Below are 60,948 nucleotides of genomic sequence, written 5' to 3'. Positions count from 1 at the left end.
TTAGAGAAATTAAGATGTGTGGACCTGTCTTCTTGCGGTACATGTATCCGTTCGAGAGATACATGGGCTTGTTAAAGGCATATGTGAGGAATCGATATCGTCCTGAGGGCAGCATTGTAAGAGCTTATGCTGCCGAAGAGGTTATTGAGTTTTGTACCAATTACATGGACGATGTGAAAGCTATTGGCATCCCTAAATCTCGGCACGAGGGTAGACTTCACGGGGTAGGCACGATCGGTGCAAAATTATTTGAGCCCGATAGAACAACGATGTCACTAGCACATTTCCATGTTTTGCAACACCTCACTGACGTTCATCCATTTTGGGACGAGCATATGACTCTCTTGCGGCAACAGAATCCCAAGAAATCTGACAAGTGGTTAATCAGCGAACACAATAAAAAGTTTGAAGGATGGTTTACACGTAGAGTCATGCAAGCTTCGGAGGGAGAAAACATTAAAGAAACTGTCAGATTGTTGGCTCTTGGTCCAGTACATGTCGTTAGGACCTTCCAAGGATATGACATCAACGGTTACACATTTTACACAAGAAAGCAAGATGCAAAGAGTACCGTGCAAAACAGTGGAGTGACATTAGTAGCAATTTCGAGTGATTTGTCAGATCCCAAAGGTGCCGGACCATCGCATGCATCAATGTCATATTACGGATTTGTTGAAGAAATTTGGGAGCTAGATTATAGAAAATTTAACATCCCGTTATTTATGTGTAAATGGGTCGATAACCGTAGGGGAGTTAAAGTCGACGAAGATGGTTTTATTTTGGTGGATTTCAGTAAGGCCGGATACAAGGATGATCAATTTATACTTGCAAGACAAGCCACACAAGTGTTCTACGTAACTGATCCCGCCGATCGTTCAAGACATGTTGTCCTCCCTGGTAAAAGACGTATAATCGGGATTGATAATGTGGAAGACGAAGAAGCGTACGATCATTTTGATGAGATACCACCGTTTTCCACTGGCATGGTATTTTTATCAAGCGGTGATGGAAATGAAACAAGTCACACGCGCAATGATCATAATGAAGGAGAATGGATTGAAGGAGTTCCCACTAGCAACAATCCCTAAAAGCTCTTATTGGTATGTCAAAATATTAAAAAATAAAAATGTGAGTTAATATTTGTTAATATTGCTGACTTGATAAATTTTTTTTTTTCAGGATGCATTGAACCACTAGATAGTGAGAAGCAAGCAAGTTATTATTCGAATTTTGTTGTAGCTTATTTATATTCATGTTGAATGTAAATTTTTAAGCTTATCTTTAACACATGTATATACACATACACATGCACATTTTTATAAAAAAAAATTTGTACAGTTATGTATTTAAATTTTTTTTAACTTTCTAATATCTCAGATATATCTATTAGTTGAAAATAAATCAGAAAAAGTAATCTGGATTTATGAAGATACAAAAAAATTCTGTACAGTTATTTATTTAATTTTTTTTTAACTTTCTAATATCTCAGATATATCTATTTGTTGAAAATAAATCAGAAAAAGTAATCTGGATCGGTTCTACAGGTACAAACCGATCCAGATAACTATCTGGAACGGTTTTTACCTGTAGAACCGATCCAGATAACTATCTGGAACGGTTTTTACCTGTAGAACCGATCCAGATTAGAAAAATGACAAAGATTAACAATTTTTTTTAAATACACTTGCACATACATACACTTACACATACTCATACACATCTCTATACAATTCTTTTTGTACAGTTATTTATGAAGATACAAAAAAATTTTGTACAGTTATTTATTTAATTTTTTTTTAACTTTCTAATATCTCAGATATATCTATTTGTTGAAAATAAATCAGAAAAAGTAATCTGGATCGGTTCTCCAGGTAAAAACCGATCCAGATAACTATCTGGAACGGTTTTTACCTGTAGAACCGATCCAGATTAGAAAAATGACAAAGATTAACAATTTTTTATATATACACTTGCACATACATACACTTACACATACTCATACACATTTCTATACAATTCTTTTTGTACAGTTATTTATGAAGATACAAAAAAAATTCTGTACAGTTATTTATTTAATTTTTTTTTAACTTTCTAATATCTCAGATATATCTATTTGTTGAAAATAAATCAGAAAATGTAATCTGGATCGGTTCTACAGGTAAAAACCGATCCAAATAACTATCTGGAACGGTTTTTACCTGTAGAACCGATCCAGATTAGAAAAATGACAAAGATTAACAATTTTTTTTATATACACTTGCACATACATACACTTACACATACTCATACACATTTCTATACAATTCTTTTTGTACAGTTATTTATGAAGATACAAAAAAATTCTGTACAGTTATTTATTTAATTTTTTTTAACTTTCTAATATCTCAGATATATCTATTTGTTGAAAATAAATCAGAAAAAGTAATCTGGATCGGTTCTACAGGTAAAAACCGATCCAGATAACTATCTGGAACGGTTTTGACCTGTAGAACCGATCCAGATTACTATCTGGAACGGTTTTTATATACATAACCGATCCAGATTAGAAAAAAGTAATTGGAGTAATTTTTGAATTTTTTTTTTTAAATAATCTGGATCGGTTCTCTGTTAAAAACGGATCCAGATAATATCTGGATCGGTTTTTAACAGAGAACCGATCCAGATTGTATAATGCACGGTTTTAAGAACTTAGGCAAATATTTTGAAATGTATCTCATCTCCTCCAAAGCTAAACCGTTACCTCTACCACTCTCTCCCCTTCTCCTTCTCCAAAACCCAAACCGACGGCGGCTCCACCTCCCATCAAGCGGCGGCTCCAACTCTCACCAACGGAACCCTAGCGGCGCCGTGGCTCCCTCTCCACCGTGGCCGGCGTCTCTCTCCCACGAAAACCCTAGCATCAACTCTCTCTCCCAATAGGTTTGTTTTCTAATTTTTTATAGCAAATTATGGATTCGGATTTAGGGTTATGCAAATGTGAATTCGGATTTAGGGATTGTCAAATTGAAATGCAAATGTGAATTCGGATTTAGGGTTTGTCAAATTTAAATGCAAATGTGAATTCCGAATTGAAATGTTAATTTGAAATTAAAATGTGAATTCGGAATGAAAATGTTAACTTCAAATGCAAATGTGAATTTGTATGATGTGGGTCAATTTGAATTTTATATGATGTTATTTAATTTCGGAATTCACATTTGTATTTTTGGCAATATGTGTATAATTACAAGGGTATTGTGGAATATGTGTAATTACAAGGGTATATACTTTGCAAAATTAAGCATGGATTATTCATGGATTAGATTATGCGTAGACTAGTTCAATTTTGGATTAGATTATGCATGGTATATACTTTGTGAGAATTGTTGTTAGCATTGTTGCTAATTAATTCGGGTAATTAATTCGGTTTATTTAATTATTTTTGTTAATTCGGGTAATTTTTTAGATCAATTTTGTGGTCTCATTTTAATTTTATGCATGGATTGGATTATCTCCTCTTTATTGCATTGTATAATCGGGTAATTGCATTGCTATTAATTGTTGTATGGTATAACTTTGTTGTACTAATTATAGTTCTCTAGAGATAATGTAGCATTGAGTTCAATTATTTGTTTTAAAAAAAAAACAGAAATGGAAAGTGGCAGTGATCATGATGGTATTGTGTCGGCATCGATTAAGAAACGAGGAAGAGGGCCTAACAGAATTAAGGAGAAATTTAACGAGAAAGACAAAACGCTGGAACTTGACAAATTTTTCAGGCCGGTTGTTACTCGAGAGACAACGAGTTTTTCAACATATTTTGGAATATTGGTAAGAAGGGAAATTCCTATAAGGTTCCAACTATGGAAAGATGTTCCAGATGAGTACAAGCAAAAAATTTAGGAAATACTTAAGGTAAGTAACATGGTACTAATTTCATTAAAAACCATTTGATTAGTTTAACTATAAACCCTAATTTCTATTTGTTTGGTAGGTGAGCTGGAAATTACCCGAAAAAGTAGAAGTGAAGAAATATTATTATCAGAAAATGGCTGCTTGTCACCGGAAGTTCAGAAGCGAGTTGACAAAATTGTTTCGCGAGGGTGAGACGCCCGATTTTGATAGGCTCCAGATTGAAGAAAAAGACTGGGAAGAATTTGTCGAGTACCGAATGACAGCGGAATTTGATGTATGTTTATTTCTAGGAACCACCTATCTTATCTCTAATCTAGAATTCAATTTTTTTAATAATTAAGGCCAATTATTTATTTGTTGAAATTGAAGGCTGCCAGCCAGATTGGGACGGAGAACCAGACCCACAATAAGTATCCGCATTTCTTGGGATCCAGAGGTTACAATGGTGAAGGTTTCCAGAACAGACTTAAAGATGCTATGCAGGCGATTGCAGACGAGAAAGCATCTAGTGATCCGTCTTCCCAAGGGTCAACTACTACTGCATTGACACCAGATGAGCTTGTTGATTTGTCGGTTGAGCATAGGCACGTCACATGGAAACTAGCCAGACAGAAGCTCTCAGACGAGACCAAAGAACGCTTTTATCCAGAAACATACATACCGGTCATCAACAGAATTGTGAGGATTTAGATATTGTTATTCATTGAAATTCAACTTTAAATTATTATGTTGTAACATGCATGTTATCATTTCAGGAAGAACAAGAAGCGGTTTTCAAACAAGGGCAGTTGGCGGTCGTACGATACGAGGATGTTCTAGGAAAATCTCTGCCAAATCCGGAACATCCTGGGAGGGTGAGAGGAGTGGGAGGTCTGATTCCACAGTCACAAACATTCGGGAAGGGCCGGATAAGGAGGCCACGTACCTTGAAGACATCAGAAGAAGAAATTAACGCGAGAGTGGATCAAAGAGTGGAGGAGAGAGTAAGAGGAATAGAGGAGAGATTACGGCTAGAAATAAAGCAGCAAATGAAATCTGAACTTGCAATTTTAGTTCGGGAGACGATGGGCCGACAAGAAAAGACGTTTACCCCAACGGTCCTTCAAAGCAGTTGCCAGTCAGTCAAACCATATGCCGGTCTTTCCGGGTTTACTGAGGTAATGCAAATTTATATTTAAATCAGTTGGCCTATGCCTTAGTTTCATATATATTCGGATTTTATTCGAGTAAATACATATACTTGTACAGGAGGCAGAACTCAGCTGCAAACTCCTGGCGAAAGTAGGTGAGAATACTATTGTGGTGGCCATGGGGACAATTCATGTTCCAGTTGTACCCGGTGGAACAATTCACAACAGGCCGATGCCGCCCGACCATGCAAGAGTAACGGTGGATGGTGTTAAAGATGCGGACTACCTAGAGCTCCCCTTACCTGTACCAAATGGTGAGCAGTTAACCCTTGGATCGGTCCTCGGCAGTTTCACTGCATGGCCGATGCACATGATATTGACAGGTTCAGACGAGGTATATTATTGCTAAGTTCTTATACTTCTTAATTTGTATCTATATGACAGAGTCATGGTTCATTATGGATTTTATTTCAATTTATTACGAAATTTTGCAGGTACCACGCGAAGAGGTACATCTTCCTGTAGGTGGGAAAGCAACGAGTCACTGCAAGGCGCTCGATGGTATCAACTTTGACAAGCTGGGACAAACATTCAAGAATCTGCGTGATCGATTTGCGGAGCTAGATGGCAGTCCATTCAAAATCGATCCGCCACTTGATCTTTTCTGTTCAGCAGACTCCATATACGTTCATGCAGATGATTATGCTGCCTTGCTTGCACCACGGGAGTGGCTCACTGGACCAATCATTCAGATGTGGATGCTGTGAGTTAATATTCGTAATAATTATAGAATTTAGTACATTCAATTCAAATAAAACAAATTTGAGAACACCTGTATGCCTTCTTTTTTTTAGGTATTGGCACAAATACATCAAGGAGGAATTTCCCGATGTGCAGGTTGGTTTCATGGACCCCCAGCGGACGAATGCCACCATGCTGAGTGATGATCGAGGAGGTGTACTTCAATACATAGGGCAAGCACTCAACGAAAATCGGGACAAGAGATTGATATTTATACCTTATCACCATATGTTAGTGTTATATATATATTTTAATTTTATTATATTTATGTCAAAATATAAAAATTATATAATATGACATGCTACAAACCTAACATGCAGCAATCATTGGGTATTGACCGTGCTTATCCCAAGAGAGAGTGCATTGTACGTGTACGATTCTAATAAGAAAAGTAAACAAATGCTAATGATCACTGCTACGGTCGAGGAGTAAGTGCCATCCTAAATTTTATGTTTGTTTAGAATGCATTAGATTTTTTTATTATTTTATCATTTATTATTTTAAATATCTCTCGTAAGTACTGATTGTTCAATGTGTTCATATTTCAACAGTGTTTTTGTCAGGGTAATGAAGACTTCTTTGACGATTCATAACGAATGCAAGGTACTAGTTTCTATTGAGTTATAATTGTAAGGACCTAGATGCAAAAAATTTTGAATATCTAGACATATAAGCCATTTGTATGCTCATTGACATACAATTCAATTTTTTCAAACTTATTATGTAGTGCCCACAACAACCAGCCGGCTGGGAATGTGCATATTATGTCATGTTGCTCATGCAAGACATAATAAACGAACACATATATACTTTTCCAAACTTAAAGGTATGCATTTATATATTTTCAAACAGTAATTAACCATTGTTGCTTGAAATATAATAAAATACACAATTAATTGTGCATGCTCTTCTATCTTTTAAAAAATGCAGGACATTCCCGCTAAACATACTGTACAACGCTTGACCGACTTACGAAAAATGTGGGTTCAAATTTTCTTGAAAGAGGTACGGTAGACATGAAGTACAACAATTTAGGATGTGTAAACTTAATCTGTAGGATGTGTATGTTTATGATTTTTAATTTCGGATTTGTACGTGATTTGTATGTGTAAACATAATTTAGGATATGTAAACTTAATTTGTAGGATGTGTTTGATATCTATTTGTGATTTGTATGCATATATATTTATCAATCTGTGATTTGTATCGGTAGCATATTAATTGGGCCAGCATATATATATAAATGGGAGCTGGCCAAATAATTAAAATTTCAATTTTTACATTCAACAGACCATCTGGATCGGTTTTTATTCAAAAACTGATCTAGATATGTAATTTTTAATAAAAAAAATTCGAAAAAATTATCAAGATCGGTTTTTATATAAAAACTGATCTTGATAGTTCTTATCTGGATCGGTTTTTATTATAAAACCGATCTAGATAGGTAATTTTTAATAAAAAAAAATTCGAAAAAATTATCAAGATCGGTTTTTATATAAAAACTTATCTTGATAGCTCGTATCTGGATCGGTTTTTATTCAAAAACTGATCTAGATATGAAATTTTTAATAAAAAAAAATATTCGAAAAAATTATCAAGATCGGTTTTTATATAAAAACTGATCTTGATAGTTCCTATCTGGATCGGTTTTTATTCAAAAACTGATCCAGATATGAAATTTTAAAAAAAAAAAAAATATTCGAAAATATTATCAAGATCGGTTTTTATATAAAAACTGATCTTGATAGTTCCTATCTGGATCGGTTTTTATTCAAAAACTGATCCAGATATGAAATTTAAAAAAAAAAAAATATTCGAAAATATTATCAAGATCTGTTTTTATATAAAAACTGATCTTGATAGTTCCTATCTGGATCGGTTTTTAGTCTAAAACCGATCTAGATAACTACTATTAAGATCGGTTTTATTAAAAAACCGATCCTATTAGTTTCTATTTGGAACGGTTTTTTAAAAAATATAAAACCGATCCTGATAGTATCAGTATCGCCTTCATCAGTATCGGTTGGATTCCGATACTGATATGTGTATATAACCGTTCCTGATTCCATATTTTCCACTAGTGTGTGTGACTTGTTTTATTGATAACCCAGACCCAGGTGCTATCGCCGGTTAAATATGTATTCGTAATTTGATTTGAATTTGTGTGGATTAATCCAGTCTGTTTGAATGGTTGTTTAATTAAGCCAGTTATAGAGAAGCGCGTCGTTAAATAACCGGTTACTGAGCTTTGTAGCTGACTCCGTATTGTTTCTGTTTGTTATTTTTGTTGCGACGTAGGTTGACGGGACGATGGATGGATGTCTGGGTGCCTCTCTTGTCGCGACTCCGGCTCGGCGGCAGGGTCGTGACAATATGGAAGCAAAATCAAGATTAATTAATATGACAATGATTTTCACTTTTAATTTTTATTTCTCCTACTATTGTGGCAATATTCAGAGGTGGATATCTTCATTGATAGAGGTATTGAGTCACTATTGAAATTTTAAAATTTTAATTAAGTATATTGAAATTTAGTTCAATTTTTATTTTTTTAGGTTTTATATACTATGGTCCTCTTCTAAAATATTAAATATTTAAATTAATATGGTACTTAAAACTCTATTTTGTGGTTGTGGAGACTTAAAGAGTTAAAATTCCATTCACCATATATTGTGCATTTTAAGTTTCAGCCTCCCTACTAAAATTTTCTAGTTTCACTCTCAGTGATATTGATAATATTTTAGTCTACATATATACTACCAACTTCAAAATCTATCGAATTGACTTCAAATAACGAATCAAAACCATTTAAACTGATCTACTTCATTAGTGATATATTTACATGCAAAATTATAATTTTTTGAGCTTATTAATTAGTATTCAGTCAGGCAGTCAAATGTGGGATTCTTTTAATTAATTTTAATACATTCATATTCAATCATTTTTTGTTCTCTTCACTTGATAGTTGATACCAAAATAATTTGAAAAATTATAAATTTTGCATGTAAACAGTACACACATAGCTCATAAAGTAGATCAATTTAAATGATTTGGATTCGTTTTTACTAACTTTTATGATTTATAAAAGATGACAAAAAATAGCCTAAAAATAAAAGAAAATTGTCATATTTTAGGTCATTTTTTGTCATCTTTCTTAAATCATAAAAAATAATAAAAAAATTATAAAAATAGTAAAAATTGGTATTATACAAGTTCAATATATAATCAATTTACTAAGCTACTCAGTTCGAAGTTTTGAATTCGATTTTTTGAAATTTGAATCAATAACACTTATGCCAAAGTACTACCGAGAGCATATTAGTCAACCTCTTTCTCTCTCTATACACTCACGTGTGTGTATTTATATGTACAGATCTATGTACATGTATGTGTATGTGTATATGTACATATATAAAAATTGATTGATAGATCCAACAACCGTGAAATCGGTAGCAATCAGTGTGTTGTGGATGTAGATGCAGTGGCCGGTGCACGACTAGTACTGCACGGTAATAGTGAAACTCGGTGGCGCAATGGTAGTGGCAGGAGACAGCTAAGTGGCGAGGAAAATGAGGTGATGAGAGGAAAAGTGAGTACGGACTTGGGAATTACTTGAATTCGAATCCAGTCTAATAATATTTTTTATCATGTTGACCTTGATATGATGCGATTACTTTGAATATATGAGGGTGAGGGAATCCCAATGAAATTTGCATTAACTAAATTGCTAGGGTTTACTTCTCTTTCAGTTGCAAGTTGGATGCGGCAGCTTATGTAAGGACACTGATGAAAATAAAATAAAATAAAAAAACATAGGAAAATGTTTACACTAATTTATTGAACATAAGAGAATCAATCTTTGATTAAGTAGTAAAGATAATGCTTTTTGTATAGGAGGTTATAAGTTTAAAATTCGAAAGAAATAATCTTTGATAAATATTAAATAATTGAGTGATTCGACTTCGAACTTTCAACATTTGAGATTTACAGCACAGTTAGTTGTACTGTAATCAATGGTTTAAATAGCGATTATAGCGGTATAACGGGACGGTTAAAAAAAATAAGCGATTGCACTTATATCGCCCATAGCGCCATAACTTTTAGGGTCCAAAAAAACTATAACGCAGTTATAGCTAGCTATTTAGAACACTGACTGTAATGATGAAAGAAGATTACAGCTGTAATTTATTAGGCTTCGTGATCTAGGCTTACCTTGAACGTCGATAGTCGAATTGTTACATTTGTATAATTTGATGATATAATTAGAAATTTAATTATACAGAGAATATGAGATGGTGGTAACAAGATGCTTAATAGGAGATGCATATGAAAGTAATATGGCAAGAATTATACATAAACGCCATCTACTTGTAATCAAACGTAACTTCAATACGAGATTCATTTTCACGGTTAATTTTCTGTTTCTCTCTCAATAATCAAGATTTATAGTTACCTTAAGTTTAGTGTCAATATAAATTATGTATTTATAATACAATTTATTATCCAATTAATTTATCAGGTTAATCGCCTAAAGGTTTGCTAGTGTAAACAACTTTCTAAAAGGACTCATTCTTTAAAATAATAAATAAATAATAAATAAATAATAATAATATAAGAACTCGAAGCATTTAAAGGAATCAATCAATTATATTTTTTTCTGGGTTCAAATATGGGCCTAATTGAAGCCCAAAATATACTACAATGTACATTTGATGACAGATATAATTTCTTATAGGTGATTGAGTTGGGCAACACAAGGCCATCTTTCTAAAAATTTTGGCACTATTTATGACGAGCAGGAATCCCAATTGGACTTATTGCAAGTCATATATCTATTGCAAGTTTGCAACACCTTGACTCCATTTCTTTTGCCTGAGTAATCATCACATGTTGCCAACACGCCATTGGAACAGAAAATATTTGATTGAACAGAAAATATTGTTACCAAAATTACCAACTAATGTCTTAACTTAACCCTCTCAAGAACCCCATCAATGGCCACATCAAAAGCATCCCTCACACTCCCTATCTTGTGACTCGGATCCTTGTATATCAAAGCGGGTATCAGGCTTATAACCTTCTCTCTCATCTCTCCAATCTGCTCCTCACTGTATTTCAACAGCACCTCTTCTATGCTAACCCTGCCATCTCTCACATCCTCCTCTGGTATATAAACCGAATACTCTGTATAGTTGGTCGGCAAATACCATTTGTACTGCGTGTAAGCCGAGTGCGGGTTAAAGAACACTGGAATGCATCCTGCCAACATTGCATCAAATACGGAGCGCCTCGTTGGAGAGTCGCCAGGCGGTTCCAAACAGAAGTTAGAGATCTGAAACAAACTCATTGTAGTAATAGGCGAGTTGCAATCGATATCTCGTGATGGTGATGCGCAATCAAGTAATTTGCACTGTGTTGAATTCAAACATTGGTCGGCAACCTGATCTCTGATAGAGTGAACTTGTTCAGGCCGCCTAGCACCTGCAAAGGAGAAAAGCCACGGACGGGTTGACAACCTAACCTTTTCTTGCCATGTGAGCACTTGACTCTTCCTGGATGGGTGGAAGTTTGTAGGATATGGTATTGCGAATTCATTTTCACTTCCCCATGGACACGACTCTATTAGTAGCACCGTCATATTTTTCACCTCCGGTAAAGTCAGTAGTTTCCCGCCCCAAAGGTCGCCATCATTGCCTTGACGTCGAAAATCCCATGTGGTACGTCCCGAGAGTATGAAATGATCTCTTCCCCCTTTTGCCGACCATTCAGGTCTCGACCTCAAAAGATTAAAAAGTTCCACCAATAGTGAATCTCGTACCGTCACATTGTGATTCCATAAATGCCGACCAGTGTCCAGGCCAGCGTAATAAGGTACAAATATGGCATTAGCTTGCGATGAATTGACAGTCAAGCACTCGTATTGCTTCATTCGGTTATGAAAGATGAAATCTAGAACCCATTGATTCGTGAAATGCCATCCAGTCTGAGTCAGCACAGACCCAGTATAATTGACTCGGGGACCAAGGCCCATGTTTGAAACAAAAGGGCACATGTGATGCCATGGTAAGAGGTTACGGCAGTCACGTATGATGTCAGAGTTGAACTTGTCGGGAAGCTCATATACATAAATGTACCGGCCAGTGCACGGCTTGCTGGTATCGGACAGAATTGACCGTGTGAAGGAGGAATAGGGAAGATGGATGTATGATGATTTGGAGAGAAAGAGGAGAAAGCAGACAACAAATAACACAAACAATGACAAAAGAGGAAAAAAATGTCTGTCTGCCCTTGTAAATACAGATGTTTTCAGCATCAAAATTCCCATCGATCTATTGATTGTTACATATATTACATGCGTATATATGCAGTAGTGTATGCAATCGATCGGATCGAGATCGAGTTGATCAATAAGGTCTTCTCTGGGTTTACTCTGCCGGCCGTGTGGTGTCAATTACGAGGTCTGGAGAATCAGGAAGGAGTTGCAAATTCTGTGTCAGGGAAAAAAAACGCTGAATAGAGGAGGTGGAGCATTATATATTTTCTTTGTTTAGACAGTTTGGCCATCTCTAAAAATTGATGAACCTTCAATGTCACAGGGCATTTTTCTTTATTTAGACTAACAATATTCAACACAGCATCTCTCCAAGCCAACGTTTCCATTTAAGGAATTTTCTCGAATTGAAATCTATAGAATTCTAGAAATTACCCTTTTCAATGGATGATTTTCTAAAAACTGTGCTGCTCCAGCTAAATTTCTGCAGGCTCTGGAATCAAACCTATAGAATTCTAAAGGTTTCAGCAGTTTACTGGTACGCTCTCTATTGCTTAATAGCACTGGTATACTTGCTGATACGCATCCATATAACGCTGCTCTCCTCTTTTACTGTTTTTAAATTGGAGGTAATTAATTTACGCATAAATTTAACATTTTGCTATTTAGAGTAAAAGTAAATAAGTGAATGGAATTGTATTACTTCATTTAATCAACATTTACACATATTACGAAGGTATATACACAAGATTACAATATCAGCTGATTGATATTACAGTATCAACTGATTGATCTGAACAGATTCGACAGCTGTAAATTGATAATCTAAAGTTCTAAATATAGAGAAGGTTTAAACGGTAAAGTATGCTGGGGCTGCAATGTATCCCAACACTTTTATATAATATATAGAGTGAGTCTATGGTACTATGCATATTACGATTTGTTAACGTGCTACGGCTTTATATTCAAGTTTTCAAATTCTAACGGTCGATCCGAACCGTTCATCTTGTTCTCCATATTAATATCTGTTTGGAGACCAAATTTTACATTTTTTGAAATTTTTTTACTATTTTTTTAGATTTATTGAAAACCACTGTTTTTGGATGGTCCAGAATTTTCAGATCAAGTGATTTTCTAAATATCTAAAAAAATAGTAAAAAATTTTCAAAAAATGTAAAATTTGGTCTCGAAACACATATTAATATGGAGAACAAGATGAACGGTTAGGATCAACCGTTAGGATTTGAAAACTCAAATATAGAGCCGTAGCACGGTAACAACTCTTGATATGCATAGTACCATAGACTCACTCTAATAATATATGTAAAAAGAGGAGGGATCGAGTTACAACAAGTTACAACAAGTATTTTTTACATTTTCAAAGTCCAAATTGTCGATCCAAACCGTTAGATGTGATATCTACAATAAAATGTGCTTGGAGACCAAATTTTACATTTTTTGGAATTGTTTTACTATTTATTAAGATGGGTACAAAATTCAATGGTATGAATTTGACTAGTTTTTGTACCCATCTTAATAAATAGTAAAACAATTCCAAAAAATGTAAAATTTGGTCTCCAAGCACATTTTATTGTAGAGATCACATCTAATGGTTTGGATCGACAATTTGGACTTTGAAAATGTAGAAAATGATTGTTGTAACTTGTTGTAACTCAAAAATTGTTGTAACTTGATCCCTCCTCATGTAAAAAATATTCTTCAAATTAAAAATTATTAATTGTAAATATGTTCTCAACTATTTTATTTAAATATAGCATGTATTAAATTCAAGATGATTTAAAATTTTGTTGGTCATTCATCATAAAATTATTAAATTTCCACCATTACAAATTTAAAGTAGTTTGACGTAAGGTTAAAAGTTTTTTTTAAATTGACTCAATTTGATACATGTCCTTACTAATTTATATTTTTTTTTAATATATGCTGTCATATGAGTTAGATGTATGCTAATGCTAATATTATCTTTAAAACCAAAATATGTGCTACTGTGTCTATGCATCTGTGTTAGCTGAAATGTTAATTTATTATTTGACTCAAATTAGTAACTGGTGAATTGCTTAAGGTTGAGGGCCTTGAGGTTACAATTGGCTGTGGTGCTTACTCATATTGGGCGGTGACACGAGTTCTCCAAAGGCCCAATTTATGAGTCCTAAGAAAGTCAGAGGTGTTTGGGCTTATCATATAGCCCAAAGCCCCAAACAAGACCCCCACACAACAAATTCATGCTCACATAAAGAAACGGAAATATATAAATGTGTGTAGGGGTATCAATGACATCCGTGTACCCTACCTGTATTGTATTCGATAAGACAGGTATGGGGTAAGATTTTTTTTTCGTTAACTTATTGGGTATAGGTATGGATAACGATTTTTTTCGTTAGATAAATCGGTATGGGTACGGATAAAGGTTATTTCGTACCCATTAGTTTTATTTGAATGCTTTATTATTTAATTAAGGAATTGAATTTGTTTTTTTTTTATGGTAAGGAATTGAATTTGTTAGAAGGGATATTTGTAATTTTGATTTTTTTTCTTAATAAAAAATTATTACTTAGAATTAATTGCATATTTACTAGTATTGTATCCGTGCATTGCACCGGAGACGTATTATAAACGAACAAAAAAATTGCTACTAACTTATACTGTAAAGTCCTAAAAATAAATATGAAAGTATGAAATCATCTAACTACCCGCCCATTCAAATTACAGAAATATGAAAAGGAGAGGGATCTACTTGCAACTTTCCTTCTAATTCTCTGACAGTCCATTTCATTTACCAGTAAGTTGGGGAATGCACCTGTGATGTGGAATGTTCCCGGTTCTTACCAGCAGACTCTGTTCCTCGTTTATAACCCTGATTGTGAGGGATCTACTGCTTCCCTATCTCTTTAAAACGAAGACCTCATGGTGATCCAGTTGTAACCCCTAGCCTCCGTTTTGTAAAATTAATAGATGTTTTTTGTCTTCCTATCTAGTCCATGGCTCTCGATTTACTAATGGATCCTCACAATTTAGCAACCTAGAAAAAAAAATTATATTTTAAAGCTTTGGCTAGAAGGAACATAGAGTTGGATTTTGTAAAAGCATTGAATAATTGCTGATATAGCACCAGAATTTCATATATCACAAAGCAATATTTGAAATCTTAACCAGTGTTGTTTCAATCAGGTTTGATCATTTACGCCCACAAATTGCTCTTTTTCTATCCTTTAGCTTGTTTGAGACAATTTAAATTACTTGAGGTTTATATTTGGGCTAAATGAAAATTGAGGCAACAACACTCATATTGATAAAAGCTGCTGAGATTCTGGGACAAAACACAAACAAATAAATAAGATAATAAGGCCTTCAATATGCATACCACTTTATTCAACATATAACCCTCTTCAACTTAATTCTTAATTATAGCAGTTACAACTTTAAATTATCAATTTGTATGCTCGAAAACATATATTCCATAGAAATATTCTTTTAACAGGTCTGTCTTTTCATTCAATTAGTTTTGACTAACCTTTGAATTAAACAGATTCAATTGGAATGATGCAGTTTCTTGGACCTCGAATCCCTGTAATATAAATAAAATAAACAATTACGTACAAGGACAAATAAAGCCACATAATTGGTAGAAATCGAAAAAGATGGAAATTATTTAGCAAACCTTAGGAATTTCCTTCAAAGCCCAAATCCAAATGAATCAGAAAATGTACTGTCCAGAAGGTAATTGCATCTAAATTTCACAAATACCTTTTGGACATTATACATCACAATTTCGCCAAGGAGGGGAGGATCACGGAAATAGGGAGGAGAGGAGAGGAAGAGAGAGAGCAAACCTGTTGGGGAATGAAAAAATTTCCATTCTTGATTTTTTTTTCATTCTGTTGTGTGAATTTGTATACAAACAAATAAGGAGATATCTTTAATTAAGGAAAAAAAAATATTAATTTCCATTATGCTCAATTGAAGAAGGAGAATATGGAAACATATCTCTATTGTCTGTACAATTCGGTGTAGGAGAAATAAGGAAACATATTTCACGCAAATATATATCACTGAAAAAACTGAATTAGCTCAAATTTAATTGTATCATATAGTATGGTTGTATGTGTGGCAAGTCTTCTTTTAACTAAATTTAAACTTCTACACATACAAGAGATGTATTTAATCAAAAGATCACAGATTATGTGATTGGAGAGCTAATATTAAATTCGAAATTTTATTTTTCAATCGTAGCTGTTGACGGATCAGAACATCAATGTGCTTAATATAAGAATAGAGATATTTTAATTTTATATTAGTAATTGTGATTGCATATGTATGACTTGATAAGTTTTGATAGTTTATTTGAAAAATTAATAAAATTATTATATTTATATTATTCGTTATTTGTCCACTATCGTTTCGTTACCTGCTAATTTAAATGGGTATGGATAGAGTAGGATAAGGCAAATTCTTAAAGGATATGGGTGTGAAAATGGTTCCACCCTACCCGTATCGTACCCATTGACACCCCTAAATGTGTGTGTGTGTGTGTGTGGGGGGGGGGGGGGGGGGGGGGGGGGGGGGGGGGGGGGGGGTCACTCGATATTGTCTCGGGATTCGAATTCATTGCTCGGGATGTGTGCGCTCCACTTCGGATGGATTGTTGCGGATTCAAATCGGATGACCTCCATTTAAAATCCAAAAATTGAGTTACTTCACTGGATGTGAATTCGTGTGTGTGTGTGTTTTTTTCAGTTTCCAATATTTCAGTGTAATGCGTAGGAAAGAAGGCACTTTTGATCAGCTCAAACAAGTAAAATGGACTGTACATCTAAAGCAAAGAGTACCCAAAAAAAAATTGGTTTACTCAAACTCCAAACGAACTTAATTTTGACCAATTATTATACTATAAAAAAATTTTGTCGATTTTTAAATTTCGAGTACACGTCACCTCTTTTTTGTCAATTCCTGAATGATAGGTAACATCCATATCAACCACGTATATTATACTCAATTATGCAATCAAATTGCTTCTTAAATATGTCTCTAATAAACTGACTAGACAATATATAATAATACAAGAGTGTACAAAGGATAAAATCGTCAATGTAATTTTTAGCAACACAGTATTTTGAATAGAGCATGTATTCCAATTTACCAGTACTTGTCATAGTAATATGAAGTACATGTCATAAGAAAGTATAATGCATGCTCTTTTCTCACTCAACATCCACACAAGGGTTTCTTTCTCATCTTTTTTTTTAATTAATATAAAGCATGAGTATTGACATACTGATCTGCCCCCTTCCAATAAACAAAAGAATAAAATTAAACCCGGATATACAAGTTATTACCCTTTAATTAATTATATACATGTACGTATAATAATGCCTACAAACTACCAAACAATGAATTTAATTGAATAAAGAACAAATCAACCCAGCAAATCATATACTAATTAATCACCAAATAATTAATTAAATGCTCTTGACCCTCTCAAGCACAGCATCAATAGCCAGATCAAAAGCATCTCTCACACTTTCTAACTTGTGACTTGGGTCCTTGTATATGAAAGCAGGTATCAGGCTTATTACCTTTTCTCTCATCTTGCCAATCTGCTCCGCACTGTACTTGAACAGTACCTCTTCTATGCTAACGCTGCCGTCTCTCACATCATCCTCTGGTATATAAACCGAATACTCTGTATAGTTCGCCGGTAAATACCATTTGTACTGCGTGTAAGCCGAGTTCGGATTAAAGAACACCGGTATGCACCCGGCCAGCATCGAGTCAAATGCTGAACGCCTGGTCGGCGTGTCACCTGGTGGTTGCAAACAGAAATTAGAACTCTGAAACAAACTCATTGTAGACATCGGCAAGTCGCAATCATTCCCTGGCAATGCACAATCCAAGAGATTGCACCGGGTCGATTTTAGACACTGATCAGATACTTGGTCTCTGATTGAGCCAGTCTGACCAGGTCGCCTGGCACCGGCAAAGGAAAAGAGCCAAGGTCGATTTGTCGACCTAACCTTTTCTTGCCATTCAACCACCTGACTCTCATTGGACGGGTGGAAGTTGGTAGGGTATGGTATCGCAAATTCATTTTCACTTTCCCACGGACACGACTCTATCAATAGCACGGTCATGTTTTTAACCTCAGGCAAGGTTAACAATTTACCACCCCATTGGCTATTATCATCAGCCTCACGCCGTAAGTCCCACGTAGCCCGTCCAGATAATATGAAGTGGTCTCTTCCCCCTATGACTGACCATTCGGGCCTGGACTTCAACAACTGAATAAGTTGTACCAGCAAGGAGTCCCGTACAGACACGTTTTTAACCCATAGATGTCGACCAGTATCTAAACCGACATAGAAAGGAACAAAAAGAGCATCTGCTTGTGAAGAATTGGTGGTCAAGCACTCGTATTGCCTCATCCGATTGTGAAAGATCACTTCGAGAACCCATTGGTTAGTGACGTGCCATCCCGTCTCTGTTAGCACAGACCCAGTTTCCGTGAGTTGGGGGCCAAGGCCCATGTTTGAAACAAAAGGGCACATGTCGATCCAGGGTAAGATAGTGTGGCAATCGCGCAATATGTCAGAATTGAACTTGTCAGGAAGGTCATAGACATAAACATACCTGCCGGAGCAAGGGTCGCTTGGGTCGGCATGCACAGGGGGGAGGGAGAAAGAGGAGGATGAGGGTGAAAGGAGGATGTGAGAGGAATGGGAGAGGAAGAGAAGGCGGGAGAGGAGCAAGAAGAGAGAGAGAAAGAGTAGAGGATAGAGGAGGTGCTTACTTTTCAGAGGCATTTTGAGAATTGACTTCTCCTTTTCCATTATGGCGTGCATCAAGCAGCTGCTTAATTAGCTCGGGAGAGGAGATGGCAATGTTTTATGTTTTGAGTGGCGATCAAAAATCAGAAACCAGAAATAATGCGTGTAATTTTGAAAGAACCGGTGGGCCTTAACTGAGTGATTGACTGCTTGTTTGAATTTTTTTTTTTTTTTTGCATTTGAATGTTTGAATTTTCAGATGCTATAATGTAGCTATTTGTACAATGAGTCGAATCGTTAGGTAGGGCGGTCAACTTTGACTTACAATATTCGAACTTTTTTTGTGGACTGCGTTTGCTTTGCTTCTTCACGCGCTTTATTAATTCAAAAGTACAACTTAGTTTGTTGGATCATATAATAACATTTTAAAGTTCTTTAAAAATCGAAGAAAATTTTTGTGAAATAAAAAATTCATACGTACGCTAGAGTTTTCTATTTATAATTTTAAACAGTGTTATCAGAGTTTCATAAGATCCGAATAAGCATAAATCATATTAATTAAAAAATAATCAAGATGGATGGAGAGAGAGAGAAAAAAGAATACTAATTGTTTGAATGTCAACACAATTTAGCTTTGTTGGATCAAGCCTTCGATCGTCCTTCTTCACTGCATACAATCCGTCTCTGTAAAGAAAATATGATTGGGATGATCCGCTACATGAAAAGCCATACTAGGGCACCATTGCATGGAGATATAAAATCAGAAGGTAGCCGATGGCGCGTCTATGTTCAAGGTTAGTTGTGATGTTGAAATGAAGATTCTTTGATGAGGCTTTCTCAGAATTAATACCAGGTTCTCAGCACATGTATTTATTCTTCTTACTTTTTTTATTATGTATTTCCCGCAGGGTAGTATGATAATCCAACCGAGTTTAATTATGACATGCGCTGTACTACTTGGAAACAAAAAGAAGAAAAGGGCCGGGCCAGCTAACCTTACAAGAATGAACCACATCTCTTAAATATTGTAAAATCATATAATTTTCCATAACTATGTCCGCAAGTCTCGCGTGGCACTGGCATGTATGCTTGTGTTAAAAAATTAAAGGAAATCTCCACTGTCCATCACAAGTGTCTAGGTTCCTTCAAATCTTAAAGGAAATCTTCACTTAGACAATGTTTGCTGATAAACAGGCTCAGAAACTGCGACCCAACCCGATTGCTCAACCTTCACTGGTCTCTTGCCAGTACTCCTGTTACGTTGATGGGTCTTGGAAGGACTGGTCAGGTGGCATTGGGTTTGTGATTTTCAGACAAGATGAACTGATCCTACATCACTCTAAAGCCAAAGCATGCTGTCCAATTCTGGCAGAAGCAATTTCTCTATAAGCTGCAGTTAATTGTGTAAGTCAAAATGCACTTCATCCATGTAATTTCTTTACTGATAACCTCTCTCTGTCAGAATTGTGTAATCAGACTCAGCCCCCTGATGAGATGGACTGGAGAGCGTTCAATGAGTCTTTGCATATTTGGAAAGCTTTTAGGGGAAACAGCAATCTTTTTACGATTTTCCCCTCCTTAGGATTCGGGTCTCCTTAGTGCCTCCTTAAGCCCAAAAGTGCCTTTATTTTTTACGATTTTAGCCCAACCAGGGGCTCCTTTAAGCTTTCTTTTAATTTTTTAATAATTTTCATCGTTTCTCTTTCTTTCTCACTGGACAGTTCCCTAGACGTGCGAATAAAAAAATTCTTCTTCTATCTTGCCTCTGTCGCAAACTCGCCGATTGATTTGATGTCATATGAGGCTTCACACCGAGACACTCTACCGATTGAGATCTCATTTAACAGTTTTCGTTGCCTGATTTTGTTTAAAATTCTCTTCTATTACATCGGTGCTGGGACAAGCAATAAAATTTTCTGTTAAGGTTTTCTTTGTTCTATTTTCGTAGATTGTTGATTTTCTTGCTGTGAGTTAAGTTTAATCGTTGTTGTTGCTTTGTTTTATCTCAAAATCAAACTTTAGGGATCTTCAATTTTGTCCCTTTCTCCTGTGGCGATAAAATGAATTCGAAAAGCATAACTACTGATCTGAGCCAATTCATGGCTATGTTTTCATAAAAATTTGCAATTTGAGACTATATTTTGTACTTTGTCATTTTCATGGAAACAAAATTACATGAAAGCTGGTTGTTTAGGCCTTTAGGTTATCATCTAAACCATAAAGCTGGATACTAGTGTTAGTTTGTAATAATTTAGAAGTCAATAATACGATAATTTTATCATAAAGCTTTGTTCATGAATTGGATGATTAATATCATTTTGTTGTCTTAAGTATTATTGCATTTATGATTCATTTTGAGTTCATGACTGGAATTGTGAAACTTCATAATATAGATGATATATACTCTAAAAGTCACTGATCGAGGTAATTAGCAGGAACACTAATTATGTCACACCCCGCGGCCACGGGTCGTAACAGTCCCCCGCCGTAAGCATACAACGCCGTGTATGCTTACAAGGCTACTCACATTTCAAACCAAACAACAAGCAATTCAAACAAGTTTCTAATATATATATCAGAGTACACAGTCTGGTCAGCATATAATACAACAAAAGTATCTCATCCGGATACCAACCACGAGGCCTACCCTAAATCTATACAACAAAAGATATCTAGGGTCATATACTGGTAAGCTACTAAGGCCTACTACTCTCGTGCCTCTCCGGAATCAGTCGCACCAATACCTGTAAAATAACGGGGAAGGTGGGGGTGAGAATAAATTCTCAGTGCGAATTTGCCACATTTGAATTATTGGACTTGCAATCAAACTCTATATTCAATAATGAAACCCAAACAATAACAGTTCAAACAGATATATATATAATCATAATTAACAGAATGCCACTACTCGACAACAGTTAATCAACCTGAAACACAGTTTACGGAATTTCCAAGATGAATCTCAAACACAACATATATTTTGGCTTAACTCGATTCCTAACTCAGTTCAGTAGGGCTTGTAGCAATTACAGATGTTCTTTCGAGCTGAACCTTTATCAAACCCACATCTGTAGGGTTACTGACACCTACAGATGGCCAACCGCTGGACCCTTTATCTGACACCCATCTGCAACCGCTTGGCTTAACAGTTTATTAAGGTCTGGTTCAAATCATGTAAAGAAAATCCACTTTAGAATCGTTTCCAATATTCGTCATATTCAATCGACCGTTCAAATGCATTAACACGTAGGAAAATGCTACCGAGCCATAGACGTTACACAAGTCAACCACGATTTCCAATCACACATCTCATAACATAATCACCCTCCCTCGTCCCAACCGGTACTGGGAATATCGAGGGCCGTTCACCTAAGGCCATTTAGGATCCTGGGAATCCAAGTCAGCATACAGCCCGACTTGGCAAATTCATTGGATCCAAGTGCTTAACTTCGTAAATCCATTCACACACATATCAATTCCACTCGTGGTGACTTTAAATCAAAATCAGATCACAATAGATCGACATAACCTATAACCATACCAGTATGCAAATCATTCAATTCAGATCAATTCGAGTTTAATTTGATTGGGCTATGCAAATGCTCTACACAATTCAGATGCAATCAATGATATTCAACATGACAAACGAATACACAGTTTAATTCCTGAAAATAAAGTATCAAACAAGTCCAAGAATCCCGCACCTGTTTGACGAGCGTACCGCTTAAGCTAAGGATCGGACGTCTCGTATGGTCTCGCAAGTTCTTGCTCGACCGAGCCTACACCTATATCATACGTATACTTGGTTTAATTCGGGTTCAGTGGTCTATACGTTTACTTAGGGTTGGTACAGTCCCAAATCAATTCTTTTCGGATCCTTCTTTATTACCAAAATCCTCTAAAACTACACAAAATCTCATCTAGGTCCTCTGGACCATACAACTCTCCATTTGGTGACCATCAATCACCGTTTCACTACTTTGGTTCTCGGTTCATTTCAATTTACCATTTGGTTAACCCTAATTTGGTCAAAACCTCAAATCAGCCGTTAAATGTTCTAGAAATTCACGATCAGGAGGCAACCCTACCGATTACAAGTCTAATTGGTCGGGTTAAGCAAATCAAATCACGATTATGCCAACTTTCAATTTTGGCACGAAACCCTAGAAATCAGATTTCATAAATCGGAAGAAATCGGGAAAAAGAATGACAAACAAACTAGTAAGAAGTGTAGAGGAACTAGTCCTCGAGCAATTCGAGCACAAATCTCGGGTTTAAAACGAGAATCCGAGAAATCGAGAAAATTCGAGGTTTCGAAAGCAAAAAGGAGAGAAAGAAATACCAAATAGAAGGGTTCTGAGAGATCCTCGGCTGCTTTCTCGGTTCCAAACTCGATTTCTCGCAACAATCGGGAGTCTGAACGAAACGGAAACTCACGGGATCTTTTCCTTCTCTCTTGGACGAATTTCACTTAGAAATGGGGAATGGTGGAAGAGAGAGAGAGAGAGAAGGTTTAATTTGGGTTTTAGGGTTAAAATTACCCTGAATGCGGATTAGCCAATCCGCACTGCGGGTTACCTAATCCGCACTCGAGACTTAGTCGGTTGTCAGCCGAATCCAGGAAAAGTCCGAGCCTACTGCGGATGAACCTGATCCGCACTGCGGTTCAACCTCATCCGCACTCACTACTTAGCCGATTTCAGGAAAATTCAGTGCAATACAGAAATTCATGAGTGCGGCTAAACTAATCCGCACTGCGGATCCCTCACCCGCACTCACTACTTAGTTGATTTCAGGAAAATTCAGTGCAATACAGAAATTCATGAGTGCGGCTAAACTAATCCGCACTGCGGATCCCTCACCCGCACTCACTACTTAGTCATATTTTTGTCAAAATTCCAGAAAAATCCTGAGCCACTGCGGATGAGGTTGATCCGCACTGCGATCAATCTAATCCGCACTGAGCCCATAAGGTTCCGAAATCTCGAAATTTCGACGCGGTTTCAATTCACAATTAACTTACTTATTTAGGGAAACCTTAATTAAGGTTTAAACTTCCATTTTATTAACACAATTTATCGGTTCTTCCTTTTAAATCATTTCAATTTAATTGTAAAAATTTCGTAACGTAACAAATTACCACGACAAAGTTAGTATGTGGATTAAATGATGGTCAAGTTTTACATACCATGGACAATGAGTTGTCATTTTAATCACATAGATATATGTTCCAGGAACATGATATCTGACAGACCCCGAATGAAACATTATACGGAATTGTGTTTGTGTCATTAATGCTTTCATTCAGTATTAAGTTCTAAAGTATGAGGTATTCATCTTTCCTACATAAGAGATGTATCTGTGACTGTTACCTAACGCTATCTGTAAAAAGTAGCTATAACGGTAGCTCTTCGGTATACATAACTTATGCTGAGGAAGTGATGGTCTACCAAAAGTACTATTGTTCCTCGTATTTATTATACGAGTTATAGTGTCACTGGACCCCTTGATATGATTACAAGAGTAATCATATTTGATAATCTGCTCAAGATCAAGAAAAAATTAAGTTTACAAGGATGACACACACCTACCTTGAAACTAATATGATAGCTATGAGACAAAAGAATTAACACAAGTAAATTGTTTACTGGATCGTGATATTATACTGTACAGCATCATCTGTGTAATTGGACGGTCATGATGCGTTTTACCAGATGCCTCTCATGATTATAGAAGTTAAAACAGTTTTAATTCTATTTACCAACATAACACAAATCCTATTGGATCACACCATATAGGAGCTACTCGGAGAATCTTGTTGATTAATTATAAATTGATTATGATTAATAATAAGATGGTTATAATTAATTATACGTGTTATAATTAAATTATAAATGTCATATAAGATGACAAGCAAAAACACAGGTTAATTTATAAACGTACACATTACGTTGTATAAAAGTTACCGAAACAACAACCGCAATAAATATAATTGTTCAGAATAATTATATGAATATTATCTAAATTTGGGCCGAGGGCATTTTGGTCTTTTCACATGTCATCCTTATCCACATGACACGTCATCAATCTTATCCATATGACATGTCATCATCGTTATCCATTCAATGGCATACCTTGTAAATAAGCATATGTTGAGGGGTATTTCGGTCTTTTGCAAACCTCCTCAAAATCCTATAAATAGAGGGGTACATGGAGAGAGAAACTTACTAATTCACTCGTATCGTTTCGTATCGAATCGAATCGGTATTTTCTCTCTTTCTCGTTCTCTTCCAAATAGTGTTTCGGTTGAGAAAAGAAAGTTATATGTAGTTGACGTATAATCTTGCGGGTTGTTGATTAGTAGATTTATGGGATCGATGAATAGTGTTTTCTCGAATTTCGCGGTATTTCAGTTTTACTTATTTGTGAAACTGAGTAACAAAAAATTTGTGTTTACGGGTTTTTGTCTTTTCCCTGTAAATAGTGTTTTTGCATAATTTCACAGTGTCACACCCCGCAGCCACGGGTCGTAATAGTCCCCCGCCGTAAGCATACAACGCCGTGTATGCTTACAAGGCAATTAACAATTCAAACAAAACAACAAGTAATATAAAGCAAGTTTCTAATATATGATCAGAGTACACAGTCTGGACAGAAATTAATACAACAAAAGTATCTCATCCGGATACCAACCATGAGGCCTACCCTAAATCTATACAACAAAACATATCTAGGGTCATGTATTGGTGAGCTACTAAGGCCTACTACTCACGTGCCTCTCCGGAATCAGTCGCACCCGTACCTGTAAAATAACCCAAGGGGTGGGGGTGAGAATAAATTTCTCAGTGCGAATTTGCCACAGTATAGACTATTGGACTTGCAATCAAACTCCATATTCAAAAAATGAAACCCAAACCAAAGCAGTTCAAACAGATATATATTTATAAATAACAGAATGCCAATGCTCGACAACAATTAATCCAATTTGAACCACAGTTAACGGAATTTTCAAGATGAATTTCAAACACAACACATATTTGGCTTGACTCGACTCATTAGGGCTTGTAGCAACTACAGATGTTCTTTCGAGCTGGACCCTTTATCAAACCCTTGTCTGTAGGGTTACTGACACCTACAGACGCTCCACCGAGCTGGACCCTTTATCTGACACCCATCTGTAATCGCTTGGCTTAACAGTTATTAAGATCTGGTTCAAGTCACATAAAGAAAATTCTCTTTAGAATTGTTTCCAATATTCGCAATATTCAATTGACAGTCCAAATGCATTAACACGTAGGAGAATGCCACCGAGCCACAGACATTACACACTAGTCACCCACGATTCCAATTCACACATCATAACATAATCACCCTCCCTCGTCCCAACCGGTACTGGGAAACATTGAGGGTCGTTCACCTAAGGCCATTAGGATGCTGGGAATCAAAGCCAGCATACAGCACGACTTTGCAAATTCATTGGATCCAAGTGCTTAACTTCGTAAATCCATTCACATACATATCAAATCGTGGTGACTTTCAATCAAATCAGATCATAATAGATCGACACAACCTACAACCATACCAGCATGCAAATCACTCAAGTCACATCAATTCGAGTTTAATTTGATTGGGCTATGCAAATGCTTTACACAATTCGATGATGCAATCAATGATATTCAACATGACAAACGAATACACAGTTTAATTCCTGAAAACAAAGTATCAAACAAGTCCAAGAATCCCGCACCTGATTAAGACGAGCGTACCGCTTAATTAAGGATCGGACGTCTCGAATTGCCTCGCGAAGTCTTGCTCGACCGAGCCTACGCCTATATTACACGTATACTAGGTTTAACCTTGGTTCATGATCGAGGAGTTTACTCGAGTTGTATTAGGGCTTATATATTCCTTAACCAATTCCTATGCTTTGGTACCGATTCTTTTGATTCCTCTTTTCTTACCAAAATTTTCTAAAACCACACACAATTTCATCTAGGTCCTCTGGACCATATAAACTCTCAATTTGGTAACAATTCACTTACTGGTTCACCAATTTGGTTCTCGTAACAATTCGATTTACCGATTGGTTAAATCCTAATTTGGTCAAAACCTCAAATTAACCGTTAAACGTTCTAGAAATTCAAGATCAAGAGTAACCCTACCGATTACAAGTCTAATCGGTCGGATTAAACAAATCAATTCACGATTATGCCCAATTTCAATTTTGGCACGAAACCCTAGAAATCAAAATCCATGAATCGAAAGGAAATCAGGAAAAAGATTGACAAATAAACAAGCAAGGAGTGTAGAGGAATTAATCCTCGAACAATTCGAACACAAATCTCGAGTTTAAAACAAAAATCTGAGAAATCGAGAAAATTCGAGGTTTCGAAAGAGAGAAGGAGAGAAAAGAATACCGAATCGGAGAGTTAGGAGAGATTCACGGGCTCTTACTCGGTTCCAGCTTCGATTTCTCGCAACAATCGGGGATTAGAGAGGGAAGGGAAACTCTCTTGCTCTTTTTCTTCTCTCTCAGGTGAAATTTCACTTGAAAATGGAATAGAAATGAAGTGGGAGAGAGAGAGACAAAGGAATTATGCAAATAAACCCTCAGATTCATCTAGTGCGGATCGCTCACCCACACTGGACCTGAGTGCAGACGCACTCAGCACTTAGCTGATCTTTCCAGCGCTGTCCAAAAGAAGAATTGGTGTCGGTGCGGGTCCTCCATCCGCACTCACCATCAGTGCGGACACACTCAATACTTAGTGTTATTTTTCAGCAAAATTTGGAAAAGTCCGAGCCTAGTGCGGACGCACTGAGACTCCAGTGCAGGTCAGCCCATCCGCACCCAGCACTTAGTCGATTTTCAGATTCACACAAAAATTCATGAGTGCGGACGCACCCACCCGCAGTGCGGGTCAACCCATCCGCACTCAGCACTTAGCAGATTTCAGAACATTCAGATCAACCCAGAAAATCATGAGTGCGGACGCACTGAGATCCAGTGCGGGTCAATCCATCCGCACTCACAGAAATTTCGAAAGAATTTCTAAGAAAAATAGAAGCCAGTGCGGGTCAGTCACCCGCATTCACCACCAGTGCGGACGCACTGGACCTAAAAAGGTTCAGAACTTCGAAATTTCGACACGGTTTCAATTCACACTTAACTTACTTATTTAGAGGAACCTTAATTAAGGTTTAAACTTCCATTTTATTAGCACGACTTTCGATTCTTCCTTTTAAATCATTAAAAATTAATTGTAAAAATTTTGTAACGTAACACACAGTTTACGGTATTTCTGGAAAAATAAATAAACCGCTCTCCGGTTAGTCCTGGTGGATAACCGATAGAGGCATCAGACGTCTGATGCTCCGAGACGAGTCATTCCCGATGTCACTCTTCTCTCTCGGTCTGCTTTCCAATTTGAATTTGGAAACGAGGTATAAATATGTTATATTAATCTATTTAATTTGTTAAATAGATTTAATGTTTTAGAAATCAATTACGGGAGTAGATCCTGAGCTTAAGTTGGTCGTAGAAATTTTTTGTTCTACGGTCATTCCGCAGCTTAAGCACAAAGCTAATTAATCGGTTTGAACTGTCAAAACCGAGCTAATTAAATGAGTTTGAACTGTCAAAAACCCAACAATTAGTACCAGACCGGGTTCCCGGATTGGCACTATACCGGTCTGTACCTTTATCATTTTATTATATTGGTTTTTTTTTATAGATTTTTGTTCTTTTTTTTCAGTATTAATTTTCTGATTTTTAATGCATGTGAATTTGGTTTTATTAACTTAATCAAAATTAACATAATCATATATATAAACCAAGTTGTGATGTTATTTAGCTTTCATAATTACATTTATTACATAACAATCATATGAGGGGTATTTTGGTGTTTTCACATTATTACATATATTTTATTCATGTTAAATCTTCGTCTTAATCTTACCATCTCACCGAACATGTCTTCCTTAGTACGCATTAAATTTTTAATCCCCACCTCTTAAGGAGGGGCTGCTAAACATGGCCTCAAAACTTACTTCATTACCAAGGGCCTACTCATATCATATTCCTTTAATTTTAGATACTCAAGCATTTGTTATCTCCCACTCTAAGTATATTAAATTTGATAAATCTTGGCTTGCCCATGAGAGATTTTATGACTTAGTCTCTTCTTGTTGGCTTAATAATCCTTTAACATCTAATTTAGGTAATAGTTGGGAAATAAAAATGCAATCTTTAAGACAAAAATTACAAGGGTAGAGTTCTAATGTTAGAGGTGAAAAAAAAAAAGAATCAAGTCTAATTTGTTATCTATACTAGGATATTTTGAAAATCAATTAGAAGACAATTGTCTTACTGAGACTGAACTAGAGAATTGGAAATCTTATCAACATGAATTATATAAGCTCTATTTAGAGGAGAAACATTATTGGCAACAATGGTCTAGATTAAAATAGTTTTTAAAAGGAGATCTTAATACCATATTTTTTTTCATGTAGTGGCATCAAGTAGGAAAAAAAAAATACAATTGGTTGTTTAGAAATTGATGGTTCTATGTGTTTTAATCAATCTATAATATTATGCCATATTACAGACTTTTATAAAGGCCTTATGGGATCCTCTACTCTTAGATTATTATCCTTACAAGATAATTTGTGGGTTCCATCTGAAAACTTAACTGCTGATCAATGTCTTATTTTACAATAACCTTTCTCTTTAGATGAAATTAAAAGGGAAGCTTTTGCATGTAACCCATCTAAGGCTCCTGGGCCTGATGGTATGTCATTTCAATTTTATCAATCGGTTTGGGATATTGTTAAAGATGATCTACTTAGGATATTCAGAGCCTTTTATAATAATACTTGGGATGTTTTCAAGTTTAACCTTGCTTCCATCTGTTTAATCTCTAAAAAGGAGGATGATATCACAGTTAGGAACTTTAGGCCTGTTAGTCTCATAAATTGTAGTTTTAAACTAATCACAAAATTATTAGCTGATAGATTAGCTTTAGTTATGGATTCTTTAATAGATTCTTCTCAAACAGCTTACATTAAAGATAGATTAATTTTGGATAATGTAGTATGTGCACATGAGGTTCTTTCATCAAGTGAAAATTAAAAAAACAAAAGGATGTTATTTTCAAACTTGACTTTGAAAAGGCATTTGACCATGTTAATTGGGATTTCTTACTTGAAATATTACATTCTATAGGGCTTTGCTCAAAAATTTATTACTTGGATCAAATTGATTTTAAAAGGTAGTCGAACTTGTGTAAATTTAAATGGTACTTTAGGCTCATATTTTTCTTGTAAAAGTGGGATAAGACAGGGAGATCCCCTATCCCCTTTCCTTTTCATTCTTGTAACTGATGCTTTAAACAAAATCCTTCAACAAGCTAACAGAGGAGGATTTGTAAATGGTTTGGGAAACTTTTCAAATTTAGAAAATGTTATGAGTTTACATTTTGCAGATGATACTCTTCTTTTTCTTAAACCAGATAAAGTAGTTCTGACACATATCAAATGGCTATTAGTGGCATTTGAGAATGTATCTGACTTGAAAATTAATTATGAAAAAAGTGAGATGTATCATCTCAACTTATCAGATACTGACAGTGATGAACTAGCTTCAATTTTAGGGTGTAAGATTTTCACTTTACCTCTTATTTACTTAAGTGTTTCTATTAAATACAAATATCTAAATGATATCGATTGGCAAATTTTAATTGACATAATTGAAAAGAGATTCCAAGGGTGGAAAGGATCTTTATTATCTTTGGGGATTAGAGTAACCCTTCTAAATTATGTGTTTTCTGCTATTCCTTTATATTGGTTATCAATATATATATTATCTACAAAAATTAGACATAAAATAGATAAAATCAAACATAAATTTTTATGGCATGGGGGTAGCTCTACTAGAAGAAAATATTCCTTAGTATCTTGGAGAATTGTGTGCAAAAGTAAAGATCAAGGAGGCTTGGGGGTCTTAGACCTTAAGTTTATGAATAAGGCCTTTGTGGCTAAATTGTGATATCGTTTTCTAGATGAAAAAATATTTTACTGAGCAAATATGGCACTAAAACTTCTCCTTCTCTTTGTTCACCATTTTGAAAATCAATCATAAAATATCATGTAGTTATCAATTTAGGTTTAAATATAGATATTAGAAATGGAAATACAACTTCTTTTTGGTTAGATGGTGTAGTGAACATACCTTAAAACATCAATTTCCAAATCTTTTTTCTATTGTTATTGATCGGTTTATTTCTGTTGCAAGGATCTTTTCTAATTCTCATTTAAGTTTGTCTTTTCAAAGGCAAATAACTGGTATATTTAGAACCGAATAGATTGTCTTGCATTACAAGTTCTAACATTTTACTTTGTCTTCTAATTTGGAAGATATATTGTTAGAGTATGGTGGTATCTCAAATTCTGAATATGATATCATTTGAAAATCTCACATCCCTTTAAAAATCAAATCTTCATTTGACTGGTCCGACAAGATAAAATTCTATCTAAGGTTAACTTAGCAAAAAAGAGTTGGCTAGGGGATCTTACTTGTGCATTTTGTGAACAACCTGAGAGTACTAAACATTTATTGATACATTGTTCTTATGTACGATTGATCTGGAATTAGATTGCAATATACAATTCATTCACCTTTGAATGTAATTCATCAGATGTTTTGTGGTTACTTGATGCTTATATACCCTTAAAAGATAGATAACTTGCAGAATTGTTAAGGGGAACTATTTTATGGAATGTATGGTTAGAAAGAAATAGAGTTATTTTGAATAACGATACTACTCTCATTTCCGTTAAATCATTAGGGTTTAAGATAATTTCTTTAGCTACTTTTTGGTGTAAGTCTAGATCTGAAAATTCATACTTAAAATTAAGTCTAATGTTTTCATGTGATGTTAAGGATCTCCTAGATCTGATACTGGAGGAGAGAGAAGAGTCAATCCAGGCTCTTGGAGCTAGCAGCCCCCTAGGTCAAATGTCTAGAGAAGAGTTGACAGATGAAGATTTACTGCATGAGTAGTCTTCTAGAGTTTAACTGACTTTTGAGCTTTTGTTTGCTTAGTATTCATTTTGTTGGGAGATTAGTTTTTGATGTGATACTGTTTTTATTTATATGTTTTTATGTCTTTTGATGTTAATAGTAAACTGTTGTAAGACTTATCGTATTTGATTTTGGTATCTATTTTGGGTACTAAATCAAATATACTTGATTTCTATGAAATCGATGGTATACCACTACTTTTTTTTTAAAAAAAATTAAGTATTTAGCTACAGCAAAGAGGAATGATAATTTTGGGCCATTGGGCTTATTTTTCTTGCAACTACTAATGCAATATATGGGCTCGTTATGTTATAGGGTGATTGTAATGGAGGTGAAATCTCAGTCATAACTCGTAACCGCATCTTAGGCTGTGACAATATGTGAATGATTGTAGTCGTTAAAAATTCCAAAGAAATCCAATACTGCCAATTGGCGTTTTTATGTCCGTTGTAGGATAGTTAATCGTAGAATCAATAAGGACGGCCGGAGAAGGAAGAGCCGCGATGCTTGTACGTTTTCGAATCGAGTTTCTTTACTATTTTTTTTTAATTAAGGAATTTGTTTCATCAATTTTATAGATTGATTTATTTCCTAGATTAAATATGTAGAAGCTTTCTGTACTTACCAAGATTGACAGAATTTATTTTGCACTATTGAAATTTCGTAGGAAAGTAGGTTTGGAATTTGAACGGTGCGCGTGGAGCCGTGGACTGTGATTAAAAATAAAGGTGTTGCAATAAGATTTGATTTGAGCTGTTGGAGTTGGTTGGGCTGTCAATTCGACTGCCGGAAGCCTGAAGTAATACATAGAAATATAGAATTTGGTAGTGTGAAAAAATCGAGGAAAGAAGGAAGAAAGAGAAGCAATCAAGCAAGTAGGTTTGTTTTTTTTTGTTATAAATGGTTTAGATGAAAAGGACTAAAGGAGTAGAGAATGAGAATGGGGTCCCGGTGCGTGTAATACAGATAATTTAACCAATTGCAGAAATGTGATGCATATTTAAATAACAATATTTCTACTTTCTTCGACTCTTTGGCACGGAGGCGTTCGCCTACTCCCCTTGACCCCCTCCCTTCCTGCCACGCCTTTAATTTTTATTAATTAATTTACAATTCCATTCACACACTACCAATTGAGCAATTTCTCCGATACTAATTCCGATTTTTCTGATTTGCGTTTCCCCGTGATTGAATATTTTTTATAAACCATAATTAATTAAATTAATTTTAGCAAAATAGTGTGATTATTTTTTTCTTTACAAAAACTACAAGGACCAAATTTAAAATTTGGTCTCCACATTTTTCACTATTTCGGCCATATTTCGACTTGTTTCGGCATTTCACGAACACCCTGTATTTCTATAATTATGTTTCGATTCTGTTTCTGCCAGAGACAACCCCTGTTTCTACCAGGGATAGCCCCTGTTTCAAAATAAAGAGAGATCGAATTCCCAACTTGGTCTAAAAAAAAAGTAAGTGTGAAGACCGAATTGAAAATTCGGTCCTTATGATTTTTGTAAAAAAAAAACTAATCATGCTGCTTTGCTAAAATTAATTTAATTAATTATAGTTTATAAAAATAAAAAATAAATCCCCGTGGTATAACCCTTATTATTCCTAATCAGGGAAATGAGCGATTTAATTAATCCGTTCATCAGTACGTGTTCAATTCGTATGTAATTAATTAATTGTATTAAGCAATAAGCAAGCAAAAAATAATAATAAGAAGATTGAAGAAATCAACAGTCAGCAGCCTTGCCTTCTTCTCGGTTGCCTAAAGTCTCCTTCCTCTATTTGCCTCTTTGCCTTGCTCTCACGCAAATTCAACCCAACCCAAGCTTTATTCTTTCTCTCCAACTCCAACTAACTGCTCTTCGTTAGTTAATTAGTTAAGTTTCGCTGCTCAACCCAAAACCAGAAAACAAAAGGTACCAAAGCAATGAGAAAGCACAGCACCAATGGAACTTATGGAACAGGGAGAGCAGGAGCAGGAGCAGGAGCCAGAGAAGAGATCGAGGTCAACGTGCAGCCGCGCGTGGGGGACACCTCAGCGGCGGTGCACCCAACTCCTTCTCCGTCTGTTCCCCCTCGAGGGGTGAAAGGGAGGGGGAGGCCGTACAAGAGCCACTCGCCGTGGCTGGTGCCGGTGATGGTGGGGGCGAACATCATTATCTTTCTCATAACGATGTACGTCAACGACTGCCCCAAGCACTTTGTCACCGGAGGCTCCCCCTGTGTCGCCAGATTCCTCGGCAGATTCTCCTTCCAGCCAACCAAGGAGAACCCCCTCCTCGGCCCCTCTTCTGCCACGTAAGCATCTAACATCATATCTCTCTCTCTATCTTTCCTCCCAATTTGAGCTCTCACTTAGATTCAACTCAAGCTCAATACTTCAACTTAAAGGACCAAATTTACCAGTAAAACGGGTGTCAGAATATTAATTTTGTGTGAGAAATGAATGAATGAATAAACAAATGAATGCAGATTGCAGAAGATGGGCGCCCTGGATGTAGATAAAGTGGTGCACGGTGACCAAGGTTGGCGCCTCATTTCATGCATTTGGCTTCATGCCGGCCTCGTTCATATCCTCGCCAACATGCTCTGCCTTCTTCTCATCGGCATCCGCCTTGAACAAGAATTTGGTTTCTGTACGCCTCACTCACTAACATGATCATTCTCTTCTTTTGATTGAATTGAGGTTTAATTAATTTGATTCTCAATTGCAGTCAAGGTCGGTCTGGTTTATATGATATCGGGCTTAGGAGGAAGTGTTCTGTCGGCACTGTTTATTCAATCAAGCATCTCCGTCGGTGCATCTGGTGCTCTTTTTGGCTTACTCGGTGCCATGCTTTCTGAGCTTCTTACAAATTGGACTATCTATGCCAACAAGGTCTCTCTCTCTCTCTCTCATATAGTTTCAATTTCATGTTTGCTCATACAACTGTATGTCATAATTACAATTTTTCACCCCTCTTAGAAAGAACAATTGTCTTCAGATATCTCCAAATTATTGTTTTTTTCCTTCTCCAATATTTCCCATATAAGCAATAAACAGCAAGGAACGGTAATATGGTATAGTATGGACGTTATTTTAGAGAAAATTACTGTGTTTCATCTTTTGTCAGGCGATGCATACTTGACAGGGATATTAACTTTACGAGACACAATTTTCTTTTCATTTGCAGTGTGCAGCGCTTATGACTCTAATCTTCGTGATAGTACTAAACTTGGCTATCGGAATTTTACCACATGTGGACAATTTTGCCCATCTTGGAGGATTCATTTCAGGGTTCCTTCTAGGGTTTGTGGTGCTGATCCGGCCCCAGTTCGGCTGGGTGAACCAAAAATATCAATACACCCGACCCGGTTCTCTACCTGGACCCGCTTCAACCAAATCCAAACACAATGTTTGTCAGTATGTTCTCTGGATTGCGGCTGCTGTCGTTCTCATTATTGGGTAAGTTATTTTTTCTACACCTTGTAATTGTACTTGTATATCTGTTTATTTTTTCATGGACAAAAGTACAAAATTGCCCTTAATTTATGCAAAATTACAAGAATACTAGCAAAAGGAAACTGACAATAAGAATTGATCACGACAGTTTTGTGGTGGCAATGGTGATGCTGTTTAGAGGGGTAAATGGAAATGATCATTGCTCATGGTGCCATTATCTCAGCTGCGTACCGACTTCCAAATGGAAATGCAACTCTAGCCCTGTTTATTGTGAGGTATTATTTTTTCCTCAATAATCCCCTCTCTGCCATTAACCTTATCAGGCATGGAATACCAATATACCATGGCAGTAGAATTCTTCTAATAAGGTCTGAACGGCTGAACCTGGTTTAATTGAAGAAGAGAAATATTCCATATGCTCTTGAAAAACATACATGTAGAGCTACTGAGCTATGAACCATAAACAAGTAACTTCCATCATAAATGGCATTCGTGAATTGTGTTTTTGTTTATGTGGTGCAGTCATCTCAAGATGGAGATATATTGAGCTTGATATGTCAGGGTAACGGCAGGGCCCGCAATTATACAATGCCTAATGCCACCGATTCTCAAATTCGAGGCCTCTGCACACAGCTATGCACTTGATTATTTTTTTTCCCTTTTTTTCTTCTATGTACATGGAAAAACTTAGTTAGTCTATGTATGTTAGATTGAAGTGAGATGATGTGTGGATTCAGCCACTACTAGTCATTTATTGTAAATGGCACACCGTTCAGATACAAAATTTAATTATTCTCATTGACAGGTTTTATCCGATCTTGCTTATTTATTTATTTATTTTTGAGTTGAAAGACTGTAGGTGAAAAAGTTACAAAGTAGTTGTTACCTAAGAGTATACAAGTGTCTGTGAAAACATACAATTGTAAACAAATTAAAAACGCACAAGAGGTATATGCATCTTGTGGATACAAATTTGATCATCCTTGAATCTAGTGATGGTTTTCTTCATACACATATCACAACTGAAAAAAACACTAAATCTAAATCGGACTGAGAACTAAATCAATCACATCAGAACAGTCACTCATCAGTCGAGAATGCATTGAATCAAATCAGACTAGGAACTGAATCAACTAGTTCATGATAGTCACCTCCAAGCAGAAAAAAGAAGAAAATGAGACAGGAAGCAGCACAAAACAACACACAAACATCAAATAAAAAAAGAAGGTATACCTACTGCACACATGCGGGAGAACACTCGCTCTTTTGTCACCGGAGAGGAGAAAGCACTCGCGATTGATTTGTTACTTCAGTCCGACACCCATCAGGAGGAGATCAGCATAGGTAGATCAGCATAGGTGGTCATGGCATTTTCCTTTACTGATAGCCTCACGTCGCATTTCCTTTACTGAAGTTGCTTATTATTTTGTTCAGATGATAGGAAGTATTACATGAGAATAGTGACTTTGAATTGTTTTGTTACACACTCCCAGAAAATTAAAGAGTTTCTTGAATGAACTTGCTTGCTAAAATGCTCTTCACGCAAAATGTCTTGCAGCACAAACCAGAACCATATCTATTCGCTTGGAAATTGGGCCTTCAATTAAGTATTTAAGTATGACGTTTTGTTTGCTCTCTCTATCTCTGTAGTACGAGCGTGTGTAGGGTTAGTTGATATGATAGGTCATGTTCGGCAACGAAGATTAGAGTGTTGCAGCTTAAGAGTTTAAGCTGTGCTAAGGAGGAGATGTTCGGCTAACAAAGACTTAGAGTAATGAAGCTTAAGTGTATAAAGATGCTAAAGAAAGGCTCTAAGGAGGCACTTTTTCTTAAGCCTATGTTTTTTTTGGCTTAAGAATTTGCTCTAAGGAAGCTTAAGAAAGGTGCTCTAAGCTTATCTAAGGAATTGTTGTTCGGCTAGCTTAAGCAACTAAGAAAGCTAAAGCCACTCTAAGGAGGCTAAAGCCTTGTTGCCGAACATGACCATAGAGCTTAGAAGGAGAAAGAATTGAGGAATTATTTATTAACCCAATATTATTTCCTCATCCCGAAAGCCCATAAATAAGTATTTACATAAGCCCATGGGCCGTAATTTAATAAATTATTCATTTAAGTTTACCTCAAAGGACTTGATTTTGTGTGCTATATGTTCGTTTCTTATGTAGATTGCTAAACAAGAAAATGATGTGTCGGAATCCCAGAATTGAGGAGTTTGATTTCTTTCAAGAAATTAGGATTAATGATTATTCGATTCCACTGCAGTATGTAGTTGCACTGCAAATCTCGGCAATTAATAGGGTAAAAATTAAAAGACGAAGAAGAATGATAAGAATGTAAACAATTGAGATTATATATATTTTGCTTGCATTGAGCAATGAAGAAACCTTTTACCCTGCAACAAACTTCCAACAGTAATCATCTCATCTCGGGAAGTGTGACACAGATGATGATGATAATGTTTTTCTCTCTCTAAAAAAAACTAAAACATACCTAGCTCAATCCATCAATCCATGGTGCATGTGGTGTGGCTTGAAAAACAAAAACAAATTAAAAAAGGTGTAGCTTGAAGTTGAATGTCTTTAGAGTTACACAACCATCAACTATGTCCATAAATGTTGTTGTTATTATTATGATTATAATCCAACCGATCGAGGGCTCTGCTTGAGCATGTGGTGACCACATGTTATTATGATTATAATCCAACTTCATCATGCATGGTACGTATCATATGCGACATCATTTTCCTTGTCTGGGACCTGGCATTCATTCATTCATTGCTCCAATGCTCCTCTTCTCTTTTCTTAATTAATTACCCCTCAAAATATGAAAATGCCCGAATGGGTAATAGGCAACAGTCAACGATGGCGTTCTATCTATCCAAGTCTGAGTCTCGTGTTGCGTGTTTGGGATTGGAGTATTGAACCAATTCAAAGAATAGAACAAATGTAACAAAAACAAAATAGAAAAAAATAGAAGACAAAAGGAAGATAAAAAAAGATAAAAAGCAAAGCATCGTGATGTTGATAGCCCTGTCGATTAATATGTTCTCTGGACATCTTTTGTGGCCACTGCGCAATAAGCAATTAAGCAGTGCCAGTAGTAATGTGTTTTATTTTCTTTTTATTTTTTTTAGGAGAGTAGTAATGTTTGAAAAGGTTGCATTGCCTTGCGTAAGTGGGAAAAGTGCGACAAATGAGGCAGCACCATCTCTGACATTCTGACATTTTTGTAGCATTGCCAATAGTAAGCAGCAACACATACAGGTCTTCTTCTTTTTACCTCTTTACCCCGCCTTTTTGTTTTCTTTTTTACAGTAATATAATTTGTTTAGTCGGTGCCAACTTGACTAGTCTACATCTCATATCATAAAATCCCAAACGAAGAAAAGCTACGTGTATTTTCTTTATTTTTTACAAACATATCATATTCTAATTAAAGTACAGCATCCATTCATACTCAATTACGCACTCATTAAACTTTATTGAAGTTCTATTTACAGCCTATTGTCAGTTATGCATGTATTAAAATTTAAAATACATACAAAAAGTATATTGACCCATGCACGTCCATGTCATACGGATAACTACATGCAGTTCTTTTTTTAGAGTTAGAATTAATATGGCTAGTATAACATCAGTGTTATTTCAGCTTATATAACACCAACTTTAAAATCTATCAAATCGACTTCAAACGGTGAATCCAAACTGTTCAAACTCATCTATTTCATTAGTTGTGCGTTGCATGCAAAATTTATTTAGTATCAAGTCAAGCGGTCAAATGTATGAGTTTTTAAGTTAATTTTAATGCATTCATTTTTTCAACATTTTTAACCGTTTGATTTGATACTAAAATAACTAGAAAATATAAAAAAAAAAAAAAAAATTTGCATGTAAACGCATCACTCATAAAGTAAATCGGTTTGGATTAGTCGTTTGAAGTTTATCCAATTAATTTTGTAGTTTGTGTCATATGACATCAATGTCATACTAGTCGGACTCTTCAGTAATATACTAACAATTTGTTAATTGGATGATTATGACAATATTTAATAAGTTAAGCCAAAGAATATTCAAAGATAAATAACACTGACAAACATGTTGTTCCTGTTGTATATTAATTGTCTGTCAAATTTAATGGAATATATCTATATTTTATTTGTGAGTTTTTTAAATTTAAAAGGGTAAATATGATATTATAGTTGCCACCCTACCCTAAAAAAATAAATATGATATTATGAACTTTAGAGGAGAAAATATGTAATTCAACGGTTTTGAAGGGTATTCATGAAATTCATCCTAAATATATTATAAATTAGATCGCGAATGTAGACATCAAAATTAAAATCAATTTTTGTTCGATTGTCAGAAATTATCAGTTAATTATTTGCGAATAAATCACCACCTCTTTTACATGCCAAGTGTACGACTAGAGTTATTTAGGTGAACAGATTAATAATTCTGTCGTGCATTCAAATTTCATATATATTACGTTGTAACATACATTCGGCGGCCATTTTTATTAATACCCAAAAAGAAAAGGTTAATTTTAAAAATAACCCTGCATTCTATTTTTTTTTCAAAAATAACCTAATCGCCTGGCCCACGAGTGGCTCAGTAAATAAACAAACCGCCTGGCCCACGGGCGGTCTCCTAGGGGACCAAACCGCCCCCCCTCCGGGCAGTCTCCTCTTTTTTTTTCTTTTTTTCTTTTTTACAGATCTGAGTATTTTGATTTAAATAATTTTGTGAAGAAAAAGTTTTCTTGTTTAGAGTGTATGCCAAAACAATAAAACATTTCATAAATTTATGAAGTGATGTCATAACTCTTTATAACTTTGATTTTATTTGTCAGTTAGATATCAGAATTATAAATATAACACTAATGAAGGACTTGGCCTTTATTCAAAAATTTCCAAGCTCTGACAGCTTGTTGATCTTTTTCTCTTTTTCTCTTTTTCTCTTTTTCCGGTTTTTATAATATATGTATAATATATACATATATACATATATACATATACATATACATATATACATATATACATATACACATACATATACACATACATATACACATATACACATATACATATATACATATATACATACATACATACATACATACATACATACATACATACATACATACATACATACATACATACATCTACATACATACATCTACATATATACATATACATATACACATATACACATATACACATATACATATACACATATACATATACATATACACATATACACATATACATATACATATATACAATTCTTTTTTATAAACTCATTTTTTTATAATATATGTATATATGTATATATGTATATATAAATATATACATATACATATATTATATAGAGATAGGCTAATGTACTTTCGGTAGCATATGGGCCGAAATACACACGGTCCAAAATTGAAATTTTAAAATTCATAAAGTCAATCTGAACCGTTTATTAATATGGAGAACAAGATGTATATGTGTATATGTGTATATGTATATGTATATGTGTATGTGTGTATGTGTATATGTGTATATGTATATGTATGTATGTATGTATGTATGTATGTATGTATGTATGTATATATGTATATATGTATATGTGTATATGTGTATATGTATATGTATATGTATATGTGTATATGTGTATATGTATATATTATACATATATTATAAAAATCGGAAAAAGAGAAAAAGATCAACAAGCTGTCAGAGTTTGGAAATTTTTGAATAAAGGCCAAGTCCTTCATTAGTGTTATATTTAGACTTGTGATATCTAACTGACAAATAAAATCAAAGTTATAAAGATTTACAACATCACTTCATAAATTTATCAAATGTCTTATTTTTTTTGGCATACACTTTAAACAAGAAAACTTTTTCTTCACAAAATTATTTAAATCAAAATACTCAGATCTCTAAAAAAAAAAAAACAAAGAGGAGACCGCCCGTGGGGGGGGGGGCAGTTTGGTCCCCTAGGAGACCGCCCGTGGGCCAGGCGGTTTGTTTATTTACTGGGCCGCCCATGGGCCTGGCGGTTAGGTTATTTTTGAAAAAAAATAGAATGCAAGGTTATTTTTAAAATTAACTTTTTCTTTTGGGGTATTAATAAAAATGGCCTTACATTCGGAGGCTAAAATTTTAATTTCAGAAACATATATAATTACTTTTTTATTTGAAAAAGTGTGTATATATATTTGCAATTTTGAAAACTGTTGTTTTGCTGTGAATAGTAAAAAACAGTAAAAATTTCTGGACCATCGGATCAGCGATTTTCAAAATTGCTTAATAAATAGTAAAAAAATTTCACAAAATGTAAAATTTGGTCTCCAAGCACATTTCAATATGGAGATCATGTTGAGCGGTTCGGATCGGTCGTTTGGATTTTCAAATTGCAAAATATAAGTGTGAAGTAAAATAGTCGCTTTGCTTCACAACTCACTGTAGCCCATCTTATTACTTTTTTATTTGAAAAGGTGTGTATACATATTTGCAAATTTTATTTTATTAGTAGAGTTGAGATATCGGGGAAGAAATCCCCTCAAAATCATCTCCGATTCAAAGTAGGAAGGAGCGCGGAGAAAGGAATGTTCCAATTTAGTAGTTAGGCGGAAGTTAGTTATACGGAGCTATAATTATTTGGTAGTTATGCGTGCTAACCGGATGACGTGGGAAATTTAAGAGATTGGCGGTAGAGATGGTATAATTATTCTAATTTTTTATAAGACTCGTCTTCTTAGTCATGTTCTTATTTTTCTTTAAATAGCTCATTATATTTTATATACTTCTTAAGTTTAAAAGTCCAACCGAGAAAGTTGTTGAACATAATTTCTGTACACTTGTTTTTTTTTATAAGAAAAATTCATATAAAGTAACAAATATCAAGTAAGAGAACTTCCCTAGCTATAATATTATCATTACTATTACAATGGTATTACAAAGTTACTACAAGAAATGAAAACAAAAAAACAAACAGTGAGAGGTGAAAGCCGGTGAAGATTTACTATTTTTTAGCGAACAAGTGATTTTATACATACTATTGATGCCGGAAGAACAAAATACAAATAAACAAGTATAGCTAGTCCAGTTTAATTGGAATTTTTTTCATAAACAATAATTAATAAATCGGAAATCGGAAATTAGAAAACCAATATGATTATTTTTTTTTGAAAAAACATAAGGACCGTATGGTCCCTACGGTCTCCAAAATTGCATTTCTCCAGACCGTAGGAATCATACGGTCTTACCATTTTTTTTTTTATAAAACAAAATTTTTTTTAAATTTTTTATTTTTTGTATTAAAATATTAGAAATATTGAATATATTTCTTTGAAAATAGATGAAATATAATATAATTTCATTTATTAGAAAGACTGCAACAAATAACCCGGATCAATATTTTTCAGGTCGGATTTTTCGCGGCTGTAAGAAAAATTAATATATTTTTTATGTCTTATTGGAAAAAAATAAAAATGCTTAGATTCTAAGTTATTGATCCCGGTTCAAAAGTAACTTCTAGGTAATTCAGAAAATATTGTGATCCTTCTAGTACATTTAATTTATGAAAAGTTGTATCTATTTTTGAAAAAAAAACAAAAACTTTAAGTTATTTAATTATTGTTATTCAACAAGAATTCTCAAAATAGATACAATTTTTTATAAATTAAATGTCCTAGAAGGATCACAATATTTTCTGAATTACCTAGAAGTGACTTTTGAACCGGGATCAATAACTCAGAATCTAAGCATTTTTATTTTTTTTCCAATAACACATAAAAAATATATTAATTTTTCTTACAGCCGCGAAAAATCCGACCTGAAAAATATTGATCCGGGTTATTTGTTGCAGTCTTTCTAATAAATCAAATTATATTATATTTCATCTATTTTCAAAGAAATATATTCAATATTTCTAATATTTTAATACAAAAAATAAAAAAATTCTGTTTTATAAAAAAAAAATGGTAAGACTGTATGGTCCCTACGGTCTGGAAAAATGCAATTTTGGAGACCGTAGAAACCATACGGTCCTTATGGTTTTTCAAAAAAAAAAAAAATCATATTGGTTTCCTAATTTTCGATTTATTAATTATGGTTTATGAAAAAAATTTCCCAGTCTATGGGTTGCATTGTGGATTGAAAACTAGCATGCCTCTGCTAAAAATAGTCCTGTTAATTTTCTCTCATTAGGCTTAGACTGTTAACACTTGACAGTTTCTTGAATCCATTCCATTTTGTTGAGTAGAATTCTTTCCCTTTTCGATTGCATGGCAGTATCCATGGAATTTTTTTCATAAACCATAATTAATAAATCGAAAATTAGGAAACCAATATGATTTTTTTTTTTTGAAAAACCATAAGGACCGTATGGTCCCTACGGTCTCCAAAATTGCATTTCTCCAGACCGTAGGGACCATACGGTCTTACCATTTTTTTTTTATAAAACAGAAATTTTTTGTATTAAAATATTATAAATATTGAATATATTTCTTTGAAAATAGATGAAATATAATATAATTTGATTTATTAGAAAGACTGCAACAAATAACCCGGATCAATATTTTTCAGGTCGGATTTTTCGCGGCTGTAAGAAAAATTAATATATTTCTTTATGTGTTATTGGAAAAAAAATAAAAATGCTTAGATTCTGAGTTATTGATCCCGGTTCAAAAGTCACTTCTAGGTTAGTTCAGAAAATATTGTGATCCTTCTAGGACATTTAATTTATAAAAAATTGTATCTATTTTGAGAATTCTTTTTGAATAACAATAATTAAATAACTTAAAGTTTTTGTTTTTTTTTCAAAAATAGATACAACTTTTCATAAATTAAATGTACTAGAAGGATCACAATATTTTCTGAATTACCTAGAAGTTACTTTTGAACCGGGATCAATAACTTAGAATCTAAGCATTTTTATTTTTTTCCAATAACACGTAAAGAAATATATTAATTTTTCTTACAGCCGCGAAAAATCTGACCTGAAAAATATTGATCCGGGTTATTTGTTGCAGTCTTTCTAATAAATAAAATTATATTATATTTCATTTATTTTCAAAAAAATATATTCAATATTTCTAATATTTTAATACAAAAAATTAAAAAATTTCTCTTTTATAAAAAAAAAATGGTAAGACCGTATGGTCCCTACAGTCTGGAAAAATGCATTTTTGGAGACCGTAGGGACCATACGGTCCTTATAGTTTTTCAAAAAAATAATAATAATCATATTGGTTTTCTAATTTTCGATTTATGAATTATGGTTTATGAAAAAAATTCGTTTAATTCTTTCCTTTATCAATGCGTGTTTGACATTCATAAAAAAAAAATTAATTCGAAAGTTTGTCTGATTAATAGTAACTTTTTTGGATAACGGGGCTGTTGATATGTTTCACATTCATAAAAAAATTAATTCGAATTTTTGTCTCATAATACTAATTTTTTTGGATAACGGGGATATTGATATTCTCAGAAGACGAAAAGTTAAACAGATGTTGCAAATAGGGAATAGAGTAAAGAACTTGTTTTTGGCCTATTAACAATGAGACGTAGTGTCTACGTGAGAATTTATGGGTTTGAAACTCACAAGGTGAGAAAATTTTTTGCATTAATACAAAATGTTTGAAATGTATTGTTTTCTTAATTAATAATAAATCATTGATTTAACTTGTATTAATGTAGCAATAATAATTTGAAGGATAATTAAGAAAGAGGTAAAATAGTTGAGAGACAAATAAGAAAAATAATTTGAAGGATAATTAAGAAAGAGAAAATAGTTGAGACTTGAGAGGCAACTCTTGAGGGAGAAATAAGAAAATGACAGCTAACTGAAGAGATACATGAAACTAAGTCTCTGTTTTTTTACTAGTCTTATTATTTTCTTGGACAACAAATTTTGGTTGAAAATAGTGGATGGAATTGAACTCTCAAAAACAACATTTTAATTATATTAGGGCTGCTAATGATTAAGGTTCCGCTCAAACTCGGCTCGGCTCAATGAGAGAAGCAAAATGATTCGGCTCTAACTCGGCTCACTTTTAATAGAAAAAAACTCAGCTTGGCTCATGTAAACATCTGGCTCGACTCGGCTTGTGAGCTCGCGAGCCGGCTCATATTACATGTTGAAAAAATAATCATTTAACTATTTTAAAGAAATGATCGAAGTGGAATAGAGATATTCTTGTAACTTTAAATTACATGTTGAAAAACTTTAATTATTTTTTAAAGAAATGATTCAAAGAAATTTAAGAAATGATAATTTCTTTAAAATAATTTCAAAATGCCAACTTATATTACATGTGGAAAAACATTGAAATTTCAAAAAGAAAAAATTTGAAATATGAAAAAATTTGAAATCTCAAAAAAAATTTAAATCTGAAAAATTTTAAAATCTGAAAAAAATTGAAAATTGGAAAAAAATTGAAAATTGGAAAAAAATTGAAATTTGGAAAAAAAATTGAAATTTGAAATTTGGAAAAAGTTCAAATTCAAAATTTTTCCAAATTTCAAATTTTTTCAGATTTCAAAATTTTTCATATTTCAAATTTTTTCATATTTCAAATTTTTCAGATTTCAAAAATTTTCAGATTTCAAATTTTTTTCAGATTTCAAATTTTTCAGATTTCAATTTTTTTGATATTTCAAATTTTTCCATACTTAAAACTTTTCAGATTTAAAATTTTTTCAGATTTAAAATTTTTCAGATTTCAAAATTTTTCATATTTAAAATTTTTTCAGATTTAAAATTTTTTCGGATTTCAAATTTTTCAGATTTCAAATTTTTTCCGATTTCAAATTTTGCAGAATTCAAAATTTTTCATATTTCAAATTTTTCATATTTGAAACTTTTTTCAGATTTCAACTTTTTTCAAATTTCAAAATTTTCAGATTTCAAAATTGTTCAGATTTCAAATTTGTTCAAATTTTTTTTTTCAAATTTCAAAGTTTTCAACATGTAACATGAGCCGACATTTTGAAATTATTTTTAAAAAATGATCTTTTTTTTTCAAATTTCTTTAGATCATTTCTTTAAAAAAATAATAAAAAATTTTCAACATATAATTTAAAGTCACAAGAATATCTCTATCTCACTTCAATCATTTCTTTAAAATAATTAAATGATAATTTTTTTAACTGTTAGTTTGTAATAATCTAGAAGTCAATAATACAATAATTTATCATAAAGTTTTGTTCATGAATTGAATGTTTATTTATATATCATTTTGTTGCCTTGAGTATTATTGAATTTATGGATCATTTTGAATTCATGACTGAAATTGTGAAACTCCATAATATAGATGATATATACTCTTAAAAGGTCACTGACCAAGGTAATTAGCAGGAACACTAATTACCGCGATAAGGTTAGTATGTGGATTAAAAGATGGTTAAGTTTTACAAACCACCTGACACGAGATGTCATTTTAATCACATAGATACATGTTCTAGGAACATGGTATTTGACAGACCCCGAATGAAATATTAAATAGAATTTTGTTCGTGTCATTTATGTTTTCATTCAGTGTCACGTTCTACAGTATGAGGTATTTATCGTTCCCACTGAGAAATATGTATGTGTGATTGTTATCCACCGCTGTCCATAAAAAGCAGTCCTAACGGTAGCTTTTCCATATGTATAGCTTAGTTGAGGAAGTGATAGTTTACCAAGAATACTATTTGTCCCTCGTATCTCTATACGAGCTATAGCATCACTGGGCCCCTTGATAGAGTAAGATTATCTGCTAGCGGTATAATTACAAGAGTAATTATATTTGATAATCTACTCAAGATCAAGAAAATATACAATTAGCAAGGATGACACACATCTACCTTGAAACTAATCTGATAGCTATGAGACAGAAGAACAGACACAAGTAAATTGTTTACTGGATCGTTATATTGTACAGTACAGCATCATCTGTGTAATTGGATGGTCATGATTTGTTGCCAGATACCACTCATGATTATAGAAGTTAAAACAGTTTTAACTCTATTTACCAACATAACACAGATCCTATTGGGTCACACCATATAGGAGTTAATCAGAGAATCTTATTGTGATGATTATAAATTGGTTATGATCAATAGTAAGATGGTTATAATTAATTATACGTGTTATAATGAAATTATAAATGTTATGTAAAAATAACAAGCAAAAACATTGGTTAATTTATAAACGTGTGTGACACGTTGTATAAAAGTTAACCGGTTAATTTATAAATGTGTAGGACACGTTGTATAAATTACCGAAACAACAACTGCAAGAAATAAAATATAAATATATATATAATTGTTCAGAATAATTATACGAACATTATTTATGTTCGGGCCGAGGGCATTCGGGTCTTTTCAGATTCGTCCTTATCCGCATGACATGTCATCGATCCTATCCAGATGACACGTCATCGATACCGAAACAAACAACCGCAGAAAAATATATATAATTGTTCAGAATAATTATACGAATATTATTTGTATTCGGGCCGAGGGCATTCGAGTCTTTTCAGATTCGTCCTTATCTGCATGACACGTCATCAATCCTATCCACATGACACCTCACCCCCCTAGGTGGCATGCCTTGTCATAGGTGTATTTTGGTCTTTTCACACCATTTTAGAGGCTATAAATAGAGGGGTGCATGAAAGGATTAAAATACTAATTCATTCGTATCGTTTCGTGTCGAAACGGATCGGTATTTTCTCTCTTTCTCGGTTTCTCTCCCAAATAGTGTTTCGGTTGAGAAAAGAAAGTTATACGTAGTTGACGTATAATCTTGCGGGTTGTTGTGAAGTATATTTACGGGATCGATGAATAGTGTTTTATCGAATTTCGCGGTATGTCAGTTTTGCATATTGATGAAACTGAGCAACCGAAAATTCGTGTTTACGGGTTTTCGTCTTTTCCCCGTAAATAGTGTTTTTGCATAATTCCGCGGTTTACGGCATTTCTGGCAGAAGAAATAAACCGCTCTCCGGTTAGTCCTGGTGGATAACCGATAGAGGTATCACACGTGTGATACTCCGAGTCGATTCCTTCCCTGGTGTAGCTTTTCTCGCTCGGTCTGCATTCCAACTGTGATTTGGAAACAAGGTATAAATATGCTATATTAATCTATTTAATTGGTAAGTAGATTAAAGTTTTAGAAATCAATCATGGAGTAGATCTGTAAAAGGATTATATTGGGTTTTGATGTCAAAGGAATACTGAAGGTGGACCGCCTTGGAAAGTTTCCTGACATACCCCGTTTAATCCTGAGCTTAAGTTGGCTGTAGAAATTTTTGTTCTACGGTCATTCCGCAACTTAAGCCTAAACGGGTTTTGATTACAGCACCGTAAAACCCCAACATTAACATGTAATATGAGCCGGCTCACAAGCCGACTCGCGAGTCGAGCCGAGTCGAGCTAAATGTTTACATGAGTCGAGCCGAGCCGAGCTTTTTTCTCTCAAAAGTGAGCCGAGTCGAGTTAAGGCATTTTTTTAGTTTTGAGTCCAATTCATTATGAAATATTGAGCCGCTCAACTCATTGATTCGCGAGCCGGCTCGACTCATTAGCAGCCCTAATTATATAAAAATAGGATAATTACTGAAATTATAAAGCAAACAAATCATTTTGAGAAAAACTAGAAAATTAACTTTGGATAAAGCTTACAAATGGTTGAGAAAGATTATAAACTTATCTCAGTCCACGTAATTAAGCTTAAAGTTCTTGATCTTAAAATACAAAAACTTTGTATCTTTTACGACAAATAGCATATAAGAGTGACGTAATTATTAATTGTAGAAATAAGGAATGGATGATGTTGGATAGATAAATATCGTAAGGATGAAGTTAACTTACATAATAGAGCCAGTACAAAAAAAGCAGTAACTTTATAACAAATCTGTTATACTACGTTTGGATGCACTCTAGAATAGCTACTATTAAGAATAGCTAAAATAGTTACTATTTGAGAATAGCGCTAACTCAAAGTTATTCGGAATAACTAAAAAGTTATTTGGATGCACTCTTTGCAATAGTCGCTATTCTGACTTTTTGTTGGAACAGCGGAATAGCATTATTCTGCTTGTTTGGAATAACAAGTGTAGTTGTTTGAATGAACTTGATTTAGAATAGCATTGTTATTATGAAAATAGCACTATTCTCGTACCATCCAAACATAATCTCTGAAAAACTTTTGTTGAAATAACTTGAGAAGATGTGTTTGAAAATTATGCTGGCTGGGTTGGGTGTATTGAAAAAATAACTAGACATTTATTTGATGCTCTGACAAAGAAAAAGGAGCTAGAAATAGATTAAAAAGTCTAAAATTTTTAAATATTATTTTCAATTGGTAAAAAAAAAAAAAATTAATTTTAATGCGTTTAGGGCGTGTTCGGTTGCTAAGCGGGAATGGGAATGGGTTTGGGTTTGAATCCAATTTGAATGGTCAAAACACTATTCGCGTGGGAAAAAAAAATTCACTCTGAGTGAATTTTTTTTTTCCCGCGGGGCACGCCGAACACGCCCTTATTGTTTTTAATTATTTGACTTGATACTAAGTATTATCAAAAGTTTATAAATTTTTAATGCAAATACATAACTTGGGAAGTACATACATTTATTTCAACGATTTGAAGCATATACGATAAATTTCATTGGCTAGTAGCCTAGTAGTACTTAGAAGTAGGGCTGGCAAAAAAATTCGAGGTTCGTGATTCGATTCGGGTTTGATTCGAGTTTAATTCGATTCGAAATGGGTTCGAATTGAAACGAACCCAACCAGGTTCGGTTCGGAATTAATTCAAACCAAACCCAAACCTAGCCTGGTTCGATCGAAATGGGTTCGATCATTTTTATGGTTCGAATCTCAAAATAACATCGGCTGTCCATTTACCTGATGAAATTAAAATCCAAGATAGAGAGTCATAATTTAACTTAGCCGACACTCCCTCGCTCTCAAATCTCAATAACCTAGTTCTCTCTCCATCTCTCCCTAACTCACTCTCCCTCTAGCTCTAAAATCTAGTCGACGCTCTCGACGACTGGCTGTCTCTCCGGCCTAGATGACTGTCTCTTCTCTCTCTTCGGTCGTCTCTCATAGTACCAGGAAAGCCGTCTCTGATGTATTTTTTCATAAATAATTTTTCAACTTAAAAACACTCATTTCATAGTTCATACCGGTAAAAGGAAGCCATGTGAATTGTCCCGCGAGAAAAAATTAATGTATAAATTACCGGTATAACTAGGACTGTTAAAAAATAATTTAGTTCGTGGTTCGATTCGGGTACGATTCAAAATGGGTTCGGTTCGAAACGAATCAAACCAGATTCGGTTTGAAATTAATTCAAACCAAACTCAAACCTAAGGTAAGTTCGGTTCGGTTCGGTTCGTTGCCACCCCTACTTAGAAGTGATCCTCTTCTAAAGTACCTGACTGTGTAGAATACTTACGGTCGAACAAAATCAATTCGGCACCTATTTGAAATATTGAGGTTTGCTTCGAGATTCGTGTCAAATTAAAATGGATGACTTGTAATAAACGTATGCTAATACATAATTATAAATTATAAGTTCATATGCGCTGAAATTAGTGATCAGATAATTAAGTCTGGGAATCCTTCATATCGAAACAAATAACAAGGATGAAGGATGTGCCTTGCGTGTGATTAAATTCTTGAAAAGGATGAAAAATCATGCTTAGAGGTTGTAAAATAGCACACCACATTCCCACACAGTTGGCAACTCTCTGTAACTCAGTCCCGGCAACCATACCTTTACTTGTTTTGCAAACCAGGTATATACTGAACAATATTTTGTCATACAGACAAAAGGTACCAGGTTTAATTAATATTTAATAACAGGAAAAAGGGAAATGTAGGGTTTTAGGTAGTACAGGCCTTGAAGAATAAAATTTTGCTGGGCGGAAAGAATAGAAAGGAAAAAAGAAAAAAGATGTCGTTGTGCTACTTTTGTTATGCGTCTCCAATTAACCTTTTTTTTGTGCAAATAATCAATGCCTAAATTTCCTAGTCATCATAAATAACATGAATTTCCAAGTCATTATATATGCTTACTGAAATGGCGGCACTCTTCTTGTGTAATTAAATAACATGCCAAGTAAAATAAATAAGAATGGGAGCGTACAGAGTTACAGGCTTACAGATTAGTAAGGTCGTACATACCCTGCAAAAATATTTCTAATTAAACAAATATAGCAGCACATTATTAATTTATATATTGTGCATATATATAATAATAGTCTATATAGATTAGATTTGTCGCGGATAACACCTTTCGATGGAGGGAGAATCTGACAAGTCAAAGGGAGGAAGCAGATAGTGATAAGTGATTAGCGAGAGTACTGTGAAATGAGATTAGCTAGATAGATACTGTAAGTCTGTAACTAGTGAGATTGTAATGCTTGGTCGCATCTATATAAATTATTAGTGAGACTGAGAATATAACAAAAATACACACAAGATGCAGCCAAGCAGTAAAATCTGAAGCAGAGGAATCATGTGGAAAGTCTGTTACCTAGGTTGACCATTTCTCTAACTAGTTTTTTTTACTGCTGCCACAGCCCGGCCGCCTCCTTTTTTACTCCAATCCAATCAATTTAATTCATTGTATATTTTTATATATGAAATGAAATGCTCATCATCAATCTAGCCCTAGGTTAACCCATTAAGAAAGCTTAATTTTCTTTTGTTTGTAACTAGTGTTTGTCCGCCTTGTGCTAGCTAACTTAACCATTATCAAATTATACTTAAATAATAATATTTACAATAATATTTAATCTAACTGGATCAATTAAAGATCGTTGCGTGGCACCACTGTCCACCGCTACCTTTTTTTTGAAAAATAGTGGTATATACCACCGATTTCATTGAAATCAGAATTCTTAGCACAATCGATCTGGTACCTAAAATTGGTACCAAAATCAAATGTGGCAAGTCTTTACGACAGGTCAAAACAAAAGTAGCAACATGAGAAAGTAGCAAAAAACATAATAACTTGCACAAAACATAAGGCAGCAACCTAAGAAAATATCTAAACAGCATAACATGCACAAAAAAAACTAAGTACTACATATCTAAAAGGTCTTCATCCTCCTCTTCTCCAAACATTGGAGATGGAGGGTTGTCATTGCCAAAACCCTGCATATCTCCCACTGGTGTTTCCTGGGACAGGGACAACAGAAGGTCTATCACTTGGGTCGTATCGGGACGTCTTTCTTCCTCCAACAGAATGAGATCTGAGAGATCCTTAACATCAAAAGACATTATGAGATTTAATTTAAAGAAAGAATTGTCCCCTCTAGATTTACACCAAAATTGAGTAAGAGAAATAATCTTAGTACCAATAACCATAATAGAACATGGAGAACTATCATTAAAGCATAATCTATTTCGTTCCAACCAAATGATCCATAAAACAGCCCCTCTCAATAATTCAACTAATAGTCTATCTTTTAAAGGGATAGAAGCATCAATCAGCCATAATTCATCTAAAGTATGACAATTATAAACAAAATTATTATGATTTGCAATCCAGATCCAAATTAATCTAATAAAAGAGCATTGAGTGAACAAATGATCAGTGCTCTCTGGTTGATCACAAAAAACACACGTAGTATCCCATTGCCACCCTTTAGCGGCTAAATTGAGTTTGGTAAGTATTTTGTCCCTTCTAACCAACCATAAAAAAAAAAAATTATTTTCAAAGACATATGAGATTTCCAAATGGTTGAATACTCTTTATTTGATATTCCCCCATACTGTCCACCGCTACCTATTAATAAACTAAACAGGGAGCTAGGAGTGGCCCCTTGGCTGACATGAGATGAGATAAGAGATGATCTAATTCTCTAATTAGGTGGAGAATATGGATGAAAATGGGACATACGTAGATGCATGCAATGCAAAGATGCAATACATTATACAATAAAATACAAAGATGAAATGCATAAATGGTCGATAACTAACGATAAGAGGGGTCCATGTTCTATGTTCCATGTTTTCAAACACATCACATGCCTTCTCCTTTTGTTCACAAAATAAGTCCAAACAATTCAACACATGCATAGATTTCATTTCGGTGATTTATCTAGCTACTCTCTTCACACAAAAGACAACAACGGAGGGGAAATATACTTTTTTTCTTTCAATTTTTCAATATTGGTTTGGTATTTGAATCACCGTGGCGATTGCCAATTGGATAGCTGAGCGTTGAATTAATGTTACTTTTGGCAATTCATGAGAAGGGCGTGAGTTGGGACTTTTGGCAACGAAAAGAAAAAAAAAGGGAGGGAGTGTGATGTATATTTTCATTGGTCAACCTGACCGTGACCGAATTTGGTCATAGTAAACCACACATTTAGTAGCATTAAACGGACCAACACTTTTTCCTTTTAGTTGTCCGTACAAACTAGTAACACATAATATCTCGTGTTTTAATAAAAACATAATTTTGTCTAAAGTGTTAGTTATGGCTGATTTTTTTTATTTAGAAAAATACAGATGGGTTTAAATGAAAGCAGTATTCAATGGATTGAATTTAATTTAATTAGGAAAAACATCAATTTCAAAAACAAAAAAAAGAATTTAGGAAGAAAAAATATATTCACCGTATCATTGACACGGTGGAAGATGGAAGACCTCTGTTTCATCGTATTATTTAGGGGTGATTAATGAGCGAGTTAGGGTATGCTCATGCTCGCTCATTAAGTAAATGAGCGAGTTGTTAATGAGCGAGTTTAAATGAGCGGATAAATGAGCGAGTTGTAAATGAGCGAGCTTTTAATGAGCGAGTTATGAGCGGCTCACGAGTTATGACTTATGACTCATAACAAAATTATATAGTGTGCCCACGCATAACAAAATTTGTTAAAAGTCATCATAACAAAATCCAACAAATTGTCATAATTCATTCAAATGAGCGAGTTGTTATGACTATTACTTGTTTTGGGATTTAGGCGGAGGTTTTGGTTCTGCCGATTTACAAAAAAAAAATGAATATGAAACTATGAATATTAGTATATTACGCACGATTAAATGTTACATTGTGCTCACTATATTACACAGGATCAAATATGAAACTATGCTTACTATTTATCAATCTTAATGAAGTAAGGTTGATGTTACACATAATTACATAGTATTAAATGTGGCAAGGATTAGATGTGGCAAATGCTTAATGAGCGAGTTATGAGCGAGTTGGGTCATGCTCATGCTCGCTCATTAAGTAAATGAGCGAGTTGTTAATGAGCGAGTTTAGGCGAGCTTTTAATGAGCGAGTTATGAGCGGCTCACGAGTTATGAGCGATTTACTCACCCCTAGTATTATTGATACGTTGGAAGCATTTTCTTACCCAACTCTAACTGCGGTACTGGATACAATGGAACAAAGACTTCTATTTTCCACCGTATCATTGTATATGGTCCTGCTTTCATTTAAATTCATTTTTTTAATTAGCTCGATATTATTGTTCCTTATTAAGAAGATAAAACACAAATAAAAAATTACATAATATGTAAGGAAAAAAAACAGTACATATCACAAATGTTGCTGTTATCGTTGTTATTTTCCGATGAGCGCTTGCCAGGTTTTTAATTTGAGCTGAGAACCTCGAACGATGATTAGCGAACTCGTCAGTCGTGAACTTGAGGCAGGAGCTAGAGGCGCGCGATACAGTAGTACGGAGTACGTACTATTGTGATAATTGAACTTAGGCAGGAGCTAGAGAAGACAAATATATAAAAACACTAATTAAAATTGAAGACAAATATATAGCAATGCTTCAAAGAGAAGACAAATATATAAAAACACTATTGTGATAATCTAATTTATAGCAATGTTTCAAAGGGAAGACAAATATATAAAAACACTAATTAAAATTGAACTTGAGGCAGGAGCTAGAGGCGCGCGATACGGTAGTACGGAGTACGTACTATTGTGATAATTTAACTAAGAGAAATTTGGATATATACCCATCACAACTTATTTAATTAGATATTTACTCATCTAAAATTGAAAATTAGATATTTTCCCATCTAAACATGACATATTTATTAATATACCCATTTTCAATTTATTTCACTAAAAACTATAAATCGATATTAATAAAATATTTAAAAGTCTATTTTGCCCTTCAAAAAATTTCTCAGAGATCAAGCCGTTCTTTTATTGAATGGTTAGGATTTAATGCTCACCTGCCTCTCATGATATCAAACGATCAAAGTGCTCTCCGCACTTGTCTGGTGTCTCCTCTCTCTCCGCTATCTACCAGTATTTTCCACCGCTATATCTATCTTGGTACTAGTTTTGGTTTCTTTGGATTTGATTCGTTTAGGAGTGGACTTATGCTCTGCGATGTCTTCTTCTTTGGAGTTCCTAAAGCTCTGACCAAAATTGATATGTTTTAATACTTAAAACATCATTAGTGTGTCAATCGTGTGAGAAGGAAGAAGCACAATATCCATAACAACACTGACCATATAAAAGACACAATGAGGAAGCACAATTTCTTTAACAAAAATATCAAAAATTTCTTTATAACCTTTTACAATTTCTTTAACAACATCCATGACAATTTCTTTAATTTCACCTACAATCTTCTACAATCTTCAATAAAAATATAAAAAAATTCAATTAACAAAGAAATTAAAAGTATACTTAAGATCTCTCAATGCATTTATAAGTTTCTACACACCAGCAGCTCTGACTATGGTAAGAATTATACGTTTCCTCTATGTATCAGGACCGGCCATGGCACCTTGTTGGATTTTGAAATGTTCAACACTCAACATTGTTGGCAACCCCAATTCTTCTCTAAAGGATGTACATGGTATACGTTGAAGGTCTTGGAGCCCCTTCTAGCTCAGTTTGCCATGTTGTGTGCTGGGGTGATTACTTGCCTATCAACTTGAACAATCTGTGTTGTAGCCTAGAGCTGCCCAAAAATTCTCACACAGTGTGCTATCGTCTGTGCAGCCTTCCATGATGGTAGATTGTCTACATTTACGGAGGTACATGTACAGAGAGAAACTCAGTGAGGCAAAACGTCGAACAGGTGGCGGAGGTGAGAAGAAGACCACGCTCTCCCCGAGACCTGCTTCCATTTCCGGTTCCAAACCATCCTCTTTTCGAGCACCCCTCCCCTTTACATTTCTGGCACAAATGGGCACTTGTTGTTTGAAATTGATGGCCATCGACATAGAGAAGATTTGAATGTATCTTTGACTGGGACGACCCAAATTAGAAAGAGATGTCATGTACAAAATTAAAAAAGAATTGGTAAGGGTAAAATGGTCTGCTAAATTTTTATTAATATTAGTTTATATTTTTAGTGAGAAAAATAAAAAATGGGTATATTAATAAATAGGTTATGTGTAGATGGGTACATATCTAATTAAAGAAGTTGTGATGGGTATATATCCAAATTTCTCTTTAACTAATGCTACTATATTAACTTATCAGGATGTGTGCAAGTAGATGCGTATGTTGCGGTAGAGCTGTGGTCATATAAGATGGGACCGTATTAGAAATGATATACGTGACAGACTTGGGGTAGCACCAATTTAAGAGAAGATCGTCCAACACAACTTGAGATGGTTTGGACATCTCTAATGGAGGCCGTCTGAAGCACCGGTGCATACTAAAATTATAAGGCGTATCGAAAATACGAGGAGAGGTAGAGGTTGGCCACGATTGACATGGAACGAAGCAGTAAAAAAGAGACTTAAAGGAGTGGAATGTATATAAGGAGCGGGCTTCAGACAAGAGCACAGAAGCTAGCGATCCACTGATAACACCAAAACATATAGTGAAAATCACTACATTTTATTACGAAAAATGACAGAAATGCGTATGCAAAGTATCCATTTTCTTGAATTATTCACCACAAATGTACTTTTAGGCTATTTTGGCAGATTTTGGAGAAAGTTGCGAATTTAGGCCAAAAACGGAACAAAAATATCATATTTAGGCCAATTCCAAAGAAAGCGTCAAAATAGGGCAACACATTGAGTATGCAAACACCTCACATAAAGTGCACAACATGCAACATGATGAAATTCATTGAAATTCGGCTAAGTATAGTGTCGTGCGGCCTCAGCTATACCGCATACGGGTAAAACGCCTATGCCGCAGGGGCACACGGATTGAATCTGTAGATTGTCTAGTTCAGATTAAATCTCAGCTGTTGAACAACAACCTTATAGAAGGACAAATTTCTAGACGTTGCAGGCCTTGCTACGCTTTGAAGTCTATTTTTACAACTCTATTTTGGGAGGAATCCATGTTTAGATCCTCTAAATATGGCATGAATGCTATATTTGGCACCCATATTCTCCCATCATCTCCTTGACTCCACACGCCTTAGGAAGACTCTATAAACCCCCCCCCCCCATTCTAATAGGAATTAATGTGCTTGTTTTAGTTATGTAAGTCCATAATTTAGAGCAGAATACTGCGTGTAATTTCTGAAGACGGGAGAAGAAGAGACGCTCAAAGTCCAAGGCAGAAGAAGAATGAGTCATCCAAGGAAGAGGTCTCCATATTTGCAAAGGTTGTGGTTATGTCTTTCTTTTATTACTTCTTTTATTTTGTCATGGCTTTGAGTAGCTAAGCTCCTCCTCTCTAGGGATGGATATAATGAATTCTAATTACTCTTTACTATAATATTTATTTTTCTTTTATGTCTATTTGAGATTTCGTTATACTTAGAATGTTATCAAAATATATCCTTACATACATAGTTCTATCTACAGATGGTCCAGTGTCCTCTACATACCAATAGGTGTTAAGTCACTGTACCTCGATGTGAGAGGGGATACAAGTAAATACTATAAACACTTCGGCTAACGAGGCCTGGCCGCAGTTCAAGGGATCGAACCCAGTGGACTCCCTCGGCAGGATATAGATTAGTTAACATCTTGAAGTATAATTAGGAATTTATTTATTACTTGTGATAAATAGGGTTTAGGGTTATTACTTAGCGAGTAATAGGGGAATATAATTAATTAGATTGGTGTGAGTGGTTTAATTGCATTATATTTTGTGATAATCTGAATTGTTCCTCACAAGCCGACCTTAGAGTCGGAGAACCTTTCAAATACACATAGAACCGAACCCAAGTAATCCGTGGGGAATAATAGTACCGGTATGCGACTCTGCTTTGCGGGGTGGTCTATATTGCATACGACAGTGACAGAAGGTTGTAGGCGAAGCCGTATGTGGTAGTGACAGTGCCATATATGGGTAGACATGAGTACCATAAATATTGTATTGAGTTAATTAGAAGGAATTCATCCAAATCCCTAGAGACTCCCTGAACTTGGTTTACAGCAATTAGCATCACCACCTATCAATTTGCCAGAGTAAACTGTAAAATCACCCTGTATCTTTATTATTTATTTTATTTTATTAAGTACACACGCAACCCAATTAAACTCGAAGAACCTAGACTAGTACTATTGTTGTTAAACTACTAAGATCTATCTCTGTCGATCAACACCCGACACTACTACACGGTAGGATTATGCGCTTGTAATCCAACAGAGTAGCATTAGGGTAACTAAGTATATATTTATATATACTAAAAGTTAGTAGTACTCATTATGAGTCCTCATCCACGTACCAGAACCATTACCTAGTAGTAGTTAGGGATTATTTAGGGGTAGTATTATAGGTCTTAGGTCATAGGACTAGGAATTTGGAGTTAAGGATGTAAGCTTAGGACTTTGGCTCCTACGATTGATAGTTTAGGAAGAATATAATTAATATTAGTATTATTACTATCACTATCACTTTTATTTTTATTACTACTTATCTTTATTTTATGATTCTGATTGGGTTTCATTTCTAGCATACTCCAACTTGTTTTGGACTAAAGGCTTTGTTGTTATTGTTGTTGTGGTTGTTGGAGTGTGTTCAGGTGTGAATACGGAGCGGATACAAAGCGGATAGTAGTAAAACTATATCCATATGGACCATATCTCTTTTTTATTTTCAGAATACGAATACGGAGCGGATATCAGACATATATGAATATAGATTTCTAGGATGGGTGATCTCCTGGGAAGTCCCTGTGTTGCATTCCTATATGAATATAGATTTAGATCAGATTGGATATTTGTTAAAGTAATATTAAAATATATTAAAATGTTAAAGCGTAATATTTATCTAATTATAATGGTGAATAACATAAATTTTTTATAATATATATTAAAATATATGATATATATATCTTGATAATTGAAACGTAAAATTAGTCATCAATATAGTTTTCATGACAAGAGAATATTACCAATCATTCAATTTTAATCGAATATATTTTCGTTTCTAGATAATCAGAACAATATGTTACACGTGTTCGTGCCAGACGTGTATTTCACGTCTTTAATCGTAATGTGTCAAAATGCGCTACTAAAAAGTAAATTAGTTTATTTGAAGTATAAATGAAAATAATAAACAAGTGAAATTTAAAGATTTTTTGTGTGATTTAATCTTTATCAGAATTTGATTATTATTCAATATGCAGAATGTCGCTGGATTTTAATAAATTAGTTTGGAAAAAAGAGTAAATGTTGCTAAAACAAAATTGATTTGGGTTTGGAAGGAAGCAACCGCTTTGACGAGCAACGTACAGAGGTCGGGAGTCGGGACAATAGGAATTTTTTGAGTTAATACATATAGACCATCCGATCAGCTTTAAGATTCATGCAAATTAGAGCTGCACAAATATTAAAGATTCTTATATTTTAGACGTAGGCCGGATAAATTCCGTCTATAATTGAACGGTCAATATATATTAACTCAAAAAATGCTCTTTTGAGTTAATGCAGACGATGCGGACTCGGAGAATAGAGCATAGAGTAGAACTAGGGTGCTCTTAAGGTCACCAAAGTTTTGGTGCGCTTAACTCTAAAACTCATCAAATCGATTTCAAACGACGAATCCGAACCGTTGAAACCCGCCTACCTTATGTGTGATGCATCTACATGTAAAATTTTTAAACATTCGAATTAATTTAGTATAAAGTCAAGCGGTCAAAATTAGAAGGTTAATAAATTAATTTTAGTGCATTCATTTTTTGAACGTTTTTGACCGCTTGACTTTATACTAAATTAATTCGAATGTTTAAAAATTTCACATGTAGATGCATCACACGTAAGGTAGGTGGGTTTCAACGGTTTGGATTCGTCATTTGAAATCGATTTGATGAGTTTTAGAGTTAAGCTCACCAAAACTTTGGTAAGCTTAAGAGCACCCTAGTTTTACTCATAGAGCATATGGAACAAAGGGTTTGATTTGTACGTATTTTAGATTTGATTTTAGTCGGACTTGATAGTCTTGGTCTCTGAGAGAGGGTCTGGTCAGACTCGGAAACTGAGGAGTGAGGATGGTATACTGGTATGTATCGTGTATTCATGTATGGGGTTTAGGAGAAGAGAGAATGGGGCCCAGGAGATAGTGGTAAATGGGTAATGGCGCGATCTGCGGGGCGATGAATACGGACGAATTGCTGGGTCCCACCACGTCCC

At 34.5% G+C, this 60,948-nt stretch overlaps 3 protein-coding genes across 3 annotated transcripts; 1 reads left to right on the top strand and 2 right to left on the bottom strand.

The window, feature by feature from the left end:
- Positions 1 to 10,782: 10,782 nt before the first annotated feature.
- LOC144575202 (xyloglucan galactosyltransferase KATAMARI1 homolog) lies at positions 10,783 to 12,150 on the bottom strand. The gene has a single exon (XM_078325316.1). The coding sequence runs from the start codon at positions 12,148 to 12,150 to the stop codon at positions 10,783 to 10,785; it is 1,368 nt and encodes a 455-aa protein (XP_078181442.1).
- A 4,973-nt stretch (positions 12,151 to 17,123) lies between these two features.
- LOC144575009 (xyloglucan galactosyltransferase KATAMARI1 homolog) lies at positions 17,124 to 19,028 on the bottom strand. Its single transcript, XM_078325123.1, has one exon. It carries the CDS (start codon positions 18,951 to 18,953, stop codon positions 17,574 to 17,576), a length of 1,380 nt encoding a protein of 459 aa, XP_078181249.1. The 5' UTR covers positions 18,954 to 19,028; the 3' UTR covers positions 17,124 to 17,573.
- Positions 19,029 to 33,691: 14,663 nt separating this feature from the next.
- On the top strand, positions 33,692 to 36,227 carry LOC144574854 (RHOMBOID-like protein 2). Its single transcript, XM_078324935.1, has 6 exons — positions 33,692 to 34,269; positions 34,444 to 34,607; positions 34,686 to 34,849; positions 35,145 to 35,416; positions 35,562 to 35,688; positions 35,936 to 36,227. The coding sequence occupies exons 1-6, from the start codon at positions 33,899 to 33,901 to the stop codon at positions 36,056 to 36,058; spliced, it is 1,221 nt and encodes a 406-aa protein (XP_078181061.1). The 5' UTR covers positions 33,692 to 33,898; the 3' UTR covers positions 36,059 to 36,227.
- The last annotated feature ends 24,721 nt before the right edge of the window (positions 36,228 to 60,948 follow it).

This window comes from Carex rostrata, chromosome 23 (assembly GCF_964058835.1).
Source record: "Carex rostrata chromosome 23, lpCarRost1.2, whole genome shotgun sequence".
Lineage (NCBI taxonomy): Eukaryota > Viridiplantae > Streptophyta > Magnoliopsida > Poales > Cyperaceae > Carex > Carex rostrata.
The sequence above is the reverse complement of the archived record's forward strand: the minus strand, read 5'-3'. Positions and strand labels throughout refer to the sequence as shown.

Coding starts and splice junctions, on each gene's coding strand:
- LOC144575202 (XM_078325316.1), bottom strand. CDS start 12,150: ATGGGAATTTTGATGCTGAAAACATCTGTATTTACAAGGGCAGACAGA.
- LOC144575009 (XM_078325123.1), bottom strand. CDS start 18,953: ATGCACGCCATAATGGAAAAGGAGAAGTCAATTCTCAAAATGCCTCTG.
- LOC144574854 (XM_078324935.1), top strand. CDS start 33,899: ATGAGAAAGCACAGCACCAATGGAACTTATGGAACAGGGAGAGCAGGA. Junction 34,850..35,144: donor GGACTATCTATGCCAACAAG/GTCTCTCTCTCT, acceptor TTTCATTTGCAG/TGTGCAGCGCTTATGACTCT. Junction 35,689..35,935: donor CTAGCCCTGTTTATTGTGAG/GTATTATTTTTT, acceptor TATGTGGTGCAG/TCATCTCAAGATGGAGATAT.